This window comes from Gymnodraco acuticeps, unplaced genomic scaffold (assembly GCF_902827175.1).
Source record: "Gymnodraco acuticeps unplaced genomic scaffold, fGymAcu1.1, whole genome shotgun sequence".
In the NCBI taxonomy this organism is placed as follows: domain Eukaryota; kingdom Metazoa; phylum Chordata; class Actinopteri; order Perciformes; family Bathydraconidae; genus Gymnodraco; species Gymnodraco acuticeps.
The window spans coordinates 1,480,017-1,552,105 of NW_022990054.1; the positions used below are offsets into that span (position 1 = coordinate 1,480,017).

The 72,089-nt window shown below is 40.2% G+C and overlaps 4 protein-coding genes across 8 annotated transcripts in view; 3 read left to right on the plus strand and 1 right to left on the minus strand.

The window, feature by feature from the left end:
* The first annotated feature begins 674 nt into the window (after positions 1-674).
* Positions 675-15,308, plus strand: spty2d1 (SPT2 chromatin protein domain containing 1). Of its 2 annotated transcripts, none has more exons than XM_034215849.1 (6): positions 675-1,230; positions 1,585-1,699; positions 1,783-3,590; positions 14,094-14,250; positions 14,343-14,423; positions 14,525-15,308. In XM_034215849.1, exons 3-6 carry the CDS (start codon positions 1,832-1,834, stop codon positions 14,613-14,615), a joined length of 2,088 nt encoding a protein of 695 aa, XP_034071740.1. In that variant the 5' UTR covers positions 675-1,230; positions 1,585-1,699; positions 1,783-1,831; the 3' UTR covers positions 14,616-15,308. The 2 variants fall into 2 exon arrangements, with proteins under 2 accessions (XP_034071740.1, XP_034071741.1); XM_034215850.1 differs by having other exon boundaries at positions 676-1,230; positions 1,585-1,709; positions 1,792-3,590.
* A 349-nt stretch (positions 15,309-15,657) lies between these two features.
* Positions 15,658-23,332, plus strand: uevld (UEV and lactate/malate dehyrogenase domains). Of its 3 annotated transcripts, XM_034215851.1 has the most exons (12): positions 15,658-15,931; positions 19,027-19,111; positions 19,213-19,278; positions 19,379-19,542; positions 20,091-20,232; positions 20,309-20,400; positions 20,494-20,599; positions 21,340-21,510; positions 21,613-21,777; positions 22,005-22,092; positions 22,273-22,396; positions 22,559-23,332. In XM_034215851.1, the coding sequence occupies exons 1-12, from the start codon at positions 15,890-15,892 to the stop codon at positions 22,721-22,723; spliced, it is 1,410 nt and encodes a 469-aa protein (XP_034071742.1). In that variant the 5' UTR covers positions 15,658-15,889; the 3' UTR covers positions 22,724-23,332. The 3 variants fall into 3 exon arrangements, with proteins under 3 accessions (XP_034071742.1, XP_034071743.1, XP_034071744.1); XM_034215852.1 differs by lacking the exon at positions 19,213-19,278 and having other exon boundaries at positions 22,559-22,850; XM_034215853.1 differs by lacking the exons at positions 19,027-19,111; positions 19,213-19,278 and having other exon boundaries at positions 15,784-15,931; positions 22,559-22,850.
* A 36-nt stretch (positions 23,333-23,368) lies between these two features.
* si:dkeyp-19e1.3 (USP6 N-terminal-like protein) lies at positions 23,369-48,392 on the minus strand. The gene is made up of 14 exons (XM_034215848.1): positions 48,114-48,392; positions 34,277-34,350; positions 33,848-33,933; positions 33,610-33,649; positions 33,418-33,498; positions 32,993-33,100; positions 32,778-32,887; positions 31,135-31,183; positions 29,324-29,444; positions 28,380-28,474; positions 28,091-28,156; positions 27,834-27,933; positions 26,585-26,737; positions 23,369-26,478 (listed from the first exon to the last, which is right to left on the minus strand). The coding sequence occupies exons 2-14, from the start codon at positions 34,340-34,342 to the stop codon at positions 25,106-25,108; spliced, it is 2,448 nt and encodes an 815-aa protein (XP_034071739.1). The 5' UTR covers positions 34,343-34,350; positions 48,114-48,392; the 3' UTR covers positions 23,369-25,105.
* A 16,483-nt stretch (positions 48,393-64,875) lies between these two features.
* Positions 64,876-72,089, plus strand: part of cpt1ab (carnitine palmitoyltransferase 1Ab (liver)) — an 18,948-nt gene continuing 11,734 nt past the window's right edge. Inside the window, exons 1-5 of one of the 2 annotated variants that reach the window (XM_034215862.1) lie at positions 64,876-65,351; positions 68,256-68,420; positions 69,403-69,545; positions 71,137-71,308; positions 71,944-72,045. In XM_034215862.1, coding sequence (XP_034071753.1) covers positions 68,280-68,420; positions 69,403-69,545; positions 71,137-71,308; positions 71,944-72,045 — 558 coding nt within the window. In that variant the 5' untranslated portion in view covers positions 64,876-65,351; positions 68,256-68,279. The remainder of the gene's footprint in view (positions 65,352-68,255; positions 68,421-69,402; positions 69,546-71,136; positions 71,309-71,943; positions 72,046-72,089) is intronic. The other variant, XM_034215863.1, reaches the window with a different exon arrangement.

Sequence of the window (72,089 nt, forward strand, 5' to 3'; positions counted from 1 at the left end):
TAATTTGTCTGTAATTACATTTAGGCCTACTTTTGCGTGTGATCCTGTAAATATAATCATTTTAAATATGACCCTTTTGTCAAAATATTTTTCCGAACCATTTTTGTTAATCGTTCACGTGTCAAAACTATGTTTAATATATTGAGGTATTGTGCCTAGCCTACTTTGTCTAATCAAACAAATAAAATCAATTCCACTTATCGATGAAAGTGATTTTCCGATCTTAGTAACCTTTGTTTTCTCTCAAGACAGACATCCCCTCTACGCGTGCATTTACACCAAAGCCAAAGCCCTATACGGCGCTGATTTACACGACATAATTGGGCAACTAATGTTACAACTCTCGAGTACAATTTATTGTGGTACTCATTTCACACATGCCTACAAATAATACAAAATGTAAATAACTACATTCCACTTAGGCCAGTTAATGTAAACTTGCGTTGTATTGCATTTGTCCAAATGATTTTTACGCTATTAACAACCAGTCACTTTTTACACCTTTAACGACAACATTTGTCAAAAAACAAATATGTTTTGAATTTAAAAAAATGAAGCGTTTGTTTTATTCTGATTTGCAACTATCAAATCCCAGGACTGAAAACATAATGGACTTAATTGTAACTACTGACTCTTTGTATCTAACAAAGACGGAAACGCGCAGGAGGGACTCCTCTCACTTCCTTAGAGTAATCTTTGGACCTTTAATTCTTCTGTCTTTCACACCGTTAGTCTCTACCTACCAACACCCGTGGTAACATTATGGCTGAGTTTTTAGTGTTTTTCTATCTTTAGGCTTTATTTGTATGAACATTTTTGATGGATTTTGCTGTGTTGTATCAGTTTAAAAGTTCGTCTTTTCAGGCTTCTTGGTTTGCTAACGTTAGTTTACGTCAGTAAACGTATGGTTAGCTAACGCTAACTTCGCTAGCTTAATCGAATGTAGTAAAATATCTCTTAACGGTTTGATATACAGTATTTATTACCACGGAGTCTGTTTGAAATAGTGTTATCCTTATAGCTATTTAGGTGTCGTTTGGTAACGCTGAATCTCGAGCGAGTTTACCTGGGTTGGAAGCTAAACGCTAGCGTTAGCTTTAGCAATCAACACTCCTGGTTGATCCCTCGATTCGTTTCAAACAGCCTGCTTCATCACTCGCAGTCTAAAAGATGGACTTTGATAATATATTAGACCTCGCCTCTCAGAACCAGGGCCTCAGCAGTGTCCAGGTAGGTCAAATGTCTTTACTCATTCCTATCAGTAAACTTGTGTTATGTGGCAAATCTTGTGAGCACACAAATGCCAGCTCATCTGTCAGAGGATTTGATAATGTAGCTAGCTGCTAACTTCCACCCTCGTGAGCCTGCTTGCTAGGCAGACGTTTACTTAAACCTGTAAGCTTGTCAAGTTTTTATATTTCCAATCTAAAGTTATATTTAGACCAACATATGTGGGTAATTACATCGTCGTATTTCCCTATAACTAAGACCTCTAAACGATTCAAATAGCAAAGAGACATGTGTAACTACTTTATATTCAATATGCTGTACATTTTCATGTATTTTGTGTCCTTCTTTGAGCAGAAAAGATACAGTCTACAAACTGGACCACCGAAAAAAGTCCCACGGTCGAGAGGTGTAGATCCTAGTGCTGTGCAGGCACTTCTGAAGAAGCAAACCATTGATCACAAAAAGAAAGGTAACGCTAAGTTAACGTTATCACAGTGATTTTATAGCCATTACAGAATACATTCTTCATTGATGTTTTTTGTGTTCATCCAGAAATTCAAGTGAAGAAAAGAAGGATGAACTACTACAGAAGAGGGTTGAAATGAAGTCGGACCGTAAAGCCCGGGCCATGGCTTCCAGAACCAAAGACAATTTCAGAGGCTACAATGGCGTCCCAGTTGTAGAATTGCCTAAGAAGAGGAGAACAAAACAAGAAATGCAGGAAGAAAGAGCAATGAATGGCGAAGGATTTACGAACAACTCCATTGACCCAGAGGATGAGGATAATTATGAGTATGAGCCTTCAGATTCAGAGTCGGAGCAGGAGCCAGAACCACGGAGACCTGCAAAAACCCCTGGATTTAGTGCTAGTAGCAGGAGTAGTAGTAGTAGCAAGCAATCCTCTAAAAAGCCTGCTCCACCTCCCTTGAACTTTGCAGAGTTACTCAAATTGGCAGAGAAGAAGCAGTTTGAGCCAGTTGAGGTAAAAAAGGTAGTGAAAAAAGAAGATAGGCTCCGAACAGCTGAAGAGATAAGGGAGCGGGAGCTGGAGCGCAAGGTTAAGAGAATGGACAGAGACTCAAAGACTGAGAGAGACAGAGACAGCAGGTCTCAATCTAGCTCTAGTTCAATGAGGAAAAACACTTCTGAGAAGGAGCAGAAGAATGGTAAACCCCAAAATAACTCCTCAGTGAAGCCAAGTTTGCCCAGTGGCTCAGCGAAGAAATTGCATCCAACATCTTCTAGTGATAAAGGCCACTCTTCTTCTAGGCCCTCTGTTAATGACAGAGACAGAGATCGATCCAAGATGTCTAACAGTGACAGAGATCGTTCCAAGATGTCTAACAGTGACAGAGATCGTTCCAAGATGTCTAACAGTGACAGAGACCAATCCAAGATGTCTAACAGTGACAGAGATCGATCCAAGATGTCTAACAGTGATAGAGACCAATCCAAGGCAGCCTCATCAAGTGCTTCTGGTGCCACAAACAGTAAAGTTCCTTCAAAAGGCTCATCATCTCAGGTTTCAGCCAAACAAGGGGGGCTCAAGCCCTCATCCAGCCACAAATCAAGTGCCTCAAGTGACCTTATCCCCAAAAAAGAAAGCTCATCAAGACCCTCAGGCATTCCTGGGACCAGGGCTCCTGGTCCATCTACATCAGGCCAAAGATCTCAACAGGGGAGCTCCCAACAGAACAGGCCCAGTCAGGGTGTGAAGCAAGGACCTTCAGCCGGAGGAAACAAGTCTGGAAAGGGAGAACCTCTGAGGCCTGGAACTAATTCTGCTGGAAAGTCAAGTGGTAATTCAGGGATGAGACCTTCTTCGGGGGGCCCTCCTAAGGCAGGGGGCCAGCCCCAGTCAAGGCCTGGAGGCACATTCCATGCAAAAGCTCTTGGTGTCCCACAGGCCAGGCCTGGTGGGAGTGGCCCAAATGGTCCCCCTAGAGGAGGTGGACCCCGACCGCCAGGGACGGGGCCTGCTCGGCCTGGCAGTGGAGGACCAGTATCTGGACGGCCCTCGGGCAGCGTTGGATCTGGTCCTGGAAAATCCACGTGCACTGTGGTGTCCGAGACCATTTCATCCAAGAATTTTGGTGGGCCCAAACCAGGAGTCCCTCCTCAACCAGGCATGCAGCAGAGACCAGGCATGCAGCAGAGACCCGGCATGCAGCAGAGACCCGGCATGCAGCAGGGACCCGGGATGCAGCAGAGACCCGGGATGCAGCAGAGACCCGGGATGCAGCAGAGACCCGGGATGCAGCAGAGACCAGGCATCCAGCAGAGACCAGGGATGCAACAGGGACCCGGGATGCAACAGAGACCAGGCATGCAACAGAGACCCGGGGTGAACAGACCACCAGGTAATAATCTGAGGGAAGATAATGGTGTTCAAGATTCAAGAGATTTCTTTTGTCACGTGTCACACATGCGTAGTACAATGTGGATGCTTCAAACTTCCAAGCAGTGCAACATTTGTGTATAAGAAACTATCGATGCTAATTAAACAAAATGCAAGATTGAAAAAAATGGCAAAATAGTGAAAATATATTAAATTAGCCAAAAACTGGACTTGTCACTTAAGGAATACACTGACAACAGTATACAAATGTGCAGAGAAAAAGGTACTATGAAGGATAAAGATATTAACAGTAGTATTAGGCGCGTTCACACCGCAGTACTTTTCCCACTTTAGTTCCGATATAGTTCCGAAATGCCGCGTTCACACCAAAAAGAGCCGAAACAAAAATTAGTTCATGAGAAACTTTTTACCCCCTTTTCCGTTCCTGCTAGAGAGCAGGTACTTTCGTGGGAGAAAAAGGTTCAGGGCTCTCGACTAACTTTTTTCACCATCCTCCCGGAACCGTCCCGAAATACAATCTAAGCCGTCCCGAAATTAATGTGGACCGTCCCGAATTTAAAAATATTTAGTTTTTCTACATTATCATTAGTTAAAATCATTCAAAGTGACGTTTAACATAAATAAGACATCATACAAATCTAGATGATAATTCATCACCCTTTTTATTTGAGGAAATCAGTCAAACACAGAAACAAAGGCCAAATATATTTAAAAAAAACACACAAACGAGAAAGTTACTCTAATATTGAATCCAATCAAGTCCCATCCAACTAACAAAAAAATCCAACACTCTGTCCTGAAGACAGAAGACAGAACCCAGAGTAACCATTAACCAGGATGACAGTCTGTAACACAGTCAGGAGACCTTTACAAACTGTCCCGCCCCCTCGCACACAGACGGGAGAGAGAGATCTCTCGTCTGGATTGGTCTTATTGCATATTAGATATTGAGTTGGCAAAACTAAAACTGCGATATAATGTTTATGTAGCAATAATACACAAGACGTATATGTTTTAAATGTCTCCAGTACCATAACGTCGGAGCTTAACGGTACCACGTTCTTTAATAATTCCGGCCCGGGGCCCGTTTGATACCGGGGCTCGGTACCCATCCCTACGTGGAGAGAGGCGCAGCATATTGCTAAGGACTGAATGCGATGGAGTTCTCATTATTCGCGAGCCAGGAATTTGCGGGCCGCTGTCTGTGTGTGTGTGTGTATTTCGCGGGTTGCTAAATGTTTTGTGCGTGTGTGTTTAAATGTTGTCGTAGTAGAGTTAGCAGGGTATTTTTATTTTAACTCTCGTCCCAAATTCGTCCCACATTTTTTTTTTATCCTCCCGACCCTATTGTTTTCGGCGACGGGACGCGCTTAAGCTCGAGCCCTGAAAAGGTTCCTATGTCTGATTGGCTGGGCGGAATGCAAACCACGCCCCGTAAAACTCCCAAAAAGTTTTGTGAAACCGCCATTTTATTATCCTCGCATTAGCATTATTAGCATTAGCCCAGCGCAGAAGCGCAGAGAGACTAACTTATGGCAACACAAAAGAAAACATGGGAGCGGTGGAGATGAGGAGGTTCTGGCAATTTACTCGGAAGGCTTCAGTATCTCCCAGTAAACCCAAAGCAGAAGAAGAAGTGACGTCAGCGGCTTCATTTGCCTAATCCTCCCCCAGGCACTTATTCCGGTGTGAACGCAATCTGTACTTGGTTCATGAGAACTAAAGTTCTCATGAACTAAGTTCTGATGAACCTTTGTGGGAAAAGCACTGCGGTGTGAAAGCGTGCTGAAAACTAAAAAACTGAAACTAAAGTTCCTTTTAGGTTACTGCAATAATCATAATATGTAATTAAAGACAATGGTGGACTCTGGCAAAAGTGCTTGGTCAAATGTGTTAAAATCACAGCAGTGGTACAGGTTGGGTAAACACTGCACTTGACTTCTTGAGAACAGGCTTTTTTTTATCAAAGTAAACCCCTTCTACCTGCCAGTCTATTCAAGCTCTGGTTAAGAGCAACATATCCATCTCCAGCCTGTTGTTGGGCACAACTTTTAGTTTTAAGGAAATGGCTTGATACAATCAGAAAATAAAACCATCACTTCGCGCTCTGCGTACATACAAAATATTTCTATTGTCACTCATAATTTGAAATGATTGATTGTGCTCATGTTGATATCAACACAAATGTCCTTCACTACATACACAATACAAATAAACCTTAAGCACGTAATAGCTCATAACACACATACCCAGTTAACCATACACTACGATGAACATTGCAAAACAATGCATGTTTTCATTAACAATAACGATACCCTTATAGATGTCATTCTAACATGCAGCTCATAAGTATGTGTCTGTTTGTGTTTTTCCTAATGATATCAGCGACCATTGCACTATTGCTTGCGTTAGGAGCACTAAGTTGCCCAAAGCCAAGGGTCTTATTGTGCTCAGGCGCTGCTTCAAACACTTCTCTGAGCAGGTTTTCCTACACGATCTGGCGGAGGTTAAATGGCACTTCATAGCATTAATTCCATCTGTCGATGTTGCGGTCCAATTCTTTATTGATCACTTTTTATCGATTATTAATAGACATGTCCCCCTTAGAAAATTCAGAGTTAAGAATAGGAACACTCCATGGTTTACAAGAGAATTATCTGATTTAATTCATGATCGCAATAAGCAATGGTCTAGAAAGTCTAACACTAGTGATGAGTGGCTTCTTTTTCGTGTCCTCAGAAATAAATGTTCAGCCCTTATTAAAAAAAGCTAAAGCTGATTACTATCTGAGCTTAACCACTGATTGTTTTAATGACCATTCTAAGTTCTGGAAAACAATTAAATCACTTCAGAACAAGAAGGTTTCTAGTTTCCCTCAAAAACTGAAGGTCAGTGATTATTTTATTTCAGATACAAATGATATGTCTAATGTCTTTAATGCTCACTTCAAAAAGGCTGGTCACATTTTTGATGAGCAAAGTCATGACTCTGCATGGTCGTACTCACAGCCCTAGTCAAGAGATTAACTCCCCCCTGTTTTTGATTTAGCTTCTTTCTAGGTCTCTGAAGTCTTACACAGTTTGCACTCAATTGATCCTAAAAAGTCTGCCGGGCCTAACGGCCTAGATCAGGCATCCTCAAACTACGGACTCCGGTCCGGATCCGGACCGAACCACCACTGTCTCCGGACTCTGAGCAAATTATAGTTTTCATATGTATTATCTCTCTGTATTATATGTGAGACATCGCCACAACGCATTCGCAACGAGTCAAAATTCTCCGCTATGTCCACTGCAAACAGCGCTCTGCATGTCTGACTGTTCCACTGTGTTCCACCTGTGTGTGTCAACGCTTTGGTCCAATCACATTCAGCATCCAGTCAGCGTTTTTTCCCCCCAAACAATCTGCGAATCAGAGGCACAGTAGGGCGGGTCTTCGCGGACTGCGGGTGGGAAAAATGTGTGTGTCTCTTTCAACCTGTCTAAATCAGAGCGAGAATTAAAAAAAAAAAAATCAGAGCGAGAGTTAACAGCTCATCTAGTTCCATCTGTACTGTAGCTAGTAGCCTAGTTTCACCTACTGGGGTGGCAACTGACACCCTAAAAATAGGCATTACCACTCCAGTTGGCAGCTTTGTTTTGAAAGAAAAGTTGTGGCTCATCGGACATTTATGAGAGAAAGTCTCTAATGTCCGAGTGCAAGTGAATGCAGCACAAGATGCACGTCATGTAACCCCTCCCCCGGTCCTGGCGCAAGCGTGGACATACGATTGGCGGCCATTTCATTTTGAACTGGACGGCGCAAAACGAGAAGCATTCGGACCCAAGCGCTGAAGGAATGAGGTATTTGCGGTCTACACTGACAGAGAAGAGACTGTCAGTTTGGCTGTACTCAGCATTGAATCAAAACGCACTGAAGCTGTTGATCTTAATACGTTTGTGAGGCGTTTTGCTGAACAAAATGGTAATCGCCGCATTCAGCTGTAATAGACATGTCAACTTGATGCTCTGCTCACGGATGAGCATACACAACTATTAAGATGATGACCTTACGAGTGTAAATATATTTTTTTCTTTGAGGGGGTCTGCCCCCAAAAAACTGTTTTAAGTCCTGAGAAAGTCAAATCAGACGGTGTGTAAAACTACACTGCCCAGCCAAAAAAAAGTAACCACTTTGATTTAACTAGGCCAGTAGGTAAGGGCCTTCCACTGGATAATAACTGAAGTATAAAAGAATGCATGACTGAAGTGATGGAGACCATGTTTGAAGGCAAACAAAAAGAGGAAATAACAGGTCAAATCAAGCAAATCCCCTCTCAGATTCCACAGCAACCAGAAGAACAGAAATACTGGCTGGTGATTTGATTCATCAGCTTTGTGATGGAATAAAAAATGCACAGTGCATTTCCTTAGCTGTGGGTGAGTCCACTGACACCACTGACAATGCTCAGTTGCTGGTGTTTGTGAGTTGTTATGATGAGGCAAAGGGGGAGTTTGTTGAAGATGTGTTGGGCCTGACGAACCTCAGTGGACGCACAAGGGGGAATACATTTATAAAGCAATAATGGGAATGCTGAATGAAAGAGGGTGCAGCTGCCTTTATTCATAACTGTGCAGCTCTTACACTGCAACTCTGAGGGGTCAAGCACAGACACAATAACAATGAAAACTGCTGCATACAGATTATTTTTGTTTTTGCAACCTTGTGTTAAGAATCTTGTTGCAATTGTTTAAAAGTTTGAATGACCGTAATAAACGGACCTTTGTCTTATTGAAACATTTATTTTGGACCTTTAAGATTTGTATTTGAGTACCCCTGGCCTAGATCCTTTCTTTTTAAAAATTGCAGCTCAGATTATAGCTCAACCAGTTACTGATATTTGTAATCTCTCCCTGTCCACTCGCACACTGCCAGCTGTGTGGAAGCAAGCTCTTGTATCGCCGCTCTTGAAAGCTGGTGATCCCACTGATTTGAATAACTATTGACCCATCTCAAATCTTTCTGTGTTATCAAAGATTCTTGAGTCCCTAGTTTCTACTCAGCTTAAACTTTTTTTAAATTCACACAACATCCTTAACCCTATGCAATCTGGATTCAGATCAAAGCACAGTACTGTGACTGCCGGTCTGAAAGTCTTAGACCAGGGGTGCCCAACCTTTTTTGAACCGAGAGCTACTTTTAAAGTTGCCAGTCTGCTGAGATCTACCATTCCAAATAGAGAGGCGTAGCCATTACTACCAGGTAAATACACACTTCTACTTGTATAAAACTGACCTTTGTACGATTATTACTTCATAAAATACTGCAGATCCTTTATCTTACCTCTTTCTAATCTACACACATACAAGTATTTAACTGAAGTTACACAACAGTGTTGTTGATACGGAGTTGGAGTTTATTCACACGTCACTACAGTGGGTAATGTTTTCAAGAAACATTGAACAGTGCTGCCACATATGACACAGGAAAAAAAGAAAATACTCTGAATCCTTTCTTTGCCATGATTTAAAATTAGTGTTGCTACAAAAGTATATATTAGGCTTACTAATAAGACAACTCAGATCTGAAGCTACACAGGAATCTGCTGCCAAAGTGCAATAAAAAAGACAACATTAATAGAATCAAACCCTTTTTTTGTTGCATTTTAGTAGAGTATAAAAATAAATGCCTTTTTTAAAATAGGATGCAAGCAACACTAGTTTCTTAACCTGAATTGATAATAGACTATAATCAATTTAAGTTTGCATTCTTATACCATTGTGTACAATAATCATAATGAATGAGTTCAAACAAACTAAAACTTACAGCTGATTAATAACGTATCTAACTTGAGTTTTTATTATATCAAAAACCTGTTGAAATGCTACTGTTATTTTTACTGTCCCCAAAAAGCGCATCGGCAGCCTCCAGGAAAGCTTCTTTCACAACTTCGCCGTCTTTGAAAGACTTCATGTGTTTCGCAAGAACGTGACTGACACGATAAGATGCTATGGTAGCAGCCTTGCTCTTGTTGTTGAGCCTGGTGAAAATGGACTGCTGTGCATTTAGCTGTCCTTTCAGGCCCCTCCCCTTTTGGAGCGTAGGGCAGAATTAGAAGGGAATTCCGTCTCGTAGCGTTTGTGCACTGTTTTGAAATGCCGCTCCTAAATTACCCTTCTTCGATAAAGCCACGCTCGCATTGCAGATGAGACAGATGGACTTTGAATTGGAATAGATACAAAAATAATCATCCTCCCACAAAATTATATATTTTGGGCTTCTTTGCTTCTGCCATAATTGCGGTCTTGTGTGTGTGACACGGACAACATCAGCGAAATAGTGCCCACTGCCCAACAGCCACGCCCAGACACATGGGGTCACGCCGGCCAATCACAATGCTTTGATGCGTTCAAGTACATTATTCTGGCACAGGAAGATTATGTTATAGGACATTAACGATAAAACAGAATATTGTTGTTCTATTTTTAGACACATCTCGCGATCGACTGGGAATCTCCCCGTGATCGACCGGTCGATCGCGATCGACTGGTTGGGCACCCCTGTCTTAGACGATATTAAGGCTGCTTTGGATAAAACATATGTTTGTGTTGCATTGTTTATTGACCTAGCCAAAGCATTTGACACTGTAGATCACCACATTCTGTCTAATGTTATGTTGATGTCTCGTTTAGGTCATAACGCCATTTGCTGGTTTCAAAGTTATCTAACCCAGGGGTTCCCAAACGTTGCCATGACAAGGACCCCCATATAGCATTATTCTCTGGCGGGGACCCTCCTGTTGCAATTTTTTTTTAAATGATGAGTTTATGAGTTTATGATGAGTTATGATGGAAAATATGACAAATTAATCATACAACTTAATACATTTTCTTAATATATATTTGTATTGATAATTAATAATCAGTTATTCTTCTAAACATTTTTTGTATTTATCTTTTGTTTGTCATTCATTGTGTGTTCTGTTATAAACATTCTTAACACAATATTAAACAGTAATATCAACAGTAAACATATTTTTAAAGCATTTTAAAAGTGATTTATGTCTTTATAATATTATATAATTTTGAACAGAAGATGAGAGTAACACCTACGTCACTTCCGGGCAAAAATTACGGCCCCGCCCACTTTTGGGGGAAAACAACGCTGTCATTTGAATGGCGGTCAATACAAATTCTGAAGTTTTTGCCAATCCGATCAAATTTTTTTGAAAACCGTCGATTTTTGGATCTTCAAAGAGCCCGATTACGATGGCCAGACAGGCAAACAATTACATTTGATCATTGGTAATCGACAATCGGTCTTGATATATGGTTAAATTAAAATCAGTAGGCGAGGCTGTAATTTCTCCAGCTGTTACTCTCATGAGCTAGGCGGAACATAATAGTTGTATCATGCCAACAAGCTGCCGTGTCGTTTATTGCACCTCAAACATTACAAATAATCCAGAGTTCAGTGTTTCTGTACTTCCTCTAAGAAGAAAGGACAGTAAAAGAAGAGCTCTGTGGCTTCAGGCCGTTCTTATTATACATCCATGCTTCAGGCTCGATCGCCATTCAAATGACAGCGTTGTTTCCCCCAAAAGTGGGCGGGGCCGTAAAGTGACGTCGATGTTACTCTCATCTATGAAAATCGATAGCCTACTGCTATATTTAACCATATATCGAGCCCGATCGTCGATTTCTAATGGCTTAATGCAATTGTTTGCCTGTCTGGCCATTGGAATCGGGCTCTTTGATGATCCAAAAATCTCCGGTTTTCTTAAATTTCTGATCGGATTGGCAAAAACTTCAGAATTTGTATTGACCGCCGTTCAACTGACAGCGTTGTTTTCCCCCAAAAGTGGGCGGAGACGTTATTTTTGCCCGGAAGTGACGCATTTGTTACTCTCATCTATATGAACAATTAACATATATTTTTTGCATTTTTGAAAGCTACTTATGCCTTAATAATATTATATATAATATTCAACAGTAATATTAACAATAAACATATTTATATTCATATATATAAACAACAATATTTGCTACATCCGTGCTCTCATCCAGCTGCAGAGCGAAATATTCACTTGCTCTCACTTGCTCCAAAAGCTGAGCAGATACTCAGTTTCACTCTCAGTAGCGGCAGCTCGATTCTGATTGGCTTGATGGGCGGTCGTGTGATTTAAAAATGTTTTTAGAAATACAAAATATTAAAAGATTGGCATCAAAGGACACATAGATTGATAGATATGCAGTTATTAATAACATCTATGTAAACAATATTTGTAATCGGAATCATGTGCTCCTTCTCTGGATATGGCAATTTCCAATTTAAAAATTGATTTTATCACGCTACAGCATGCGCTTATTGATTCAAAACTGCTATTGAACAGTAAGAAAACCAAAGCAATGTTCTTTGCTCCCAAGTCAGCGTCCTCTTGCCTTTCCATTGACACCCTTGATGGCGTCTCCGTTGAGTTTGTCCGTTGAGCCATTCTTGGCTTCCTTTATAGACTTAAATGTTGTTTTTTAACTTCTTCCCATAAAAGGTTGGTCTCTGGCTTATTCCTGTCCCAGCTTGACTACGGTGATACAATCTATAGATTTGCCTGTCCCACTGTGTTGGCCAAACTTGACCCACTCTATCATGCTGCACTGCGATATATATATATATATATATCAAATGCACCCTATAGGACTCATCATTGCAAACTGAATAGCCTAAATGGATGGTCGGCACTTAGTATGCGTAGGATGCAGCATTGTTTTTTATTAATGTATAAAGCCATTTTAGGTAAGCTTCCCCTGTACATATGTGCCAGATTTGCTCCAGTTTGTGACTCTTACAACCTCAGATCCAGTGCCTGGATACGGTTCCAGGTACCTGCTGTGCGGACTGAGGCTGAAAAAAGGAGTCTTTTTCATTATGGTCCTTGGTCTTGGAATGACCTTCAATCACGCCTTAAACTGACAGCACTTGTCCCTATAGCCTGTTTTAAATTGAAGCTGTCTTAGGCCCTGGCCACACGAGGACGAAAACGGCTAAACGCATAGGATTAACGCAAACGCAATCGCAAAAAAGCTGCCGTCCACACGCAATATTCACCGGATAGTGTTTGTCCACACGAGACAGCTCTGTTTAGCTCCAACCGCTGGAGAAGCTGCAGTACATATGCAGGAGCCTGTACGTGGCGCTGTAACTTCCTCCACAAAAGCAGCGAAGAAGCATGGTTGTCATGGTTGCCCTTCTGTTTATTCTCCGCGGTGGGGGCCGAGGGAACCGGGCAGAGTTTTTCGCCAGTCAACGTGTATTAAAGTTTAAACCTTCCGACGACAAAATTATAAAAGTGCCGGTCAAAGGTCTTCTTTGTTATTTATTGAGCTTTAAAACAAATGAATAATGAATCTATATAATATAATAATAAAATACATGGAGCCTCTCTTTTCCCTCCCTCTCTTCTGACAGCGCCAGTGTCTGTCTCATGCAGCAACTGATCCAGTAATGACTGACCCGGCCGACAGTAAAAATAAACATATTTATAACTAGTTTAGGTAGTTTGAGAGGTGTCTCCGTCCTGTCAGATTAGACTTCACTCGCGTTTATGTCCATATCGAGAGAAAGATAAATAATCTGAATTCAGTGTGCAGTTTACTTTGAAGCGGGGGTGAGCAGCAGAGGTGGGGAGAGGCGGGGCTATTGCCTCATCATTATCAGAAAATGATCGTATAGGGCGTACACACGGAGCCGTTGGACCCCCCAGAGCGTTGCGTATGCCGTTCTATCCACCTTGGGACCCGTTATCGTTTCCGCAGTCGTTTAGTGCCGTATTCGGTCGTCCTCGTGTGGCCGAACGGTCTATATGACACTAAACAGTAACGCAAACGACCGTTTTCGTCCTCGTGTGGCCGGGGCCTAAGGTCCTTACCACCAGCTGCTCTTGCAGTAATAAGTAGTACCTTTCTTACTGTCCCAAATGTGCACAATGTAGTGACTGCTTTTTGTTTTGTTTACTTAGTTGTGTTCTCTGTATTTTATGGCCGTGTTATGTGTAAAAATGTGTAACGTTGCTGCCTTCTTGGCCAGGTCAGCATTGCAAATGAGATTGTATCTCAATGCTTTTTATCTGGTTGAATAAAGGTTAAATTAAAATAAATTACAAACAACCTCTGACATTTTGCAGCCTGAAGTACAGCGGTCAGTTTGACAGGGCAAGGGGTTTGTTTGCCAAACTGAATGAAGTGTGTCAGCAACAATCAGCAGCCTTTGTCGTTATTCCGGGGTCACAGAGCAGCTATCTTTCCAACACAGATAAACAAAATCTTATTTCAATGTCCTCAACCTTGTACCATAATATTGACTTTTGTAACCTTAGTTATAATCCAATCACAAGCTGGGTAGTTTAGGCATTTCCTACCTCCCGTCCCGAGCATGGCCAAATCTCCCCTTCATACAGTATGTGGATTTTCCCGTTCAGCAACTGCCCAAGTGCCAATATTGAAAGTTATTTTCTGTATGTTTTCTCCAGTCCCAAGGTTACCGCCAATCACCTCTGCATACAAGAGGAAATACGAGGATGACGAGGACGAGTATGACTCAGAAATGGAGGATTTTATTGACGAGGGAGAAGAACAACAAGACATCTCCAGGCATATTAGGGAAATCTTTGGATATGATAAAAACAAGTAAGTGTTGACTTAATATACACAGTTTACAAGTACTTTCCATGTATAGTAAGTTCTTTATGACATCACTTCTTTGCTTTTTACCTCATCAGATACAAGGCGGACGAGAGTGACTATGCACTTAAATTCATGGAAAGCAGCTGGAAAGATATGCAGAAAGAGGAGGCCAGGACGTAAGATGAAAATAAAACTCCCAGTCCTCAAATATACAGATGTAGTATTTACCATCTTTTATATAATGTGATTTTTCTTCTGTGTCCCTCTGCTACTTTAGCCTGCGAATGGCCGTGAGGGAAGATCAGGAGGAGGAGGACAGAGAACTACAAGAGCTGAAAAGGCAAACTGCCAAGAGGAAAAAAAACTGAAGCCCCTATTTTCGTTGAGATTAATGAAAAACTAAAAAGCTGTGTCCCGTGAGAGGTCTGCCATGAGGCCCAGTGACTGTGCCCACCTCGGCCTCTGTGGGACAAAAACTGTGGAACGACACGTGGCATTGGCCCAGAGAAAAAGAGAAGACTGTTAGTCAAAGACAAAATATGCACAAATCATTCGGGCATTACCCTGTGACAAAGATCTCTTATTTTCCCTGTTTTATTATTTATTGCCCCCACTGAGTGACGGGTTTACATGGTCAACAGTCTCACATTTCTTAAAAGGAACTGAGAACTATAAATATGGAAGAGTGTGATATTTTGTAGACAAACAATGACATACAGGTGTTGATAAAATGCTATTTTCAGCAGAAATTGTTGCATACTTTTCCAAAACAAATGATTGTAAAGTAATTACAATATGCAGAAACACACTTTACCACTTGATGTGTTGCGTGTTTCTCTTTTAAAGGGAGTTTAGAGAAATGATTGCTTTAAATGTCTCGCTTTATGTTAATGTTTTCTCGACAATCCTAGTAATATATACAGAACTTGGGTACCACTACAAGTGTCATTTGTAGAAAATGGTATGAATTTAGGTTAAAGCAATGAAATATTATTTTGCCATTGTGTGGAAATTTGTTTTTTTAATATATGACATTTGTTAAATTAAATGTCTTATTTTTCTTTTTAGTTTAAAGATTATTATATTCTTTCTGGAGTTTTCAATGGAAATGGTTCAATCCTTTTTCAAAGGCTAAGACATTAGAGTAGAGAATGCAGCTCTAGGAGAAAAGGTGTACATTAGGAACTGATTTAGAATAATATTTACAATTTCAGTTTGAATAAAGAAACAGCTTAAAGAATAGTGACATTAATCAGATATTCAAGAGTGCTATGATTTTCATTTAGATTCATGTATAATATATTTAAGGTATAACAACTAATAAGTAGTTTAAAAAAAGTGAGGGTTCAGATCTTTTCAAAATGTGTGCAATATTCCATAACCAAAGAATAGTTGCCTTGAAAAATAGCAAATAGGGTATATTTTATTCAAAATGTTTAAATATGCAAGTGCCTTTCCTTCCCTTTTAATCGTCGTTCGTGACGCACAGAGTGGGTGGGGCCTGTCGTCTCGCTTGGATACTGCAGATACTGCTCAAAGTTTGCGGAAGTTTAGTTTTTACAGCTAACGTGCATAGTGGAAGTTCCCCGTCAGGAGGCTAAAATCAGAGAAACACGTGATTGTTTTTGTTGTACTTCAATAGATGGACCTCCGTTCAGAGAAAATACAGCGGATCCTCTCCAAGGTTAGTTGTTTACCAGTGAACCAGCTTTGAAAAGTGTTTTGTAAGTAGAATGTTTACCAGTGCCGGTTAGCATAGCAGACCAGTCCATCAAAACTGCTGTCTGCCTTCTCCAACTGGCTGAACCAGCTCTGTAACTTACCAAAGCCTGAAGAGACGATACCGAAATATGGCACAATGTGAGACGAATACGAACTTCTAGTTAACATTTTTCACAACAAATCCAGTGTTGAGCAGTCATGATTAATATAAAAGCACAGCCCTGACACGCAGTGCTTCATAAAGTCAGAGGAAGTTACAGAATTGTCAAAAGGATGTCCATTGAAGGCTAATTCTTACCCAGTGTCTTCCAACTCTTTATAAACTGCTATTATAAATGAGGTAAAAAACTAAACACTTGAATGTGTTTATAACAAGCAACATACAAATGAATGATCCATTAGCCATTCAAGTGTGTTTTTAACATTATTGAGAGTACATTGACATTTCTTCATTCTGATGTTAAAATTAAAAAAAGGACTTTGAAGTTCCAAACAATTCAAAACATCGAGGTCAACATCATACATCTGTTTACCTCAAAGACAGATGCAACTACGGTGGCCCTGAAGTGCAAGACACCACAGCATTTCAGAAAACACTACAGCATTTCACAAAACGCCGCAGCATTTCAGAAAACACAACAGCATTTCAGAAAACACCACAGCATTTCAGAAAACACAACAGCATTTCAGAAAACACCACAGCATTTCAGAAAACACAACAGCATTTCAGAAAACACCACAGCATTTCAGAAAACACCACAGCATTTCAGAAAACACAACAGCATTTCAGAAAACACCACAGCATTTCAGAAAACACAACAGCATTGGACGGAAAGGGTATTCCTTAGGGAGAACACTTCTTGTTTCTGATTGGACAGAGCTGTGGCGTTTTGTGAAATGCTGTGGCGTTTTGTGAAATGCTGTGGCGTTTTCTGAAATGCTGTGGCGTTTTGTGAAATGCTGTGGCGTTTTCTGAAATACTGCAGCGTTTTCTGAAATGCTGTAGTGTTTTGTGAAATGCTGTGGTGTTTTCTGAAATGCTGTGGTGTCTTGCACTTCAGGGCCACCGTATAACAGCACAAATGAAAAACAAAACGCCATGAGTGCACACTTACTCCTGTCTCATTCTCACACACAATCACTCACACACATACAAGGTATAAGGAGGTTTAATATGTAAGAGTGTGTATGAGTTTGGGAGTGAGAGAAAAAGAGAGAGAAAGAAAGATAAGAGGCGAAAACTGCGACTTGCTGTAAACCAAATCTATAGTATATTGTTGTCTCTGTACACACACACTGTACATCCAGACACACACATTTCTCAGCTGATACCACTCTTCCACATCCATATCAACACACCTACATCAGTTGCATACATGTATTCCAATGGCTGTCAGGGCCCCATTATACAACAGGCAAAGAAACCAAGAAATGACAAGCATGTAATTCAATGGTAAAATGTCACATCTGGTCATATACAGTAAAAAGGACAAATTGAACTATTTTCCTCCAATATAAAACCATGACATTACAAAATGCATGATTTTATACCGGTATGGCGGAGAGATCAAAAGATGTGGTTATAATGGGAGTGGATGGGACATTTTTGTCCGCGAGTGACTTTATTTAATCTGAGTCCGTGCAAAAACTAATAATCCACCAAAAATAAATGTTGTTGCTAATCTTTGACATATCCAAGACTGTGATAAAATTAAAAAAAAGCCGACCCCCCCCCAACATTCATTATATGGAAAATAACTGCCTTTTTGTGCATGTTTTTCATAGAAAACGCAAATTCATGTTTTCAAACTGGCAGTTCAAGGGTTAAAATCCTGAACATAATTTAACATTTGGTATTTTTGATCAGGACTGAAGTTGATTGAAAGATTTAACCCCAAACAGTTTTAAAAAATATTAATCTGTTGTCATTTTAGAGCAGTTTTTGGAAGTGGACATTTTTGTCCCGAATGACTAATGTGTGACTTTTTTGTTCAATCTGATTTTGTGCAAAAAAATCAATTTTGTTACTAATCTTTGACATATTCAAGACTGTTTATAAAAATTTAAAAAAGCCGACCCCCCCCCCCAACATTCATTATATGGAAAATAACTGCCTTTTTGTGCATGTTTTTCATAGAAAACGCAAATTCATGTTTTCAAACTGGCAGTTCAAGGGTTAAAATCCTGAACATAATTTAACATTTGGTATTTTTGATCAGGACTGAAGTTGATTGAAAGATTTAACCCCAAACAGTTTTAAAAAATATTAATCTGTTGTCATTTTAGAGCAGTTTTTGGAAGTGGACATTTTTGTCCCGAATGACTAATGTGTGACTTTTTTGTTCAATCTGATTTTGTGCAAAAACTAATAATGCAAAAAAATAAATGTTGATGCTAATCTTTGACACATCCAAGACTGTTATAAAAAAAGAGCCAGTCCCCAGATATGTATTTTTTGGAAAATAACTAATTTTCTCTGTTTTCATCATGAAAAAAACCAGCGGTTTCATGTATTCAAAATGGAATTTAAAGGGTTAAAATCCTGAAAATGATTACATTTGTTGTATTTTCTATTAGGGCGGAAGTTGCTTTAAAGATTGAACCCAAAAAACTTTTGAAAAAAAACTTTTAATATAATGTTTTTATCAGTCTTTTGCAGTGGACATTTTTGTCTCGAATGACTAATTTGCGTAGTCGATTTGTTACACAGTGAATTAAAGACCGATTTGAAAAATAGAAATTGGAATTCCAAAATAGATTGAGAAAATAGCCTTGTTACAAAAAACCAGGCCATTTGCACCAACACAACCAAAGTTATTGCAAAATGAAAAGTGAAAAATAACCCATATGGACAAAAACGTCCACAGTGATACCGGAGGGTTAATGTAGGTTATTCCTCCTCCCCTGTTCATAATTACAAACATGTTACCATCTCATCAGTTATAACTAAGGTTATTTAATTAATATACACTCTTAGTCATTCATTCACTCACTCTATACTTGCAAGCCTTCATCAAAACACAACAAATAAGTATTTTTTTGACTCCCGTATTTTAGTACAAATTCCACGATGTTGCTGTTGAGGAGCTGCAGAAGATTTATCGAATCTACCCTGAGATGATGCCATCCACAGGGACATACAGTATGTGTTTTACCACTATATTCATCTATTTGTAGCCCTCTACAACACACATCAAATATGTTGGTTGCTGATACTGTGTGTGCCCCTTTTGTCAATTCCAGCATTCAGTGACAACACCCAAAAAGATCTCCTGAAATTATTTAGCAACGTCCCTGTGAATTATGGCGGTAAGGCTGACCTATAAGAGCCAAAAGACTCAGTTAGGGAAAACTGTGACGTATCATGAAGTCATTATTTTTGTACTGATGTCAGCGTCTCTATTTTAAGGCCGCTCCTACAACATTCCCATTCAGCTGTGGTTGATGGACTCCTTCCCCTTCACCCCTCCCATATGCCTCCTGAGACCCACCTCCAACATGGTCATCAGAGAGGGCAAACATGTCGACAAGGAGGGGCGGCTCCACCTGCCCGGCCTGCACAACTGGGATTATGTAAGATTTTATACTTTCTTGGTGAAGTTTGAAATTGCATTCAAGATTCAAAGGTTTTATTGTGAGTTCAAATACCGCCTGGAACACCACCACTAGTGTGCCCTTGAGTAAGACTTAGTTACTCCAGGGAGAATGTCCCTGTAATTGGTAATTGTAAGTCGCTTTGGATAAAAGCGTCAGCTAAATGAAATGTAATTGTCATATGCACATAAGCTACAATGTAGAAATGGCAATGAAATTCTTCTGACCCGAGCTCCTCCAACGATGCAACATATATAATAAAATACAAAAATACAAATAAAAAATAGTGCAAGAAGTACATGTAAATAGATTATGATATGTACAATAATGGAATATGAAATTAAATAATGTACATTATTTTATTGTGGTGATAACTATTTATATAAATAAGTAGATTGCAAGATGACAAACAGATGAATGTTTATCGATGCACTTAACAGAGCTCAGGTGTTTAGCAGTCTTATGGCCTGTGGGATAAAACTGACTTTTTCATCACTCTTGCTGTTTGTTTTATTTCTCTGTAACAGCCCAAGTCCACCGTGGTAGGTCTTCTGACTGAGATGATTTCCAAGTTTGAGGAGGACCCTCCCCTATCCTCAAAGATGACAGTAGACAATAAAGACCCCCATGAGCTCCTGGCATTTGTTTCTAATCTCCAGATCAATGATGGTACTTCATTTGACATGCAGCATATAAAACAAACCAGATGATTGTGAATTTGTAGCCTAACTTGTGTCTATTTCAGGTGGGAGAACACATGATCAACAGAATATCAAAGTGTCTGTTATCGGGGGAGGAGATTTAGGAATGTCATCGGTGATGAGCATTTTATCAAAGGTATACGTCAGAATTGTTACCATGTTGGATTGCAAAGTCACAATCTCTCATTTAAATGCTGACACATTTTTTCTTATTCAAATTTTCACCCAGTGTAAAGTGGACAAACTTGTTTTCATTGACATCGCTGAGAGCTCCACAAAGGGCGGCAGCACAGATTTAGAGATGTTCAGTTTGCCGAAGGTGGAGGTATCCAAAGGTACGTCACTTTCTGCACTGTCATACTAATGTTCAAAGTGCTTTTTGGCTGAGTCATCACTGATGTCAGGTCGTTTCAAAGGTGACGTTTGCTTAGGAAAGCTATCCCTGATGACTTGCCTCTGACACAGTCACTGAACCCCAACCTCCATTACCTTAGACCTTTCAGAGCGATAACAGAAACAATGTATCCATTTGTGATTACTTGAGAGACTTTGCCTTTCAGTTTTGGCTATTTATCTCAAGGTTTGCTGATAGATGTGTGCATGGGTTGACTAATGATAACATTTAAAAATGTTCTTTGGCAGTAATGCTACACACAGCTGCAATTAACTAAAACCATACGCAGCAAACAAGGCAGTACAGAGGTCCACCAAAGACAGTAACACATATATGTTTAATATTGCACATGCCTTGCAAGATTCAACATATAAATGCATAGTAATTATGCAAATGAAGAGAGCAATCATAGAAAAAACATATTGCAATATTTACTCCTTGGTTACATCAGTAGTGATGAAGACATTGGGGGAAAGGATGCTTGAAGCTGTCATTTTAGCATTTGTTAGCTTTGTAAGTTATACTAAAATGTAATAATTAGTATTCAGAATAATACAGGTGTGATGATTGTAACTGGACTGTGGGAACCATACACCATCATCTCAGATCCCACAGTTTAAAAGAAAGGAAAGTTGAGTCTCTTAGCCGACCTATCACACACTGATGACTCTCCTTTTTCAGATTTGTCAGCCTCTGCGGGCTCCAGGGTCGTCGTGGTGACCGCGAACTCATGGAGCAGCGAGCAGTCGTACGTGAGCGTGGTCCAGAATAATGTGGACATGTACAGAGGGATCATTCCAACTGTAGCACAGCTCAGCCCCAACGCAGTAATGCTTATCGCCTCACAGCCAGGTGAGTGTCAGAGAAAAAGTCCCTCTTAAAGGAGTAAACCACTCTTTTCATCAACCCGTTTTTAATATTTTCACCTCCGTTTTCTTTTTCGTCCAATTCCAGTGGACATCATGTCCCATGTTGCCTGGAGACAGAGTTGCCTACCTCCGACACATGTGATCGGAGCAGGGTGTAACCTGGACTCAGAGCGTCTCAGTCACATCCTGGACATTAACCTGAACGCCCACAAACCAGCCTGGGTCATAGGAGAACTTTCAGACAACAAAGGTGAGCCAGAAAGGAGACATGTCTCCCATTCTTGATATTTGTTTTATGTTCTATATATATTCATGTTGCACTGTTGCAGGAGCCTCTGACTTAATTTTTCCTTGCCATGTCTACACTGTAGCTAATTTGCACATGATAATAAAGCCTTGAACTTTAAACTTGAATGTGTGTAAGGGCCCTTTAATAATCGGAGCACATGAACAATCTTGTCAATGTTTGTCTTGCAGTTGCCGTGATGAGTAAAACTGGGCATAGCTCCAATGTGCAGCCGGAGATCGCAGCAGGATCCAGCTCAACCAAACCACTGTTAGACAGGTACTGGCATGAATGAACATGACCTTGAGTAAAGTAGTTATCTATAGATGACTCAATGTAGTAGAATTTGTTGACGCAGTTAAAGGAGGTTCTATGGATGTAGATAATAAGAAGGGATTCAAAGTGGTTGCGATTCTCCTGGATTTTTTTTTTAAAGTACAATTTCTACCTGGCTTTTAGAGCGTTTGAGATGATGAAGAATCGCGGTCAGCGCTCATGGTCTGTCGGTCTGTCCATCGCTGACATCACTAACAGTATCCTGACAAATAAAATGAAGACACACTCTGTCTCCACGCTGGCTCAGGTAAAACACTGTGCATTCCCGATCAAACAAAAGCATCATTCTTATTTCATGTGTTGTTCTCTGTTTTACTACATTTAATTGGTAGTCAAACTTGGCACAGTATCAGCATTAAATTAAATGTGCCCTTTGATGTGTTGAGTGAAATCTGATTGTTTGCTTTAGGGCTGGGGTGGAATAGGTGCAGAGGTGTTTCTCAGCTTGCCGTGCATCATGGGAACAAACGGTTCCATGCGCCTGGCCGGGGTGTCTCTGGGACAGGAGGAAGACTCCAAACTGAGGGAAAGTGTCACCTCGCTTTCTAACCTCATCAGCCAGCTGAGGATATGAAGGATGTGATCCTAGTCCCAGTTTGGGAGACGGCTAACCAGTTAGCTAACTATTACTAGGATTTTGAAGTTAATGACAAAACTGCTAAAATATGTATATGTCATAATGTCTGTGTATTTAAGGTGGGTTAATATCAATGTACAGATTTTGTATTTAAATTCACTCCAGAGGTTACTCAGTGTCTCAAAGTTTGCAATAACACTCCAAATGAATGCACTGTTATATTTTTGGAAAGCCATGACACTCTATGTTAAAGCATTAAGGGTGATGCTTTTAGTTTTTAACAACTATGTTTTTGTTGAATTTGGCGGCTTGTTTACCAAAGATTTGGAGATTATGCTTATTCTTGTTCTCACCCATTAATTAAATAATTACTTTGAAAATCAGGGTGTCGGCAGATAAAACGCATGTTTATTACACTGCAGCTCATATTTTAATATACTTATTAGCGGTCTTTTTGCTCTTTCTGTATTTAATGCAATAAGCTCACGTGATGTTATATTTAAATCTTTGTTCTGTTGTTTCCTTTGTGTGAAACACTTTGAATCTAAAACATGTACAGGAAGACTACACAATTTTGTGGGTGTGCAATAAATGTCTTAAACCAGATGTGTATTTTCTGTAGAGGAAGAGAAGACAGACAACTAAGGTTTATCTCTTTATAAAACTCAAATAAGAAGTTGCCTTAATATACATAAGCTTTGGTCTGAGCCCTTACCATCACTGATGTTAACCAGGTCTATAAAAGGAGCAGTGATGATGCAAATGGTGGTCAGGTCACATGACTAAAGAAGCCTGAGAAACGTAGAAGCGAGATCAAAGCTAATGAACAAACCATAAAACATCTGGGAACATCACAAGATGGAAATAATTTTTTAGCAGTAACCTGGAACTCCATTATAAATCAACGTAATACTTAGAGGATTACGAAACCTCTTGGTAAAGACAAAGGTCAGTGCAAAAAACACAACAGATGTTTAGACAGAATATAATGTAATAACTGCATGAAACTATATAAACATTTTGAATATTAAGTCCTTGTAAAGTATGATATGGCTCAACTTCCATTCCTCAATCACTTTTTTTTCTCAGAAAACAAATTGACACCACAGTTTCTACAAATATGGCTATGCATATGAAATAAATCAGCTTTGATTCGTTTGTTACTTTCCCTGGTCCTTGACAGAATAGAACAGTAACATGGGCTCTGTCCTTTTATTCTTAAGTCTAGTTTACTATGTGCACATTCATAAATAAGCATTATAGGTAGCATTTTATGTCAGAATTATTTTTCGTAAAAGCCTCCTGTCACTAGTAAGGACTTCATTTTAAAGCTTGAAGTCAGTTACTGTAACACTTCCAACCACTAGATGGAGCTACTCTTAATACATTTTGATATGGATTTTTACTGTGGCTGTTTGTGCTGATATGTCGCATTCATAATGTCCTCCCTTTAAGTCTGATATTTCCCTTTTCTTTAGCTTTGATGCATATGTGTAAATTCACATGAAACAGTACATTATTGCTGTGAAATCAGACAAACAGAAATAGCACTGAAACCACTTCTTTAAATTGGTCATCCTACTGGGTCGATTTTAGAATTTAAAAAAGCAGCGAAGAACCCACTGCATCCTGTATGGGGAAAAAAATGTTTCATGAGAATTGAACTACCTTCTGTATTTACACCAGTGACATATTGCACCTCGTATTTCCTGTTGCTGGTGGTTACAACTTTATCTGAAGCTTAACTTAGATGCAAGAAGTCCTTTATTATCAAGTATTGATCTTAAGCTATACAGAAACTGGTATAATTGTTAATTTCAGTTGTGAGCCTGCTCACAGTTGACCAACAAACACAGTATAAATGTATAGGCTTTGGGTGCTTCAGCAAAGATGAGCTTACTCTGCAGCCTCAAAAGCCCTTGTGTTGATCTGCAGTCAGGTTAAGACACTTCTGTTGGAACAAAATGAAACTAACTGCAGATGAAGCACCGGTTGTATTTCAAAGCTGGTATTACAGTAGATCCCCTTATATCTGTGTACATTTCTTATAATCACCCATCATATTAAAGACTGAATCTGGTCTCACACACTAACAAGCAGGCGAGATAATACACTCACTTTTTGTGCAGCAAACAGTAACATGGACAGCAGTTTTAAATAGAAGTTTGACACTTAGAAAAAGTTACCTGCCCTTACAAAAAAAGGTGACGGTATTACATAAATCTGTACAAATCGATGAAAAAAGTCCTTTCAAACAAACACACACAAATCTTTGATACACTGAATAGCTACTGGCCTTTTAACCGCTTTGAAAACAAATGGACATTGACAGGAAGTCTGAATCATATCGGCATATATCAGAAACACTTGAACGAGACTTCAAAAGGTCACTGATTTGGGCAGTGGCTGTCCACCTGGAGGCATCCTGCAAAAGTCTGGGCTGGATCGGACCAGGGCCCCCCCCACGGAGGACTGTCCTGAGGGCTTGGGGTGGCCTGGTGGGGACCCCGTGTACAACAGTGGTGCTGGGAAAGCAGAATGGTCCCTGGGGCCCCGAGAGAAAGGCTTAGAGTAACTGGGTGGTGAGGCTCTGGGTGAGGCTCTGGGTGAGGCGACTCTCTGTGTGTCCGAGCAGCTGGCAGCGCCACACTGGAAGGGAGTGAGCCGGTCAGCAAAACTGGCGGGAGGAGGGGGGATGATGGAGTCCTCCACCCAGCTGTCCTCCCCCTCATACTCTGGCTCCTGAGGCAGACTGGGGAGGGCGCACAGCGGGGGAGGACCGAGAGAAGGTGAGGGAGGGATGAACGCAGGAGGTGGAGTGTAGAGAGTGGGGTCATAGTCTCTGTCTGTGGTGTGGGGGGGGATGCCGTGAGTTTCCTCAGGCGTGGAGCCCAGCAGCCTCTCCAGGCAGCGCTCGTCCTCCTCGGCCTCCGATAGGTTGTCGTACTGCGAGGTGTTGGAGGGCCGTCTGTCGCCCGCTGGCACCGGGACGTAGAGAGAGACGGGGAACTTGGTCGGCTTTGGGGGAGGTCTGGGGGAGGAAGTGGAGGATGTGGTGAGGGCACGGGGAGGGGTAGGCTTCGAGGGAGGAGGTTTTCTCTGTGTGAGGTCAAGAGACGTGGGTGGCTTCAGGGATGGTTTTGGCTTTGTTTGGGTGACCAGTGGTGGGGCTGAGCGGGGGGAAGGAGGGTGCCGCGGGGTCTCTGAGACAGCCGGGCAGGGAGATGCGCCGTCAACCGACTCGGTGTCGAAGAAAGGTGGAGGCGGCAGATCTGGGAGGTCCATGATCTCTGCATCAGTCTGCACAGCTTCAAAGGCAAGGGGCTCATAGGGCGGGGGCCAATCAACGGGCTCCTCCTGGGTCTGGGGGTCTCCAGGCTGGCTCTGAAGAACATTTCCGGTGTGTCTTACCTCAGGAAGCGTCCCCTTCCCCTCTCGGTCCGGCCCGGCCTCAGCACAGGGTTTCTCTGCTTTTGGAGGTAGCGGAGGTTTCCTGCAAGGCCTTATGGGAGAAGGTGTTCGTTGTGTGTGGATTACAACAGGGTCAGGGGAAGCCAGAGGAGGGGTTCTCATGTCTGCAGGAGACGGGGTCTGCTGGCGGGTGATGCTGTCCATCTGAGGGCCCTCTGTGGTGGGGGGAATGTGAGGCTGCAGGTTTACTTTGACCTCCAGAGGAGAGTCAGGCTGCTTAGGCAGGAGGGCGACCGGTCTCTCCTGACCCAGAGGTTTCTTTGGCACCTCCTCTGATTTGGCTAAAATAAGAAAAGAATGAAATACATCAACAAAGGTGAAAATACATATACCGTAGGATATTTTAGACAGCTTTACATGGAGAGGGAATAAGAATACAAATTGCACCTGGAGGAGGTTGGTCCAGCTTTTTATTGCGAAGTTCCGACATAGAAGCCTGAAGCTGTTCAACCACAACATCATCATGCAGGAAGAATGAAACCTCCAGCTGCTCCTGGATGAACTCCCTCAGGTCCTCCATCGGAAGCTTCTGCAGGCGCTCTGATTGGGTCGGGTCCACACACACACACACACACACACACACACTACACACACACACACACACACACACACACACACACACACACACACACAGCACACCACACACACACACACACACACACACACACACACACACACACACACACACACACACACACACACACACACACACACACACACACACACACACACACACACACACACACACACACACACACACACACACACACACACACACACACACACACACACACACACACACACACACACACACACACACACACACACACACACACACACACACACATCACGACACACACACACACACACACACACACACACACACACACACACACACACACACACACACACACACACACACACACACACACACACACACCACACACACACACACACACACACACACACACAACACAACACACACACACACACACAACACACACACACAGTCAGAAAAAAGGTGACCCTATTCTATTTTGTCGCTGCCTTTTATAAAACCAAAGAACTATTCATATCTTACACTGTCGCTTGTTATTCTTGTATTCTAGTTCAGCTTGTATTATTTTGTCTTCTCATGGCTTGTTAATGACTTCTTAAACCTATTTTTCTATACATGTTGTTATGTTTTTCTTTTGCACTATTGGCTATGTCTAAATGGGTTACTGAAATTCGCTTTATAAATCGACTTGCCTTTCTAATCAATGAAGTCACTAGTGAGCCTATGTGATACAAACCATGAGCATAAATGATGTTAAATACACCGCTTCAACCCAGTCTTAACTTTAAGACACCAAGTCAAGAAGTGCCCCATCAAAAGAGCTGCTTTGTAGGAATATAACTGTGCTGAGGCTAAGCTTGTGCAGGCGTCCAATGAAAAGTCAGCTTTCTGTTCTTCTCCACAGCAACCGGCCACTTGCATTATGTAAGCCATCCAGTTAGGAGGCAGCCAAGCGCGAGGCAGCGTGCGGCGCTACGCTCACTGGTATAGCAACAGCAGCTGGGGCTGTATCTGGGCATAAAACTGGTTTGATGCGTTCAACGCTGCACGGGAGATAGTTATTTTCTTCTTACTCACTCTTGTGTAACTTGAGGGTTGTGTAAGCCATAGCGCTCAGTGTCTTCTCTCCCTCCAGTATGTAGATGTCCCATAAACGCAGGGTGAGGGTGAACGGGGTCTGTTATGTAAGACACGCAGCAGCAGATTAAAAAAATAATGCATTAAAAAAACACAGATGGGATGCACAATGAAATTCTGATGAATGATTCAAATGCAGAATATGTCTGGTACAAACAGGGAAGAGCATTTAAGGAGGATTTGAGTCAAATACTCACTCTGTCAATGAAGCACTGCAGAAACCATTTGGTGGTGTAAATCCCTGATGTCATCTGCTCCTTGTCCTGTTTGGGAGAATTAATGAGGAATATGGGAGCTCACGCCTCATAAACTGTTCTGAGTCATAAATCTAACTCTTGCACTTGCACTAACATTCTGAACATGTGGCCTTTTGCAACGTAAATTAATCAAATAATGAGAAACTATGCATAATAATCTACCGCAGACCTTCTGAGCAATACATCAGCTCCTTGTTTCTCCTGCATGGTCAGACGTATTTTAGCTTACCAGGTGTTTCTTCAGCTTCGGGAGCATTTTGGAGAGGATCAGCTCATGGTGGGCCTGGAAACGGTGCAGCTTAGGAAATCCCGGGATAAAAAACCCTAGCAAGGCGAGAAAAACACAAATCAGCAGGCCATACTGGTGCATGGTAATAGTAGACTCATGATATTTACTATTTTCCCCTCTTTCAAAGATTGTTTCAAGGGCACTAAGAAAGCGTGACAAAATTATTTAGGTCCTTTGATTATTTGGAACATTTGGTTAATTTTCTTTGACTCACATTAAGCTTTGGTTTATGGAAATTTGGTAAACTATTCCTAGAAGCCAAATATTTAGCAATATTATATGAAAATGTGTGGAGAGTTTACAATATCATATCTAGAATTAATTAATTAATTGAGAAGCTTATATAAAAAAGGGGAACTTTCATTTTTTTCAGCTCCAAAAACGTTACAATACACTGTTGAGTGCACACTTCGAATGTTATGTGCACATAGAGATGAGTGTACTGTACATGTTAACAAATCTGAGTATGGATTGAGTTACAGTTTCAAAACTGACACACACTTTTGTCCTTATCAATAGGTGTTGTGTTGTCGCTGCTATGGACAGTCTTGCACTGATGTACATTCTCAAAGACATTGAAGTGACTGTTATTTTGTATATATTGATTGTCGTGCTTTTATTTAGGTCTTAATGTGTTCATATGTATGAATGTGTCTTTTGATTGTGGATATATAGGTATATACATATTTGCATACATATTTTTATATATATATATATGTGTTTTTGTATTAGGGATTGTGGGAAACGGTATTTCGATCTCTCTGTCTGTACACACAAACTGAAAGATTGACAATCAAGTTGACTTTGACTTATGTTAGTTGATATGTCTCAACATTAATCAGCCCTGTTGTTTTCCTCCCTGTCCTCATTCCTCCCTCTCTCACCATGCATGGCATGTTTGCTGTTGGTGAGGAGCTGCGACAGAGCCCAGAAGGCCTCTTCCTCATTCAGGTACATGAGCAAGATGGCAGCGATCTGACTCATCCCCTGGCAGTAGCTCACCTCCTGGGGGGGGGGGGGGGGGGACAGCAGAGACAGGTTCAATGAAACAGTATGGGCCAATTTATAATTCACACACACACCCACCACCCACACCCACACCCCCCCACACACACACACACACACACACACACACACACACACACACACACCACACACACACACACACACACACACACACACACACACACACACACACACACACACACACACCACACACACACACACACACACACACACACACACACACACACACACACACACACACACACACCACACACACACACACACTACACACACACACACACACACACACACACACACACACACACCACACACACACACACACACACACACACACACACACACACACACACACACACACACACACACACACACACACCACACACACACACACACACACACACACACACACACCACACACACACACACACACACACACACACACACACACACACTGCATCGACATTATCAACACTTTTACCGAAGATTGTTCAAATATTTACTGTAGCTACACATACATAGTAATTTGGTGTCCTTAACTTGGCTTACTGCCAATTTGACTCCACAATGATCCAATTATTTAAGCTAAACATCACCCTTGGCAAGCACAGATACACAAAAGCAGACACACACTTGGTATTTGTCCATATTAAGGCAGATTGATGGTGCAGACAGAAAAGGACACTCCGAAGTATCCTTTCAAGGAAATACAGTAAATATAATCAGGGTAACATTGAGGTTAAACGACCACATTCTCCACATTCTTCACTATCATCACATAGGCAAAAGGGCAAACACACTCCCCCCTCCCTCCCTCTCGCTCTCTCCCACTGACCCAGATTCTTCTGAGCAGTGTGTGAAGAGGCAAAAAGAGAGCAGCACATGCCCATTTCCTCTGGCTCACCTCTATCGCACAGTGACAGACTCCAGAGCTGAATCAGAAAAAACACGACTGTTCGTGTGATGCGAGTAATGTGCTGTCTTTGAATGGTAATACCAAACGGAAGCAATCTGTGCTTACACGCAAATTAATATATACAGATTAATCCACAAGCATATGCTGAGATACAGATACATGCATGTACTGTATTTCAGTAAATACTTGTTGACACGGAACATTCCTACTTAGTTATAAAAGCCAGATTTCTGCCTACAGAGTCAAACTCTGGCTTTGGGTGGAGAAAGTAAAGGGGCCATAATTATCATTATGTCTAACCTCAGTACGTGCATATGCATTTTAAACGCAATATTATAAAGCAAAAGACTGGTAAGATTAGATATAAATGGTGTCAATTCAAACTTAAGACAATGAATGAAACTGTCTGGTTCATTTTTGTGTTGACGAAGTATCTTAAATCAAGAAAACCGTTTTATTTGTTTTCCTCAAGTGTTGAACGACACATAATAAAAGAGGAACTGGGTCTCACGATGTGACTGCTGACTATTGGTTTGCTGGTGGTCTGACTGTCACACTGTGTTGCTGAACATTCAAGCAGCACCACACTCATAAAGACAAAATCTCACCCAGGGCTCTAAACAAGAGAACAGATGGGTTTAGAGTGCTTGGCCTGTTCTTCGCTGTATGGAAACACACTGTTGCTCCACTGACGTGCTGCGCATATTATGTAACACACACCTTTCAATGCACACATCTACACACAAACACACTTACCGTGTTGTAGACAGAGTAAGCTGCTAGTACGTGAAACAGGGCCTGCTGCCTAGAGAGGGAACAGAGAAACCACCGGTTAAAATTAGGATGTGGTTCCTTAGCAACAATCGAGCAAGCTGAAACAATGTTTGCAGTAAATTAGATTTAATTGCATGAAAACTCCCAGAGGCCGCATAACTGATGATTTCTCAACCACCTTATCCTCAAATTAACTCCATCCATCAGCACGGACAGACTTTAAACAGCTGCAAATATTTCTGGGGAGGCTAACCATTTTATCATTCTACCGTTTGTATAATCTGTGTGTGTGTGTGTGTGTGTGTGTGTGTGTGTGTGTGTGTGTGTGGTGTGTGTGTGTGTGTGTGTGTGTGTGTGTGTGTGTGTGTGTGTGTGTGTGTGTGTGTGCAAGGTCTTTGCCAAATATATTGTAGGTTTTAAGGGATCAACATAAAGCTACAATAACTTTCATTAAATCAGTTCTTTCAAAGCACCAAGGCAGCAACTATTGATTATTTCCAATATCAATTAATCTGAAGAATAATTTCTATATTCATTGATAAATCATTTGGTCAATAAAATGTCAGAAAATTGTCAAACTCCACCCCAGTTCCTAATTTTTTTTTAAACGTCTTGTTTGTCTTTAGAAAACAAAGGTATTCTGCTTAATTTATTAAATATTTGAGATGCTTAAAAGCAGCATTTGTTGCCATTTATGCATGATACATCTAACAAAAATCGGAATATTTGGTGATTACTTTTTCTCGATAAGTTGACTAATTGTTGCAGCTCTACAAAACAGCAGTGTCTATGTCCACAGGGTAGCGTGCTGCATGGCTGACTACATCTGGAGTCTCTACTGTTTCACACAGTGAACACAAGGCTGCTTCTGTGTGTGTGAATGTGTATCCGAGCGGAGAAGTGGCATTAACAAATACAAATGCAGAAGAGAGAGGATGTCTCCCCTCCAGGCCTCTATAGTAAATACATTTCTTATAGACAGAGACAGGAAAAGCAGCTTTAAATAGCTGTCAGTGTCTCGGTGTAAGTGAGACAGCTGTTGAACTGCAGGGAAGGAGTGGGCAGTGAGACAGGATGGAGCGGTGTTTTGGTCTGTTTGGACTCCATGGCTTTGAATTTGACGAGGAAATACGTTACAAAAAGGAGAGCACTGAGTCAGAGTTTACACTGACAAACCTTACAGATGTTCACACACAGCTGTCCCACAACTGTGTTCGGAACATAATTTATTCAAACTTTCTATTTCAAATGTTTGAGCTTTGTGGGCTTTGTCATTCTGTTCACTTGATGTTGGTGCACATTTCTGTATAAATGCCATTTCCTGTGGGGCTTTGCACACTGACAGGAAGGCTAATAAAACACAGTGAGGAGGAAACCACCGCTTTGGTTTTGTGTGTGTGCCTGAGTGTGTGTGCCTGAGTGTGTGTGGGGCTGCCTCAAGTCAGAGGTCACACTCCGCTTACTTAGCAAGGGTGAACCTGAACATGCAGAGTGACAAAGAAAATAAGAAGAAAAAAGGTTTGAAGACATTTGTTATGACAGTAACAAATTCAACAGGGTTTCTGAAATAAAATGGAATACAGGCCCTAGACGCATATTTCTGCTGAGCCAAGCTAGGAACTTACTTGACTCCAAAGCGGTCCATGAACATGATGTGGTTCCTGAACGTTCGGTTGACGTCCAAGTCGATCTGTTTGATCTCAGTGGAGAAGTTACGAGCCTGCAGCTTCATTCTCTGGAGAATAGATAGAGGAAAATGTTATAGAGGCTAGATGTCAGAATGTACCCTAACATGGTACCCTATTTTGAGAGAAACTGTCATCCGTTTTAAGATTCCTACCTCGTATTTTCCAACGTTATCTTGTTTGACTTTCTCTACGTCCAAAAGCAAGGCCCAGGCCTGGCCTCTCAGCTGCAGAGGGATGCCTTTATATACACGCTTCACCAACTGAAACACATGTGACATATGAGCAGACATGAATGGGGTCTCTCTAAACATAAAGAGACAGTCTTCACCACAACAACTACAAGAGAGAGGCAGAGGGTCACTTATAAATGCTGCTTTATGGGATGTTAGCTCTATTAAATGACAAGAAGTCATCACGGGCACTTATGCTTTAACTGTCTACGCTGTGGAGAAGAAAGAAGTTAAGGCTAAAAGGGGAATGGAAAACAGATTATTAAAAGATACATCAAATCCTCGAAGCAGGAAAAAAAGGGCTAAATTGAGATGTTGGTTTTGTCCACCACTGCTGAGTAACTCACTTTTTCACTGTTCTTGTACTTGTCCCACTTCTTCGACATTTTGAGCCATTTCTCCACTCGCTCTATCTCTAGTTGCTTTTGCTGGGGAGAGGAAAGATAAACATACATGTTATCCACTGTGTCAACAGATGTAAATACATATATTGAAAGTCAAAATCTGGATTTTCTACGCATGTTTAAAATGGATAATACCTTCTCTTCAAGCGCACTGGGTGTTGGCAGCTCCTCCTCACTGGAGTAGAAAAAGCAGAACATGTATAAGTAATATGCACACAGAGGATCATCTAAGTTTAGCACCAATATAAGACGTCATAATATGGGGAAGAGAAAAGGGGAAGAGGGAAAAAGACAATCTAGATAAAAATGAAGGTATTCTGCTAATTCAAACTGCCACAAGGAGCCTGTCAGAGCTTTAAGTCAGGTAACTTACTGCAGGAAGCCGAAGCGGTCAGTGACCTTGTAGATGCTGTAGTCAGCATCCTCCCAGGGGTCAATGTTGACCCCCTCCTGCCTGCCCTGAAACAATCACAAACCATAACACCTATTAGAAAATATGTGCAAAACAAACAGTTTCGAAAGTGACTTATGGTGGTGCGTTTGTGGGCTGCATTGTGATATAGATGAACAAGTACAATAAATGTAATATGCTAGCTAAGGACAATGAACACTAGACAAATTCTAATGGTTCACTACTATATAACATATTTCCAAAATGTGTCCCAGAGAAACGGCAGGGAAATGCTCTGCCGTTTAGTTTCCTCCAACTGAACCATTAACTTCAACTCTGTTATTTGTGTTCATCATACATGTTCTGAGTATTGTCAGAGTGAGGTGATGGTTTTCCTGTTCACACGCTTACCTTGTCATATTTAGCGATGATTTCAGCTCGTTCCTCTGCTATCAATGTGTCTATGTCTTTCTTCATGTCAAAAACTGGAAGAAAGCAGACAAAAATGGCTTTTTAAAAATCAACAAAATGAGCATAAACCATATTAATGCAGTGTTGTAGTCAAGTCACCAATTCACGAGTCCAAGTCACTCTCGAGTCACCACTCTTCGAGTCCGAGTCCAAGTCCGAGTCACCAAGGGAGAGTCGTAGTCGAGTCCGAGTCCAAGTCCGAGTCACCCAAGGAGTGTCCGAGTCGAGTCATCATTACCTGTGTTCGAGTCCGAGTCCGAGTCCAAGTCTCCCAAGGAGTGTCCGAGTCGAGTCATCATTACCTGTGTTCGAGTCCGAGTCCAAGTCCGAGTCACCCAAGGAGTGTCCGAGTCGAGTCAGAGTCATCATTACCTGTGTTCGAGTCCGAGTCCAAGTCCGAGTCACCTAAGAAGAGTCCAAGTCAAGTCAGAGTCACAAATCTTCACGTATTAATCTTCGTGGATATATGTGTTGAAATGTAGCTGCTCCTCTACATTGCTTTTATCCTGTCATGTTATACTAATCTGTCTATTGAACTGCTGTGAAGCGAGTTTGGCTGCAATTCTTGTAGGCTATACAAATATAAAGCTTATTACTAATATTAATATTATTATTGTAAATTACCTATAATATGTCTAACTATAAATGAGTTACCTTTTAGAGAAGTGATTATATTTGTATGCCAATATTTTCCTATGGTAAAGTTTTCGTTTAGCACTCTTATTTTTGATAGTAATAAGATCGGGACTCTTATTTTGAAGGAACTTTTACCGGTTAAATCGGTTTACCAATAAAGATTAAACCCCAGAAAGCACATGGCTACTTAGCATGCAAAATGACGTCATTATGCATGTTAAGTAGCCATGTGCTTTGTGTTATGGCTGAATCTTTATTTATTTATTAGATCACGTTACTCTGATGATAGTGTTCAAGACAGCCTATATTTCTGAACTCGATCCTTAGAGTAATGTGTTATGGAGCCTTCACTTTAATATTTTTTCCACATAACGAGCATTTTGCGCTGCTCTTTTCCAATGTGCAAAGCATACAGCACGATGCGGGTGTGTCTCGAGACATCTTTAGACTGTAATAGCGGGGCCCAGTACGTGAACTCGCCTCACATGTGCACACGCCAGGATAGAGGACATCAGACTCCAGAGAAAACTTGCTCGAGTCCGAGTCGGAGCGTCAATGTACAAGTCGAGTCCAAGTCATCGTAAGCGATAATTCACGAGTCCGAGTCCAGGTCATCGTGCGCGAGAATTCACGAGTTCAAGTGCGAGTGGCGTACAATCAGTGCGCGAGTCTGAGTCCAGGACTCGAGTACTCGATCTCTAATGTGGCCTAATATTTTCATTATTTGGATAATATAGCGAGGTGATAAATACTGCTGGTTGTTGGTGTAGAATATGCAGAGGGCATGGGGAGATTGTAGCCTACCATACATTCATCTATTCCTAAGCATAAAAAGGATACATTTGTATTAGGGCTGTCAAGTTAACGCATTAATAACATTACATTGCATTTAGCTGACGCTTTTATCCAAAGCGACTTACAATAAGTGCGTTCGACCAACAAAATACAAACTTGAAGCGCGTTAACGCGATTTTTTTTTAACGCCACTAATTATTTTAACGCGATTAACGCATGTGTATTTTTTGTCCTCGGCCGCCCCGTAGTTTCAGAGCTCATCGAGTTTAAAATACCAACTACAAGCTGATGCTGACAGCCCCGCTCCTGCTAACCACATGCAGCAGACCACACTTCCACGCTCACCGGCAGGCACCGACTGGCTATTGGGAGGACCGGGAGGGTGTGTGTGTGTATGTGTGGCCCGAGCGAGCGAGAGAGAGACCTTACGTGTATTGTTGTTGTTAGCATCTGGTGCTAGCTAGCTGCGCTAACGGATATAAGGAGCTGTTTCAATGAAAACAGAGGAGCGACATTTCGCCGACAACTGCGCCGAGCACTTGACTTTATGCAGGAAGCCAGACAGTGGGACATTGTACGAAAAGTCAGCACACTCCGCACGGATAGTGCGCGTAACATGATTGCAGCGTCCAGGCAGCACCCGTTCGAGCATATGCCTTGAGTTTCACAAATCCGACGACTTCTCAGTTGCAGTGGGTGACATTATTGTCACAAGTAAGAAGGAAATTACATACCTAGGATCTATTCTTGAGGCAAACCTCTCCTGTGACAAAATGGCATCCAATGTAATAAAAAAAGTCAATCAAAGAACTAGATTCCTATACTGGGTCTCCTCTCTGGTAAACAAAAACACCCTGAAAACTCTGGCAGGAACACTCATTCAAGGGTACTATGACTATGCTTGCACGTCATGGTACCATAGCACCTCCAAGGCGCTAAAAATAAAACATCGCAAAAATAAACTGGTCAGTCTTTCTCTGGTCTGCATCCCCTTAACAATTGTATGTTTTAAGCTGTATACTGTACCCAATATACAAGCTGTTAATAAACTTTATATACACACACACCACACACACACACACACACACACACACACACACACACACACACACACACACACACACACACACACACACACACACACACACACACACACACACACACACACACACACACACACACACACACACACACACACACACACACACACACACACACACACACACACACACACACACACACACACACACACACACACCACACACACACACACACACACACACACACACACACACACACACACAATTTGTATTGTATGAGAGAGGTTCCAGGTTGAATTGAGGCGAATATTTGTAATGTTCAGAGGTTGTTGCGTTTAATATTCATGAGAATATGTGCCATTGTTCAAATGATAATAAACATTAGCATAAAGCATATTTGTCCACTCATGTTGATAAGAGTATGACAAACTTGAAAAATATTCCTCTAAGGTACATTTAGAACAGATCAAAAATGTGCGATTAATTTGCGATTAATCGCGATTAACTATGGACAATCATGCGATTAATCACGATTAAATATTTTAATCGACTGACAGCCCTAATTTGTATTGATGGTAATACTTGACTGTTAGAAGTAGTCACACTTTTTTTGCTTGCCTATAGCAGAGAGGAAAGCTTCTGATTGGACATGTTCTGACATAAAATAAAGGTTTAAGTTAACTTGATAAGTCCTTGAACATGTAAACAACACATGACCCATTCAAGTTGAGATCAGAGTGCAGGTCAACAAAAGGGCAGGGCTAAGCTGGAAGGAACACAGAACAGAATTGTCATCCACTTGGGATAATATAAAGACTACTTGTAGAACAGAAGAATACGTCTCACCATTATATCAGCTTAATATTATAAACTGTCTTACTTACTTATCCATCACCAAAACCCAAGAGGAACAGTAACCAAACTGACAAATTCTACAAATAGTTTTTCTTCAAAAGTAGACATATATGCTGAAGTCTATAAGGAGCATGTGTGTGAAGATAGAAGCCACAAGGCCATCAGCAACTTCCTGTTAGTGTGCCCATAGCTTCAGATGACAAAACGGTTTGCCATGATTAGACAATTTGTTGAGGCCAAATATTCTCAGTGTGACGTTAAATTAATGGTACACTGACATTTATACTGTATCTTAAAGAAAACATTGTCCCAACTCTCCATGGTACATTTAAATCCAAAGAATGTGTCTGATAAGGCCAGCTCAGGTCAGACAGAGTGGATCTGAACGGTTTGGACTGAACCGCTTAACCTCGGCAAAAAATCTGTGCAATGAAATGGTTCCAAGGAATCCTTCCAAACGTTTGCTCTCCTCAACGTTGGACCAACAAACAATCCAGTGGTGTATTTTCAGACAGGTTCATTTTTAACCTTGAACCACTGGAAAATGTATATAAAGAGGGAAAGAACATATATATGACACAGAGGGACAGTCATGGGACTTCACGTTCTATAATATGTGTGTACATGTATGCAGGAAATCATTCGCGTCTAACTGGCCGTTTCTCAATGTTGAGTAAACCTGCTGCAGAGCCACTATTTCAAGTATACTACGTCATCGAGTGGCGCCAAATGCTCGGCATTTAACATGCATTTAAACAGTCCTTCAGCGCCACTCGATGACGTAGTATACTTGAAATAGTGGCTCTGCAGCAGGTTTACTCGACATTGAGAAACGGCCACTGTGTGCCGAAAGCTGCATTGGTGCCAACACTCATGAAGCAATAAAGCACCAGGGAAAGAGAAGGAGACGAGCAAGACCAGAGCCGCTGGAAAGACCAGAAATCTGATTCTGCTGGAGCCTCAGCCCCTCCCTTTTTTCTCACAGTACAACAACTTTACTGACCCTGGTCTGCTCCTCTTCCCAGGGCTCATGAGCACAGGCAGCCGGTTCAGCTGTTCAGCAGTTGTCAGGGCTGAATTATTTGCTCGAGAGACAGAGAGAGAGAAAGAGAACAGCCTCACCTCACGTTTGCCAGACCAGCATCAGAGTGGTGTTTGGATTTGAATAATATGCCAGTTATGCCTAGCAGGCGCAGTGAATGATAGGAGATAAAAGAAACGGACACAAGAGACAGGCCGGTCTGAGCATTTGTATGTACTGTAGGCATTAATGCATGAGGGTTAGGGACCACCTGCTACTATCTGGTGTTTATTATAAGCAACAAGGTAGACAAAAAGGTCTTTGTTTTGCTGCAACCTTAAATGTTGTCATAGAACATTTTAAACGTTGGTGGTTGAACAGACATAGATTCGTAAGATAAACTACAGCATTTAAACAGAGCAAAATTGTGAATTGTAACCAAAATGACTTACTTTAGGAGCATTCATTCAAAGTATTTTGCCTGATAAGATCGCAAACAATAACAAAAACTCTCTGAGGCCATGGGAATACTTTCACTGACGTTTGACAACATGTGGAGCCAGCTGAGGCCTCAGGCGGTATGTGTGTCTGTCAGCAACAGGTGTGAAGGCACCTGCCCCCCCCTGACAAACACCCTTTAACATTTCACTACAGACCCTTAGGCCAAGTGCTGACCACGACACATTTCATCCAAAACCATGTGACATTGAACCCGTCATAATTTACATCTCCATGCCAGAACATTGGGCACAGACAACTTTTAAAGGGGAAGTTCACTGGGCTTCAAATTAAAAGATGCAGTTTGTTAAAAAAAAAAAAATCATGAATGTTTTGATTTCCCTCTTTAAATATCTTCCACATGAAAACTGTCTTATCGTCAGGTACCAAGTCCTCATAACTATATAAACCTAATCCCCAAAGCCCCAGCAGCATTTAGTCTTCTCCATCCAAACAACAACTGAGTCTCATTTGACAGGTGGGCAGTGAAACTGACCACTGAACAGATGGCCTCTGCTCTTCAGTGCTTTCCTTTTTTGAATTTCCCTTTTCTCGTCCATCTCAGGTCAAACCATTCCAGTTTTTTCCAGGCATCAGCAGATTTTTCTGAACTCACTGAGTAAGCAGTCTGTGAGATGGTGCCACTAACATTACTGTAACCTTGCCTAAATTATCAGAAAACCCGACAAGGCTTAAGGAAGTTGTTGGCCTCCCGAGGGGTGTGAGGTTTTAAATGTCTGAACTACAGAAACATTTTAAATCAGAATGACCAGAGATGTGAAAAGTTGTGATGAAAGCCTATTTAAAAACACATTTAAAATGTTAAAAAGTGGTGATAAAAATGTTGAAGCCTAACCTTTTAAACATCTTAGTTTGCAATTGGATACTAGGCTATGTTAATGATAATGGCTGCGTTAACAAACAAAACACATTTTTTATATCGTCTCAATTTCTCCTTTTACAGATGAGGACATGACGACACATGATTAGTTTAGGTTGTGAGACATATTCTAAGTAACACATGACTCATTAGATGTAACGTCAAGGCTCTGGAAGGGCATTAAATGAGTCTTAAGGAATAATACAGAGCTGTGTTTTATTCAAGCTGCAAGTGGGTAATTGTGAGCTATTTTCAATCTCTGTGTACTTGGTAAATTAGTGTAAGCAGCCGGTTATGCTTCATCTTTAGGTTCCAGCAGCTTACTTCCTGTGTTGAGTCTCCAGACTGCTGATAGTATTGTGTTAGGATCAGGAAGAAAAGGAAACCAGTGACCGCCACTCCTACAACAACAGGTTCAATGAGAACTGAAAAAACAGTAAAACAACAAAATGGGTTTTACTCCATCTAAGGAAAACCCTTATAGTGACAGAGCTTCAAATGATCCAGGCTTGGTGTTTGAAGTCAGCAAAAAAGACATGAGTTATACCTTAAGTGGTCAGTTCACGTTAACCCTGCTGGTATTTTGCTAGTGAGTCACCAACCCAGCTGAGGCCCTCCTCAGTGGGCGATACGTCGAAGGCATAACATCTTACAGTGGGTTCAAATACATGTGCTTTAAACGGCTCTTTTCAAGTGGTGGCTAGAAAGGTGGCTAGTTACGGATGGGATTAGGGTCTCAAACAGATCCAAGTTGGAGAAAAGTGGTGAGTAAGCAGCAGAAGGTCACTGGGTGGGAGAGAGATCACATATACAGTTAAACATCACACCTGTGGGAGTGTGTATTGCTCCAGTAAGCAGGGGTGTGCGTCCTACGAGTGAGAACAGATATAGAACAAGGAGATTTATTAATGTGTCGATTATTTTCAGCTTTTAAGTAAATTACAAGTTGAATATTTAAAGTAAAGAGACTCAACAATAAGAATTCACATATTCTACATTACAGAAACAAAAGCAATTTGTTCACATGTCTCTACAAATGTAAGCAGAGTGAATAAGAGGTGTTGAGAATCTGGTATGTGGGCTTGTTTAGACAGTGGGCAGACTGTAGGCTAGCATTGCACTAAAGTGACTCAATATGCTTTGGAAAAATGTATTGTATTTCTATATTTCGTTAATCTGCATGCATACAGGATACAAGATTTTGAGTCTGCATGACATCATTTCCTGTTATGACATAGATCTCTAAATCTAGCATGCCTATATAAATTCCCTCTGCGCTGTTGTCACCACAAGCAGCTCACACATCTCTCTGATTCACATCCAGCTAATAACATAGTTTCAAGCAGAGAAACGGCAGACAAAACCTCCTTTGCTGATTTATCACCAAAATGTCCCATCTCTTTTACATAACACATTTATATTTCCTTGATCCATAATCGTCTCTATTTTGGCGTACAATCAATCTTAATCTCAGCAGCAGAGTTTAGGCAGAGGATTATACAAGAGCAAAATAAGAATGACAGCCTGAGATTAGAAGGAGTCTGGCAGTGGTCGAAGTGTAGGAGGCTGGAAACTCTGAGTGCAGCGAGCCTCACTGGACTGATAGTAAGGGGGGTGTATTTACTGTATATGTAAAGTATGTGGGTATTAGTGGGCAGATATCTTGAAAACTGCATCAGGGTGTGGAAAGTTTATATTGACAGAATGAAGGACAGAAATAAATCCTGTTTCGTCCTACTTACATGTATGGTCCGATGTATCTAATTCTAACATCTGATCACATTTTGACAGAGCTTCTTCTTTGCGGCTGGCACTCAAACCAGACTCCCAAAACCCCTGATGGCCTAACGTAGCAGAAGACGACAGATGTTTGGATCGTTTCACCAATGAATGTTTCGTAAATGCTGCGTGGTCAGCCAAGGGCCGCTCTGGCTCTGAGATCAGACGGGGCCTCGGCCATGGACTCATTCAACCCGGTTAACCTCACAGAGCCTACTCCCATACCCTGCCTCTCCTATCATACTCATGATGATGTGTCATTTATTACCGGTATGCATTATTGTCCTCATGTCCTGTATATGTTTAGATTAACTGAAATTACCACCCACAAAATACCAAAGGAAACTACAAATTAGCCTCCCTTTTTGTGATCGAAGATCCTTAAAACTGTTGTTTTCGTATTCATTTATTTTAAACGTCTTAAATTGAAGAATCTGAACAATACCGGACACCTATAGAGCTCTAGAGCTATTTATTTCTGACCGAAAACCTTATTACATGCCTCATTTGTGTGATTAAGTCTTCTTCTTCCTCTCTGCAGTATTTCAAAATGTCATGACATCCATGTTTCTGAATATGTTTGCACAATGTTATGATGTATACAAGACCTTTCTGAAGATATCATAACACCCAATTAATGTATTACTTTTGCAACTGTGCTGGTGGCTAATCATTTCAGTAATTACTAGGCTAATATAATTCACGGAAAACAACTTCAAAGAATGAATTGTAATGCACTCCATGTCATCATCCCAGTCATTACATTAGCTTAATGCTGTAGGCCCGTGGTGATTGCGGAGAACAAGCATATCATTCCAGTTCAGAAAAAGGAAGGAGGCTAACAAGCGACCACATGGCTCTAATTTCCACATGAAGAAGTCTGAAGTCCCAGATGGCTTCAGAGCTCCAGTTTGTAATGGTGTGAGATACACTGTGTGTGTGTGTACTGTAAACATACACATTCAAAAAGAAGCAGAAAGTAGGCGAGCAAGTGGGAAACAGGGATTGAGGTGGCATCAACAGGGGCTGAGAAAAATAATTGTACTGATTTCTTCGTGCTGATTATGTAGCTCATATCCCCCTGTACCTAATCCTGCTGCAGACTGCATTCACTTTAAACAGATCTTTTGTTAATTTCCTCTCAAAACAACGCCGATTTGGCAGAGGAAAACAGAGTCCTGTTATAAAAAGTGAGCCCCTGAGAGACGAAGAATATCACAAAGTCACCCTACAGGAAATCCAAACAGGCTGGTTACGAGATGCTCAACAGACTTCTCTTTCTTTAAAGAAAAGTATAGAGTCCAGATGAAACTACAGATACAGTAAAGCTGCTCAAAATGGAGAACCATAGGTTGAAAGCTCTAGTGTTAGCCAGAGAGAGATTCAGTATCTGTGAATCATACACAATGAGTAACTGGTATAAAAACATGTGTAGGCTACCACCAGGTTTTATCTTGCTTGGCATCTTCCAGCATGTTGCCCTCAACACCCAATCATAACATGTTAGTTTTAATGAGGATGTGTATGAAAAAGAAAACACCAGACACTTTATTAACCTAACATAATGTAAGAAGGATGCAAAAGTCAAAGCCCAGTGCTACCAAACATGTGTTTTGCAGGTGCGATGATGCAAGGACAATGGCCAATTGTTTACACTAGGTTCCTCTCAGGTGGTATTGACTCACAGCAAAAGCATGAGAAATAGTGTGCTAACTTCATCTATTCTGGACATGGTTAAGGCAACCACTGAAACCTTTAAAACTAGAACATATTCACGTAGGTACAGAGAGAAGAATGATACCAAATTAGGCCAATGAGAGGAAACTCATGGGAGGCCTTGATGGCCGTGCACTTCGTCTCCTCAACAACAGATTCCTTGTCTTATTTTCTGTCTGATTCTCTCTTTCCTCCGTCTCCCTCCGATTCCTTTGTACGCTTTAGGGTTTGTGTTTATGCATAGAAAATAGCAGCGACAGAGACTGTGTGACCCAAGGGCGAAACATCTTGAGAAAAAAAGCACACGGCTCAGAATAGTTAGTTTTCCCCAAGGGGCTTCTCTGTCCTGCTCCACTCTGTAATACCACCGTCGCTCTGACATATCGTATTTTTCCAAAGCTGAGCACAGATTCACTAACAACACTCACCATCCCAAACTACCCAACCTTTCCCCTTTCCCCTTTCTTAAAGGAAATAACAAGTCTGTGTCTGAGGGGGGGGGGAGCTCTCTCTATTGCCTCACCCTCCATTTTACCCGGCCTGAGAACCATCTCTGGTCCTTGCTGCGGCCTCCCCCATTACCTGGGGGGGAGGAGGGTGTCTAAATATAACAATGACCACACAAAGTTGTAGATGTTGGAGTCGCAGGCCAGCCAGAGAGGCCTGGTTTCCCAGTGGCAGCACTTTTTCAGGGGTTGGTATGAGAAGGACAGGAATGTCAAGGGAGCCGTTTTCATAAACATAAACCCACAGGACCCTGCTGAGAAAGCCACATTCTCATAAAGGGATGTCATAAGTGAAGTCAGAGGAAAACTCTCTAGATCTATTACATTCAAAGCTAGAAATACAGCTTTTAAAATGATTTGATAAGTCATATTTGAATATGAAGTTGAACAGTACATAATACATGGTTGAAAAATCGTAACTCATTGTTTACGTAAGCTTTGGAGACTTTCACTGACAGGCATTTTCTTTTTATATTACATCTTTTCCCTATCGTTTTTCAAATCAGAAACGGAACAAATCTTTCTGCAACACAAACAACATTTTTACTGTACATGATGCAAATTCCCAGGCCATCAATAGTCTCACGACAACATACAATACACTTGTTTGTATATATTAATACTACAAAACTGCACCACAGCACAGTTTCTTACAATGCCAACCTGATTAAATTATTCAAAAGGTGAACATGTGTCACCCAAAGAGAACATTTCAACCAAGGGCCAAAGGCGACTGATCTCGAGTCAAAAGCGAAGCAGAAATGACGTTAGGTTCACTGATGCGCACTCCTCTGGTGATTTGGTTATCATAGTTTTCATGTTGTAATTGTGTTTTACAAGCTCTGAAACGGAGGATTATGGTACACATAAGAGGAGCAGCCTTACAGCCTGGAACTGTAATTCTGCCGCAAGGAGGTTAAGCATTTGGAGCAAAACTAGTGACAATAATAGAGGGGGAAATTCCAAGTCAGCCCAATTTAGCCTTTATACAAATGCCAAAAGAAAAACAACTATCTCTACCATTATCCCAGAGAGCCATCACTCATCTCCTCAGTGGTGTCGTCTGTTTTCCAGTGACAATCTGCAATCTCAACAGCAGTGTGACCTCAATTTTTACTAACGATAGAGTGTGGGGAATAGATTTGGCTAATTTATAGACAAACTCGGCTCGTGCTAAATGTTATCTTGCTCCTGGCAGAGGCTGAATCTGCAGAGCGAATCAAATGAACCAACAGATGGTGGTGCAGTGTGAGGATTTTGGAGCAAAGTAGGATTCCAACTTTTGATTTGACAGTATAGTATTTTTTCTTGCTATATTACTTAAAATAAAAAGAAATTATCTAACTTTTTTTCATAATAAATATATTTTCTGTTAATTGACTAATCAATCATTCATCTAATCATTACACACAGCTTTATGGAAATAATCTTTATTTATATCAAACACAAACAAACTCATATCAATTCATACATTGTACTAATGTGTCATGATATGAAACAAGACTATGTACGATTAAGGATTTGGGCTTTTTTTCTTTTTGTGATATAACAAAAACATTGTCTTTACGCCTTAAGGATTGCATTTCTTTAATGTGATGCAGTTTTCAAAAAGTATGACTCTAACTTGGTAAAGCGTATGAGTGATATTTGGTCAGAAATACCATGAGCAATGTCATGGTTCAAATCCAGCACACCTTTTTGTCAGAGGTTTTCCTGCCACAGTGCTCAAACATGCAGGTTTTTTAACTGGAAATAGCTTGTAGGTGTGAATGTGAGTGTGACAACGTGTCAAGGGTGTAACCCTGACTATCGCCCAGTGTATGTCGAGATAGGCTCCAGGAACTTGTGACCCTGACCGAAATAAGCAGGGAAATGGCTGTATTTCCAAGAAATTTGAAAAATAACACTGACACTCTGGAGAGACATTTCATGAGTCCCACGGCAGGCCTGAAGCCTCTCTGTCTTCTTTATGGTTGGCTGAAGGCTTCCCTCTCTGGTGCGTTTTGTAACACTCAGCATTGGGTCTTTGACGTCTATAAAGCCGCCATTCGGGCAGACAAAAAGGCCATTGATGCCTCTCCACTGAACTAATATTTTCACAATAGAATACAATGAAGGCAGCTGATTGAAGAGGGTTACAAGAGAACCATAGATTACCGTTACATTTGCTCTGATAGATTTTCTTAACCAAATTCGGTTAACACATCATTCATTCAAAGAAATATACGTGCAATGAGATATGTGGTGATTTACAGTAGAAAAATGACTAAGAGTCTTAATCACCATCTCAAAGAGTACTAAAAAAAGGCAGCTGACTGAGGCCCATTCACGGGCATAACATATAAATAACGGCTCACATGCCCTGCCTCACACGTGGTTCACATCCGGTTAGAGAGGGCAGTCAGATCATTGTTCAAGTGTACATTCAAGTTCCTGAACTCTTCTCTACAGAAAAGTTCATCTGGCACCCAAGTCAAACTTTACCGTTGGAATAGGTTGTTGAAAGACTAAACTTCCACTCCCAAGCAAAAAGTGATGACTCGTCTTTGATTTGGCGATGACGGATACATCTAGAAGAGTGTTTTCATAAACACATGACTCCAATGAGAATTTAGGGGAGCAAATATTGTAAATCTGTTAACTATTGACCAAAGATGATCAGAAATCAAACAATTTCATGCAGAACACAAGAGCCAAAGAAGGGACACAATGAACAAGAAAATAAATGCTGAGGGTAGGGCAGAGGGGGGGGCTCTCATCACACAAAAGTACACTGACTGTGCTGTCACCTTTCCGGTGTGGGCTTCCTCCTCAAACCACAAGCATAGTGTCACACAATGTGAAACACTAAAGGCTCAACAACTATAATAACAAAACACTCCATGCTATATCTGTGCTTACATATATGTTTGCATGTAAATCAAAAGGGGAAATAATTCGTCATTAAATAGAGACAATTAGATCATGTGCACCATTAAGCATACAACTGCAAACACAAAACATATGAATCTGTTTCCTTCCCAAACAATGATGCACACCAATTAATGACAGTGCATATTTACATGGGGAAAATGGATACAACAAATTAACAAGCTTTGTCATTAGCAACATGCACATCTGCTACATTGTAAACAGAAACACAATGAGGGGGGCAGTGACAGTAGCCTACAACAATGACCAGCAGCAGACATCTGGTAGAGGATGAGAGCTAAATCCTGCTGGAGATGTTTCACTCAGACTGTCTGTAACCTCCCCCACTGCATGAACCAGCGAGACGTCCAGTCAGCCTTCAGGAGGGGACCACGCATGGCATGACACAGACCAGTAACCTACTTCTGTAGCTGGGGCATCCGTGTTCTGCTTAGGGTAAATCCTACTTCTTCAATGACAAGAGCTATGTCTCGACGACCACTCGTATATTTCCTGATTCTTACACTTGCCTCATATCTGTGTTTGTGCATAAATGCGGAACTTAAGGATGTCAAGGCTAAAGCAGAGAATTGCCATCATACCAAGATATATCTCAACAGAAAACAGATATTGTTTGTAGGAATGGGTACCATAACATTAAGAGACGGATACCACGTCTTGCCATCCTAGCAAGGGGTTTACATGGCATTAGAAAGCTGGAAACCCCGTGAAGGGTGACACAAATCAGAAATTCCCCTAGAGAAGCGCTCGGTCATTGTTTTTACCACAGTGAGGATATGTTAAGCAAGCCATATACTCTTACAGTAAAGGGTATCAGTTCCCAGAACAAAAACTACCATCAATCTTCATTTTTATCAATCAAGTGCACATGGGAGCACATTCTAACGTTGCACAGCTGTATGAATACGCATGAGTACTCGATACAATTAGTGCTTCCTTACTGGTGTGTAGTGGATTTGGCAAGTTGTAAAAACACTAAATGACCAGATAAAGAGACCCAGGCGACATGTATTTTATGGCCACCCACGTACGAGCATTTCCAGCGCCAATAATTGTAAAGTGAGTGAGAAGTAACTAGTTTAGTGGAGAAGCTATCGTATCAGCCGTCGTCGCTGCTTACCTTTTGGGTGACTTCCCCTTCTTCTGCTTCGCGGTGCCTACAAACAATATCCACTATTCTCATTCTCCCCCTCGCTGTCCATGGGGAGCCGCGTCACCTAAATACTGCCAGTGCCACTGTGCTGAAGGCTTGTCTCCGACTGTCGACTCGCTTCGCTGAAATCGATGCTGGTCAAACGGACGCACCCCCTCACCCTGGTCCACATGCCGCGGCGGTCTGCAGCTGTCTGGCTCTCCGCGGCGGACACAGTGACAGCACCGCGTACGAGCAGCGGCGGGAGGACTCTCACTGAAGGAAAGTTTGACACAGAGGAACTGACATAACACACGGTCGGTAAGCCATAATTTAATAACTGTGTTTTTTGTACATATACGGTACTTACATTTTAAAGAGGTAGTTCCACCTTTCTCTCCCCATGTTGCATTTCCTACAGTTGTGCTGCTAGCTGATACATTCCTCCAACACGAGGAGTCATCTTTAGTTGAATTAAGTTAGCTTACGTTACAATGTTAATTGTCACGTTAACGCTAACATAACGTAATATGTCATTTGTGGACTTGCTTAATACCTTACTAGTTTCAACTTTAAAATATGTATTTATGAGGAAAAATTATCGTTTAAACTCAAACCTTCACGATAATGGTGATACTGCGCCCTCTGTTGGACAAATACAAGACACACATGTGAGACTGGGATGTTGCCTCATGAGTTATCTAGATCCAGGTGTGTTTGGCTTTTCAAATTCTTAAAATAAGAAAAATATTTAGTTAGTACGTTCCTCACAAGGTATGTCTTTAATGTGGGCATAAACTGAAGATATTTAGCTGACTCTATAGCCCCCTTTGGGACTCGAAGAGATCATAGATCTGTTCATAATCAGAATCCCTTTATTAGTCCCACAGAGGGGACATTTACGTAGTTACAGCAGAAAAAAGAGCCACAGACAGCTTAATGTTACATATGTTACATATGTTACATGCATTAAAAAGTACTAAGTTATGATATAAGAAAAAATAAAGAAAATAAAAAGCTACATCATTTTCAAAATTTTCAAAATACACATCCTTTAACAGTTCTTAGGATTTAGCAGCCAGGTATATAGCACATTTGTAACGGCATATATATATATATATATATATATATATATTGCACATAGTTGGTTGGTATTTAGCAGCAAGGGTATAATACCAAGTGTTTCACAAGCAAATGGGAATTGTTCTTTTGTTCTTTGTTCTTTATTAGGATCCCCATTAGCACTAACACGAGCATTGGCTATTCTTCCTGGGGTTTGGCTTATAACCATCATTAAGTCAAACATAAAATAATACAATCCATGATTGCACATACCCACAGACAGTTATATATATTGTAATTTATGATACAGAGATGTTGTTTAAGCAAACTTTTGAAAAGCACTCTGGAATTCCAGCTGACCATGGCTCTGTATATTACTGTTTACTGTTTTATATTGGATTAAGTTTTGGGTAACATGAACCTTCCTTCTATTGCATGTCGTGTTTGATAGTTATGTTGAGCCAACTGCAATATACATGATGTGCTTAGTGCGTCACTGTTATTGAAAGCAAACGATTCAGAAAGTAGTAATTATCCTTGTGTGTAACAAATACATGTTCTTTTTGTTTATCCCCATCTTGCTACTCACCATATGTATCTAACTAACATATTTGACTAACCTAACCTAACTCCATTATGACACATCCCTTATACCACAACAGATAATGTATTTAACAGTGTCCATGTGATTAAGTGATAATCATGGAAAGGTCATGTCATGTTGAAAACACTGCTCTTGTGTGTCCACTTATAAATGCAAGAGTGGAATCCATTGACTCAGACAGATCAGTGCCTTTGCTTAGTATTGGCCCACCATATGAAACTGAGTGCAACAGTGCCCCCTGTGTCTGGATGCACTTCAAGCCCTGTGCTGCCTTTCTCTCTGATTCTGAATAGATTTACCTTCTATTACCATGAGGTATTTTTGTTTTGTGGAAGACTTTTGACAGGTCTACGTAGAAAAAGCACGTCAAGCTCAAATGTTTGCTTTTAATAAGCCCTGTTGCCAGACCTTCTTGCTTGACCAGCTCCTTTTTCACAGCAAACAGTTTGAATTTTCATAGAATAATGCCCAGATGTAACTAAAAACAAGTACACAGTCAGCAGGAGTAATACCAAACCCCTGAAGCTGTGACAGCTTAGTGGAATACATCCTTCATCAATGTGAATAAATAGGTCTCTGCTTTCCCTACTATGGCATGTCAAGAAGTCTACTGTGAAAAGACTGAGTACAGCAGTGCTGGGAGTTGGCTGTGGTCACAAAACGTATTCAACGTCAAAAGGGTGTAGGCTTCCCATCCTCAAAGGGGCAGTAAAACAGAAACCTCAAAAAGACATCTTTCAAGCAACTCAGTCGCTCGGGTGGCAATGGGCCACAATTCTTCCAGGTTACTTAAGGAATTACGGTTCTAGTCATTTCTTGTCACTACTGGAACGAATGACTCGCTCTGTGTTACTCACTAGTGGTTTGCAAAGAGGGGAAGGTAGCAATAAGTCTGTTCTGAGGGCAGCATCAGAGAAAACACATGAATGTTTATTAGATAGCGGACATCTTCTTACAATTACAGTAAGTTATTACAATTGCCAAAATGTGTCCCCCCTGCATTGTTGTATAGTTTGATGAAATGAAATTATTATATATATATAAAGGATAGTACTACACAACATTTAATATGAACACTGCTTTAATATAATGCCATATAATAAAAGTACCTTGCTGTTTTATAGACGTGTTACTGAGCTTGGTATCACCTTTTTTACGTGTTTGTATTTGAGGAATACAAATCAAAGCATGTGACAAGTGTAGTTTTGGCTGGCAATGTATTTTAAAACTGTGTACAATTGTCAACCATCAGAGATTTTGTTAACACTGTGGTAGCACTTATATTATCTCTAAATACATTAAACCATTGTAGAAAAGATTGCAAAACAGGGTAAGACTGTTTTATGCCACTGTTGGATGTTTATAGGATTTTTCTGATATTACATCAACCAAAAACCCATTCCTATTTGCTTATTTTATAGATACACTAAATCTAAATTCCACAAAAAATGTTACTATAAAACTGAGATTTAAAGACCTAACATAGATAATCGTACCCATACTGCCCCTCCTATTGGACTCTATTTGATTGTCTGGATATTCTTAACATCTTGCCTATCATCTACACCAGTGGTTCTCAACCTGTGGTACGCGTACCACTGGTGGTACGCCAGCTCCCGCTAGTGGTAAATAGGAGGAATGTGACATATACAAAATATTTTTTACATTTATTTTATTTTATTTAACCAGATGAAAACATTGAGACAAAATCTCATTTACAATGCTGACCTGGCCAAGCAACGTTACACGTTCTTACACATAACACAGACATATAAAATACAGAAAACACAACTAAGTAAACAAAAAGACGAAAAGCAGTCACTACATTGTGCACATTTGGGACAGTAAGGTACACTACTTATTACTGCAAGAGCAGTTGGTGGTAAGGACCTCAGACAACTTCAATTTAAAACAGGCTATAGGGACAAGTGCCATCAGTTTGAGGCGTGATTGAATAACATTAACTAACAAATAAATCATACTATCAAAATACTACAACGAATGAAAATAAGATTGAGATAATTGAAACTGGTTTAAATAAGTTGTAATAGGCTATTGTTGTTTTTAGATTTAGAAACAACATTTGTTTTTAATGTATTTCTGGCGTTGCTAATGACGACCACTAGCCGCGAACGATTAGCGAACGTTGCAAGCAAGCTAAAGAAAGAAGAAAGCTGAATTATGCTGTGAGAGAGTTACAGAGGAGAATATTACTAGCGAAAATGAACTGCGGTCAAGCCAGCCTCCACTCAGGAAAACCTAGTCAAGCCAGCCCGCACGTGATATTGCGGTGCGTGAATATCCTATGCATTACAGTAGAGTCCTGGAAACACTGCCTTCAAAATAAAAGCGCTTACTCGGTCAATAACAAATACACCTAAATAACATACCAAACATATTAAATTAAGAAATATGTACTATATAATGTGATCAATAATTATTTAAAACAAACTATGTATAACTACCACATTATAAATGAGTGAATATAAAAGTTAAGGAGTTTCAAAATAAAATACCTTTGAAGTCTCATATGAGCTATCATCCCTGTTTTTAGATGATAATAAAACAAAAACTCTCCAGTATAAAATACTTATTTCACTCCAGGGTGATACAGGACACCCCATCTAGTCACTCAGAAAAGATCAGGACATTCTGATGTAGAGTTTCAAAATAAATACCTTTGAAATCTCTATTGTATGAGTTATCATACCTCTGTTTTTAGATAAGAATAAAACAAAAACTCTCCAGTATAAAATACGTATTTCACTCCAGGGTGATAGCAGGACACACCATCTAGTCACTCAGAAAAGATCAGGACATTCTGAAGTCGAGTTTCAAAATAAAAGTCCTTTGAAGTCTCATATATGAGTTATCATCCCTCTGTTTTTAGATGAGAATAAAACAAAGACTCTCCAGTATCAAAGACTCATTTTACTCCAGGGTGATAGCAGGACACCCCATCTAGTCACTCAGAGAAAATCAGGACAATCTGATTTAGAGTTTCAAAATACAATACCTTTGAAGTCTCATATATGAGCTATCATCCCTCTGTTTTAGATGAGAATAAAACAAAAACTGTCCAGTATCAAATACTAATATCACTTCAGGGTGATAGCAGGACACCCCATCTAGTCACTCAGAGAAAATCAGGACAATCTGATGTAGAGTTTCAAAATAAAAGACCGTTGAAGTCTCATACCACTATAATTTAATTATGCAAATAGTATAATACTTATAATATTAGTGTATCTTGATTTTATCTGACACTCTGCAGAAATACCTGCTTTAAACACAAAGTTAAAAAAGCATTAAAAGGTGGACTTTTAATTATAATGCTAACGTCATGAATAAGGCTTCAAACTATTCTGAACAGCCCTACAGTAGTTGAAAACTGCACTGTAACAAATTACTGTAAAAATATGGATAATTTCTGACAGTAATCTACCATTTTTGGTAAATTCGGTTGAATACTGTAAATGTGTGTGACTTTGAGGTAAATTGTAATACACGTTTCTAAATGATGCTGACGTAACAACATACTGATACCGGTTAGTAAAAACCATGAATTAATGCTTGACAAGTCTGCAGACAAGACGGCAGGCGAAAAACCTTTTAAAATGCTTGTTTTCTGAATGGAGATTGGGTCGACCAGGCTAAGCTAACGTTGTATATGCTCACTCCACACTCATAACAACGGCCTACAGACATAAATAAACCAGTGACTGTATTCGCCATGACACAGACAGTCTGTGGTTTGTAATTGTTTAACTTTTGTACAGTTTCTGAACAGATATGAGGAGCTGTGATCTCTGTGTGCTAACAGCTAACTGCTGATGTTTTCTGGTTGAACCCATGGATGTATAATAAGAACGGTTGAACCTCAGTAACGGCAGGCTGAGATTCTCACCGCTGATTGGCTTCCGAGAGAACACGTCATGTGAATTTGACGCTCGAGTTGAAAAAATTGAACTCTCGCGTTTGACACGGCACCGTTCAAACGCCTCAATCGTGTGATTCGCGCCGCGTCCACCGCTTCATGCTCGCCGTCGGAGCGAATTTGCGTCTGTCCGCGTCTCTGCATTTTAATTTGTTTTCAAAGAATAACTTTACATTTGTTACATGTTTTTATAAAGAATTTTATGAAATTTGAATGTTGTAAGGGGATCTCTTGTCCAAGCCATGTTTTATTTTTAAAATGTGATTTTTTTCTTTAATAATTTGTCTTAAAACACATGTAATATGTTTTACTGTAATGAACTGTTGTTTTAGATTACAGTAGGTGCACTGTAGAAAAACAGTTGAATGCTGCCAGTATTTTACTGTAATGTAACCAAGTTTAGTGACCACAAATGGATGCATGATAATGGTGTTATAAGTGCTTACTCTGCTTCACAAATTCTTCCCATGATTGCTGATGCTGTTCCAATTGTTACCATCTGCTAGTTTGTAATAGGCTGTTGATTGAGTTTCAAATGTAAACCATTATCGGCACTCTATCCTTGGTGCTTACTAAGCACCAAGGATAGAGTGCCGATGCTGTAAACAACATACACTTGAATCCTTTCCAAATTAATGTATGATAGATGAGAAAATGCTTACCTAAAAAATGATATGTTATCATCTTGTCTGTTTCACCAATTTGTGTGTGTTTGTGTGTATTTATTTGTTCAAGATGATATGATTATTAAAGTTCAGAAGTATAGTATGGGTCCTTGTGACTGTCTGTGCCCACTCCAATTTAAAAGCCTTTCTGTATTTCATAAAAGGAAAAATACAAAAACACAAATATAAAAAAATAAAATACAAGACGAATACGCTGACACCCACTGTGATCAGTAAAAGACAGAACATGTTTTTCTTGATGTAGAGTATAATAATAATAATAATATTAACAATAACCTTTATTTGTATAGCACCTTTCATAAAGGAGTTGCAGTCCAAAGCGCTTCAGTCTCATAAGATAGAGTTTAAGAAAATAGATGTCAAATAAAATACAGTTAACAAGAACATTGATATCACATACTGTATGAAAGGGTTAAAAGACATACAAATATAAATAAAATTAGCATAGAATGGACATTGAGTAAAAAATAGATTCAAAATTCAGGATAATAAAAGAAAACCAAGTAGCTATCTAAAGCTTTAGCTTTTTCTTGAATATTTAGACCGAGCAGGCTTCCCTGATGTCTAATGGTATCGTGTTCCACAGCTTTGGGCATAATTAACGAAGGCTGCATCACCAATTTTCTTATTTCTGCCTCTGTTTAATTGTTAAGTAGGAAACATTTAAACAGCTGACACAACAACTTGCCATGGGCCCAAGGCGCTTGAGGCAAAATAGGCAATGATGAAGGCTTAACAATTAATTTGATGTAGACAGGTTCATATTATTATCGGTGACACTACAAATATTGTAAATGTTCTTGTACTGTAAGTGTAGTGTAGTGTATCAAAATCACATATATTTGTTGCAAGTGTATTTAAGAATAGGAAGTTAACATATCATATCAGTGCCCCTAAAAATATATATAATGGTATAGGACATAAGGAGGAGTATGTAGTTATGTACACATGACAAAACACTATTGAATCTTTTAATTTTTGAATTTGTTTTGGGTGTGGAGTCCCTCCAGTTCCTAGAATGCACTATCTTCCATGAGCTGAAACTGACATAAAATGCATATTAATGGGTGCCAAGCATAGACTGTTTTTCAAAACATTTCTAAAGCAATAACCCTCTACAACTCGTCATCCCTGGCCAGCAGATAACTCCCAGCACCATACATTGTTTGATCCGTCTGCTACATTGTACTTACATCGTACATGCAGTGCATACTTTTGAGAATTTCAAATGTATTATTGTCTGTTCTATAGTGTGCATTTGGATGTAGATACTCTTATTTTACAGTGAATATGGATATTTTTGCTTTAACCTTTATTTCTCTTCTATTGTACACTATATTTTTTCCAAATATTCCGGGTGATAGCTCATATATGAGACTTCAAAGGTCTTTTATTTTGAAACTCTACATCAGAATGTCCTGATTTTCTCTGAGTGACTAGATGGGGTGTCCTGCTATCACCCTGAAGTTATATTAGTCTTTGATACTAGACAGTTTTTGTTTTATTCTTATCTAAAAACAGAGGGATGATAGCTCATATATGAGACTTCAAAGGACTTTTATTTTGAAACTCTACATCAGATTGTCCTGATTCTCTCTGAGTGACTACAGTAGATGGGGTGTCCTGCTATCACCCTGGAGTGAAATAAGTCTTTGATACTGGAGGGTTTTTGTTTTATTCTTATCTAAAAACAGAGGGATGATAGCTCATACAAAAAAATATGTGAACCCTTTGGAATTACCTGGATTTCTGCATAAGTTGGTCATAAAATGTGTTCTGATCTTCATCTAAGTCACAACAATAGACAAACATAGTCTGCTTAAACTAATACCACACAAACAATTATATGTTTTCATGTTTTTATTGAACACACCATGTAAACATTCACAGTGCAGGGTGGAACAAGTATGTGAACCCCTAGGCTAAAGACTTCTTCAAGAGCTAATTGGAGTCAGGAGTCAGCCAACCTGGAGTCCAATCAATGAGACGATAAAAATACACACCAGTTTTGAATTTGCTATTCTTAAGAAGCATTGCCAGATGTGAACCATGCCTCGCACAAAAGAGCTCTCATGTATGGAAGCAAAGAAGTATTTGAATTTGATCAGACACCGAATTTATAGCATTGAAAATAATTACTTTGAAAATCATGTATCTGAATTTTTTTTTGCTCCGAATTTACCTATGTGAAATAAAAATGTAAAAATTCAAGTTAAAAAAATTCGAATGTTCAAATTCAGATCCCAAAAATTCAAGTGAAAAAAAATTCGACGTCAAATATTTCGGTGTTTAAAATTCGATGTAAAAAAATTCGGTGTATAAAATTCGACGTCAAAAATTGCGATGCAGCATCATCCGGGCTACTCAGACAGGATAAGCAATCGAGTCCTGGTCCGAATGCAATCAAACCGACTTCTGGCCTATCAGAGCCAAGCGGCGAACCCCGGGACAGTGCGGTGAAGCACAATGCTGCAAACTGTAGGCGATGGATGCAGATTTTACATTACGTTACATTACATTGCATTTAGCTGACGCTTTTATCCAAAGCGACTTACAATAAGTGCGTTCGTCCAACAAAATACAACTTGAACAACAGATGGGAGCAATTCCCGTAGACCCTATGTTAAAATGTCCAACTTTACATCAGAAAATGAACATGTTTCTAGCCTGGATCCACAAAAACATATTCTGTATATAGTTAGATTCCTCCTTCATGACAACGGGACTGCTGCTCCTAGCTCCGTTAGCTCCATTGGCTCCTTGATGCTACAGCGGCTCAGCTCTTGAGGAGAACACTACTTGAACTCGGCAGTGTTTGTTGTGTTGGCTCCTGGTGGACTATTCGTCATGCAAATATAGGATTTATCTGCGGTTGAAACAGACCGTCCATGAATGCAGTTTCTTCGGTAAGTCAACCCTGCGTACTTTATGTTATGTTACTGAAAATTGTAAATAAGCAATCTGTATGTAAAAAACCACCTGTAGCCTATGTCAATTGTAAATAAGCCATCTGTATGTCAAATATGTCTTATATATCTTAAATGATATGATGAATTGGAAATGGGGGACCCTGATGTAAACAAGACGAAAGTCTTTCTCTGGTCTGCATCCCCTTAACAATTGTATGTTTTGAGCTGTACTGTACTGTACCCAATATACAAGCTGTTAATAAACTTTTCAATCAATCAATCAAAAACTGGTGTTTTTATTAAGCTAACGTTAATGAATGTTTAGAGTTGGGTTAGCATTTGAGCAATCGTAGCTCCATCTGTGCTAACGATGCTATGCGTCGCATCCAAGTTAAACGTAATAGAGAAGTATAAAACATTAAGTGGGATATGCTACTCTATACCAAAAGGCTTCTGTGTGAGGTTGCTAAAATAAGGTCATCCTTGTACGTTTGATTGATTGAAAAGTTTATTAACAGCTTGTATATTGCATATATTGTATTGTATATTGTATTTAGCAGTTGGTATTCGGATCAGGAGGTCACAGGTTCAAACCCCACTGCAGTCAGCATGTCGTTGTGTCCCTGGGCAAGACACTTCACCCCAAATTGCTCCTGTGGGGATTGCCCACAGTATTGAGTATGTAAGTCGCTTTGGATAAAAGCGTCTAACAAGTGACATGTAATGTATATTGGGTACAGTACAGTACAGCTCAAAACATACAATTGTTAAGGTGATGCAGACCAGAGAAAGACTTTCGTCTTGTTTCCATCAGGGTCCCCCATTTCCAATTCATCATATCATTTAAGACATATAAGACATATTTGACATACAGATGGCTTATTTACAATTTACATACAGGTGGTTTTTTACATACAGATTGCTTATTTACAATTTTCATTTTAGATTTCGTTCTAATACATCCTAACCGGACATTTAAGACATACCAAGTCTACAGATATGGAGTTAGTAACAGAGTCTAAAATGCGAGTATATATAGTGGATCTTGTAGACCAGGCCCATTGCAAGTAGCTGTACTCTGTCGTCTACTCTAAGCCATCCTAGCTTGTCAAAGTGGGCAGAGGTGAGGTGGGTTCTAGATGAAAGGTCAAGCAGTAATCTGACCAGTTTATTTTGCGATGTTTGAAGTTTTATTTTTAGCGCCTTGGAGGTGCTATGGTACCATGACGTGCAAGCATAGTCATAGTACCCTTGAATGAGTGCTCCTGCCAGAGTTTTCAGGGTGTTTTTGTTTACCAGAGAGGAGATCCGGTATAGGAATCTAGTTATTTGATTGACTTTTTTTATTACATTGGATGCCATTTTGTCACAGGAGAGGTTTTTCTCAAGAATAGATCCTAGGTATGTAATTTCCTTCTTACTTGTGACAATAATGTCACCCACTGCAACTGAGAAGTCGTCGGATTTGCTGAGATTATGTTTCGAACCAAAGAGAATGGACTCTGTTTTACCCAGGTGTAATGATAATTTATTATCGGCGAGCCAGGTGCAGATTCTGCCGAGCTCGGAGCTGAGGGTTTTTTCAACCTACAATCTGCTCCTGTCAGAGACCAGCAGGGCTGAGTCGTCCGCGAACAGGAACAAGTTGCAGTCACATGCTGATGACATGTCGTTTGCATAAATTAGGAACAGTAACGGACCTAATATGCTTCCTTGTGGAACACCACAGCTCACTGGGAGGGGGGAAAACAGAGTACCGTTTACCTCCACCATCTGTTCTCTCCCCTCCAGGTAGGATTGCATCCAGCTCACCGATAGTTTATCAAAACCAATTGCTTTTAGCTTGTCAATCAGAATGGGGTGATTGACAGTGTCGAAAGCCTTTTGTAGGTCCAGCATCACCATGCCGCAGTACTTGCCCTCGTCCACCTCTTGTTTGATGTGGTCGCTCAAATAAAGAAGGCATGTGTCAGTGGAGTGGGATGTTCTAAAGCCAGATTGAAATTCATAGATTAGTTTATTTTCCGCAAGGTACTTTTCGACCTGTTCATATACTATTTTTTCCATGACTTTCGAGATGGAGGTAAGTATAGATACAGGGCGGTAGTTGCCTGGGTCCAATTTGCTGCCCTTTTTGTGCAGGGGGGTTACTCTTGCAATTTTGAAGTCTTTGGGTACTTTTCCCTGTTTTATGGAGAGGTTAATTATGTGAGCTATGACTGGTGAGATGGTGGTTGCTGTGTCTCTGAGGAATTTGGAGGGGATATTGTCGTGGCCAGTGGCCTTGTTAGGTTGGAGGGCGCTCAGTTTAATGAGTACCTCTGCTGTTGTTACCCTTGCTAGACTGAAATCATCTTTGCGTACCCCTAGGTTTTTGTAGTAGGTCATGATGTGATCTACTCCAAAAAGCCCTGAGTGGGAGGGTAATTTATTTACAAGAGTTGTGGCTATGTTTGTGAAAAAAATGTCAAGTACTTGGCCACATCCAGTTTGTCTGTGATGAGCCTGTTATCTGTCTTTATGTTTAAGTTCGAAAATCTCGTTTTAAGTTTTTTACTGCAGCCAAGCTGGTTATTGAGTAATTTCCAAAGTTCACGGGGTTTATTTTTGTTTTCCTCAGTTTTGACATTGATGAAACTCTTTTTGGCAGTTTTGATCATGGAGCTTACGTCATTTCTTAGTCTGTTTCTTTCAATTTTTAGTTCAGTCACGTGGGCCTGGAGTTCACTGCTCGTGCTTTTGGAAAGCATTGACTGACTTTTATGAAACTCAGAGCATTTTTTGTCTCTGGTTTTCATGGCGGTCAGTATGCCGGAGTGCATCCACGGCTCAGCGCGATTTTTTTTATCCTGGTTGTTCTTAGGGGGGCCAAATCATTGAGTATTGCAGAGAATTTTTTTTTGAAACCAAGCCATGTTTTTTCAACTTGTGTACCACTGAGCTCATCTGACCAGTCCAGGCTCTCCAGTTCTAGGTTAAAGGCCTCGCTACAGTAGTTTTTGAGGTCTCTAGATATGACTGTTTTGTGACAGCCGGCCCTTTGTTTTAGCTTTTTGCAGAATACAGGGTACAGAATATCATATAATGATCACTTAAACCACATGCTATAACCCCTTTACTGGAGATCCTGGACCTGTCAGAGGTCAGAATGAGATCAATGGTAGTTTGTGTTGTTTCACATACCCGGGCGGGTTGGGTGATTAGCTGGCTGAAGCCGTGCAGATCACAAATCCTACTGAAGGACTTGAAGACGGACGTGTCTTTACGTTGCATATCCGTGTTCCAGTCTCCAATAATAATTGTCTCTACATCCCCCACATCAGCCAAACATCCATAGTGGATAGTTAGTTTGCTAGTTAGGTTACTGTATGCATTGTTAAGGTTCATTTAAATTCGCTATACTCTACTATAGCATACAATAGACTAGCCAACGTCAACGTATTGTTGAAGAGAGGCTTAGTGTATATTAAATCAACCTCACAATGAAATGTGTGTATCTTTAAAATATGAACGTCACATTTCAAGATGGTCCAGAAATAACGCTCCCTTAGATATTGTAATATGGTTTGTTGAACTGGAGTTATGTATTGCAGCTAACCGCCTATCCGACGAACGACCCAAACATTGTTGTTTTTAATATTATTACCAATGCCTCTTTTAATTGTATTATCCTCACACTTGAGAAACAGCCTTATCGTGGCTGTAGAACAGAACATGTAACTTAATGCCTGCATTTAAGGACGATGAATAGCGTAGTCAATGCTTTAGTGACAAGGAAATAATTTGTTTAAATATTAGATACCGTATGACGTTATCTGTGACTTCAGTCAGAATGAAGCTTATCCATTGCATTGCATTTGTTAAATAGGTTTGTGTCTTACCCTTACGTGTGTGATACATATGAATATGGCACATGAAAACAAATTAATTTGACTGACTCATGAAAACCTCATCCAAAGTAACAGTAAAATAAAAAGGACCTACATAATAATACTCAATCAAACTGATACAGTATAAGGACTGTGATATCCAGACATTTCTTAAGTATAACAATAAGATTATGACCTGTTTTTAAAAGAAGATAACAAGTAGTTTGCATGTAAAGAAGTCTGTAAGCCACGCATGTAACTTCACATCTGTTTGTTCAAAGTGTCCTCAAGGTGATCCACACAGGCTGGACCAGAGGAGGAGAGACAGATCTGGACTCCTAACAGCGGAGAACTTCAGCACGGATTCCAAGGTACACCTTTTTCATGCTTTACAAATAATGCATAAAGTAATGACTCTAATACACTAATATACATGCCATTAAACATGACTAAATACTAGATCACCTACACATCAGTGATGTTGAGTGTACTTTCTTAGAAAAAGGTTACATTTACATTTTACCAAGCAACATCACTTTTTTGTTCAACTTTCACATTTCAATGTATTTAAGGCAAATATTATTGAACATAGTGAGAACTGCGACCCTTTGTCTTTCAGTGAGACAACCGAACAGAGCAAGCTTCTACAGTTGCACTAAGTTTTGATAACAGTTAAATATTATTTTAATAATACATTTATTTCAATGTTGATGAATTTAGAAAGGTTTATTCATAATCTGATTATCTTTGTAGTACACTGTTGGATTTAAAAAACACATTCAAATAAAAAAATCATTTTATTTATAGCCCCTGAACAAACAAACACACCTCTTTCTTAAATAACACACTTGCTCTGCAATAATATGTTTTTTGATATTTCTGTTAGGAAAGGACATGCCTGAGAGACAGGACTGCTTCACCATGTTCTCTTTCTCTGAGGGTCCAGAAGAACATCCAAGAGGGAAAGGAGAAGCTGATGTGATGAGATTTAAGAGTAGTACAGGACATTCACTAAGAGACACTTATATTGTAACACAAAGACCTGCACACTGACTAGTTTTGTAGTCTAACAGGAACTTCATTTGTGTTGTTTTGTGTTTTACGTTGCACCTCAGATACAGTGTGATTATTGTCAGGCCTATAAAGTTTGGCAGAAAAAAAGCTGATCAAATGCATTTGCCTCACTTTATGAGCTTCATAATACTTGTGCCTTGTACCGCCGAGTTTGCAACGTCATAAATACATGGTGCCAATCTTCAGTCAGATGTGAATGTGTAATCTAACATTTTCAGTAAGAATAACGGACAAAAGGAATGCAAATACAATTTATTGAAATGTGAACTAAAAGTTATCAAGCATGAACCATCACCATTTTTTAAAAATAAAAACGAAATAATATGTATATAAGTTACACTAAATGTTAATCTGTTAATTGACAGGCTAGGCCTGTGCAGGTGGTAACAGCTATGCCCAGCATGGGCTAAGTTCTGTAGGTGCAGCTGGTGCAGGTCCTCCTCCCTCAGGTCTGGTCCTCCTCCCTCAGGTCTGGTCCTCCTCCATCAGGTCTGGTCCTCCTCCATCAGGCCTGCAGGGTCTTTCCCTGCGAGGAGGATTCCTCGCAGGGAAAGACCCTCAGCCCTCTCCGGCCAAACCAACAGACAGGACGTTCATAAAGCTGAGGTTTCCCCCAAAGTCTCTAATCATCCATCCTGTGAATATGAGAGGGGAAAAATTGTGTAATAGATGCTTTGGACAATAAGAAATATAAAGTTAACTGTTGAGTTGCTCAGTGTTTTAGATTGAAAGGGTTTAATAATACAAACAAAAGGAGAGAAATAAAGATTGGTCTTTCAATAAATTGTGTTGATTTTGTCTTTTGAATTCTTTGTCTAAAGTCAAGTAGCTAGAACTGTTACTTATAGTTTGAATGATACAGTCTGGTTATAATGTTTGGAGGAGGCATCACAGGTAAGAGCACCATTTGTTGTGTTCCATCCACAACACATGCACACAGATTGATGTGTGTATTTATGTATCTACTATTTCTTGAATCATTACTGTCAGTCCAAAACAAGAGATGTTGTTTTGGTAACGTTTAAAAAAAACTAAAAAAACATTATCTCTTTTCCAGACTTGAATACTTTAGTTTTTACGTCACTACATTTATCTAACAGCTTTAACATTGTAAAGGTGTCACTTCGGACTCTGGGTAATTATGTCAGCATGTCCTACTCAGAGCCCTAGAGTCTCTAGGGCTCTGGTCCTACTATTTTGAGAGTTTGAACAAACCAGACCTTCATCTATTAATGTAGAAAATAGTCAGCACATTACACCATTATGAAAGTAATAATTAGTTAGCTCATTGTTAAAAATGAGCTAACTACTTCACTCATTTAGCTAGGATATGTAAGATACAATTGCTGTCGAGCCCTCACTGCTTGTAAAATAAAGAGCACAAACTGACTACTTACCCGAGCGGCGAGCCCCGCTGTTCTCCGTCATTTTTCTCCCGGGTTGTTGTGATCACATGACTGACAAAGCCGAGCTCTGATAGGCCAGAAATCGGTTTGATTGCATTAGGGCTCGATTGCTTATCCTGTCTGAGTAGCCCGGATGATGCTGCATCGCAATTTTGGACATCGAATTTTATACACCGAATTTTTTGACGTCGAATTTTTTTCACTTGAATTTTTGGGATCTGAATTTGAACATTCCAATTTTTTTCACTTCAATTTTTACATTTTTATTTCACATAGGTAAATTCGGAGCAAAAACATTCAGATACATGATTTTCAAAGTAATTATTTTCAATGCTATAAATTCGGTGTCTAATAAAATTCAAATACTTCTGTCTCTTGTTTGCTTCCATACTCAGAAGTATTAACGATTAAGAATTGTTGACTTGCATAAAGCTGGAAAGGGTTACAAAAGTATCTCTAAAAGCCTTGATGTTCATCAGTCCACGGTAAGACAAATTGTCTATAAATGGGGAAAGTTCAGCACTGTTGCTACTCTCCCTAGGAGTGGCCGTCCTGTAAAGATGACTGCAAGAGCACAGCGCAGAATGCTCAATTAGATGAAGAAGAATCCTAGAGTGTTAGCTAGAGACTTAAAGAAATCTCTGGCACATGCTAACATCTCTGTTGACGAATCTACGATACGTAAAACACTGAACAAGAATGGAGTTCATGGGAGGACACCACGGAGGAAGCCACTGATGTCCAGAAAAAACATTGCTGCACGTTTGAAGTTTGCAAAAGAGCACCTGGATGTTCCACAGCACTACTGGCAAAATATTATGTGGACAGATGAAACCAAAGTTGAGTTGTTTGGAAGGAACACACAACGCTATGTGTGGAGAATCCAAAGGGTTCACATACTTTTTCTTGCAACTGTATATGAGACTTCAAAGGTCTTTAATTTGGAAACTCTTTAAGTTTTAAATTCACTCAGTTATAATGTGGTAGTTATACGTAGTTTGTCTTACATTATTATTGATCACATTAGGCCTATATAGTACATATTTTAATATGTTTGGTATAATTGTTATTGACCGAGTAAGCACTTTTATTTTGAAGGCAGTTTTTCCAGGCCGCTACCGTAATGCATAGGATATTCGCGCACCGCAAAAACAACGCGGGTGCTGGCTTGACTGTGTTTTCCGAAGTGGAGGCTGGCTTGACCGCAGTGAAAATGAATAAGTGAATGAGGAGGAGGACAGTCATCAACCGAGCACAAGCGCAGGCTCCGCCAGCAAAGCAATAAGTGATATGCACAGCCACAACGCTGTGATGGAGGAGAGAAGTGACTCAGGAAGAAGGCATAAGAACAATTTAACAATATGGGTATGAAGTAGGCCTACTGGGTACTCATGGTGTAGCTATGTGACTTAATTCTCAGCTAGATGTATTTTCAATTCACACCTACTGGCTGTCCTCATACAAACCATACCTTTTATCACAAAATACCTCAAGGGGGCGCTGTTTCTAACGCGACGTGATGGTTCACTCGGCCACTTGAGTAAGAAAGGGGGCAGGCTGTATTCAAGTCTGTCCTCTCATTCATGCAGAGTGTAACGCAGTCCCCGCCGACAGCCAGGCCCTGTCACATCCTCGTCAAAACCGAAAGCTCAGCTCTCTCTGACTGACCGAAAGCGTTGGTGAGTAGGCCTAATAATTATCCCTTTCTGAAAGCCTCTTGAGTGGCTATGTCCCTCTCGGCAGTTTTGGAAGTAGCTGTGAAAATATGGCTGCAGGGTATTTAGGGAAAAAAGAAACATGGCAAGCTAGGCAAACACCTTTTTAAAAGCTGTGGTTATCTCTGCGCAGTTAATGTCAGTTTGTTGCATTCTCGTGTCGGCGCAGTGCTTTAGAGCTGAGCGCCGCGGTGTTTACATGGCGTACAGTAGGTTTCTACATTAGCATTGACATTACCGGGCAGCCTATGGCAATCAGACATTAAGTTGACAGCATCAACGCTAATTGTGAAAGTGGAAACTATGGCTCGAGCGTCACTGTCTATTGTCCTCACAGCCATGCTATTGGGTTTTAACAGCAGGTTGTGGAAAATGCTGAAAAGGCCTCGTGAATATCTGCATTAAAAATCTACCCTGACTTTTTTGTATTGCGAACGTTAAACGGTCCCTTAGCACCCCTGTGTTGTTCATAACATAAATGTAGGCAAAAGTCCAAGTAAAGGTCATTCATTGACAGTTACCTGGAAGCTCTATAACACTAGATACAGTTGTGTTACTCTAATAATAATAATAACAATAGTATAGTATAGCTTGTCTGCAGTTATAATGTGTGGCAGTAGCAACATATAAATTTAAATAGGTGTGTAAATGTCACCTGCTAGTGAAGGTCAGTAGATTCGTCATGGTGTCCTTCTTGTGAGAGCATCATAAAAGTACAGATATTACCCGTAGTTTATTTGCATGTGACTGAAAACGCTGGTTATTTTTTATTCATAAATAGAATATTGTATTGGCAAGGGGGGGTGCACACTGGTGACCCCCTTTCTCCTAGACCATGTGGGAAAGATCATTAAAATAGGCTAATGCAACAAATGTACGCGTTTGTGTGTAGTTTCATGTTAAATGATATAGTAATGACAACAGGCTTAAGGCTTTATGGAGTGGTTTATGTGGTTTTTTTGGTCAGAATCAATTGCAGATAAGGTTGACATAACGTCAAGTGCTTGAAGACTTGGGAGGGGAGTTGACATAATGTATTAACGCTAGCAACGGCTGTGTAACTACTGTAAAGTATAGCAAATGAACACACGCCTATTATACAATACCCAAAATGAACAATCTTTTTTTGGTTGGCTTTATTGTGACCACAATGGGACATACCCACTACTATGTTGCCAGTTTTACCCGGTTTCTAAGCGGCGCAGTGCTGCGACCTTTCCCCTAGTTTCTGCAACACAGGGTGGATCATGTGATGCTGGAAAGTAGCTGGGGGAGGGGACTCACGCCTCAAACTGTGGATGTTGCTCCTTCCGAGGACTAAAAACGTAGATACGTGTCTTGCTTTCAGAGTGTTCTCATTAAATAACATAACAAATGACTGTAAAGAAAAAACATTGCTTTCAGAAGCTAAGAAGAGGCTGCAGGGAAACGTTGCTGTAGTCTTATTGAAAAGCGAAGAGAAAACCTAATACAGCAAATCCATGCCATAGGATGCAAAACATTAACCTCAGTTTAACGATCTATATAATCAATGTCCAGTTTTAACTTGCCCACTCGTGAGGTACTTGTTTTTGCTTATGTGGTTATTGTATTTCCTACTGCAATTGAAGGCAGCTGGAAACAGCAGGTCCCTCACAACGCCACAGTCAACCAGGCATTATATAATTCAGGTGGTATTTACTTCACACATTCTGCTGGTCTCCCATACCAACGGTGGTCAAATAAAGGCTTAAGCATTGTAATTTGAAGCCGAGACATGGGTTCTGAGTCTGTGAAACTATAGAAAATGGTGGTCATATAGTACGTCTAAAATCTCTGTCATTTATTTAACTAATCTAAAGTAAAGCATCACTTATATCAGTTAACCTTGTATTTCACATAAAAACTAAAAATGCTTTCTAACATTATTTAAACAGGTTTCAGAGAGGTTTGCCCATTTGAAATAAAATGATCTTCAGGTTTATAATAGAGATGCTACACCTGCCTAACCGGTCCAGTGATGAGTACCAGTAATGCAACACAGTCACCTCCCAGTGCATCTCCTCTGGTGTCTGTTTGCAGGATCCAGTTCAGATGATACAGTGGCCAAATACAAAAACATGCATGTCAAGCTGATTTATGAAGGACCTACTTGTATTCAAAATACATCACTTCCTTATAAAGGATGCTGCTTTGTCATTCAATGTTAATAAACAATAATCGTTGTTACAAGGCATTTGTATTGCAGTTAAAGAACACAGTGTTGCTTTGTACCAAGTATCTGATGTTATGTTTGTATACATGCCCTTTAGTTCCACTGCTTTCTCACATGACAGCCTTTAGAAAGTATACAAAATGGGACTCTAAATGAATCTTCTCCAAAAAGATTACCCCAGAATCAAAACTAGATAAAGTTGCGGTCAAGACCAATATCATACAGAGAATATAACAAATGTGGTTTCAAGACTACAATATTGTCTCTGTAACTCAAGACTTCATGGACACTCAACAGTTTTGCCTCTGAAAGTAAGCTTGCATTTATCCAGTCACTCCGTGGTCTACTGGCCAGTTTCCTACAAAGAGCTTAAACTGAATAAATCTTGGGAATGAGGCAACCTGCAGTGCCTTCGAGGAATAACAACCACTGATTTCAAAGAACTGTGACAGCCAGGAGCATGTGAATAGAACAGGATGTTCCAATTTGGTCCTGAATACAGTAATGCACAGCCTTATCCCGATGTCAGCCTGTGGTGATTTTACATTGTTGAGATCTGCTCATTCTTGTAGTTAGTATCCATATTTACTTTGTGATTGACCTTTTATGATTGCTATTCTTCTTGTAACTGCCTCTTAACTTACTCTATTATCTTGCACTTCTTCTGCCCTCAGTGACCCTGTGCAGTAGAAGCCACCATGGCAGAAGCTCACCAGGCGGTGGCCTTCCAGTTCAGTGTTTCCCCCGATGGTATCGACGTACAGCTGTGCCACGAGGCTCTGCGCCAGATCTACCTCTCTGGCATCCACTCCTGGAAGAAAAGGTTCATTCGCTTCAAGGTGAGAGGTGTTAGACGTATGGAGAATAAGGTCTAGAGGGTTTCTGTACAATATGTGGGGACATTGTTGATGATCTTTGACTGAGTTACTACCAAGTATAAGTCCATATTAAGTTTATTAGCAAACATTCCATTTATTTGGGTTAATCACCTGATCGAGAAGGGAACTTTGTTTACTCTTTGGAGGGCCTTAAGATACAGACATATGTTGAAAATGTTGTTGAGTGCTTATTATATATATACACACACACACACCATCACTTTAAATGTTTTCAGCATATATATGTATTCCATCTGGAGTGATTGACTAATATTGGCTACTCACAAAGCATATGTTTATATAGAACTTATTTATGTCCTTGGAAAATAAAACCTTAAAAAAAAGGCATGTATGGATAGTAGATATTATACCTATTCATTATTCAATACAGATTACATTTTTTATTTAATTTACTTGATTTAATGTTTATTATAACTTATGCTTTCACATTTGTAATGTGTGTTTGACTTGTGAAATGTCAGAGTGAAAGATTGGGTTTCGAAGGGCACCTGTTTGGGGTATCTGTGTTTGTATATGGATTTCTTGCTTTAAATAAGAATGTCTTTACAAAAATAAATAAATATTTAGGCAATAAACATCATCTGAGGGCTGCAGTAATGCTTACAGTCATTTATCCATTTGATCTTTATCTGACTGTTTTATTACTCACACGATTAACAAGCAGTGACCATAACCTTCCTGGGAATTCTCAGTGTCATAGCCTTTGGCCTAGTTGTGTGTTTACACCATACACCATACAGGGCCACTCAAACCCAAACACCTCCAGGCATTTTCAAACATTCCTTTTCGTTTACTTAAAAATATATCTCACACAGGTCAGCAGGATCCAAAACAAAGTGATATGAAAGCACTTGTTGTATTAATAATATCCTTATAGATGATTTGCCCTCTGTAACCTTCCCTTTGGTTTACCTCTCCACAGAATGGGGTAATGACTGGTGTGTACCCAGGCAGCCCTGGTGGGTTCATGGTGGTGGTTGTGTCCTACATGTCCTATAATAAATATAACATACTGGATCCCTCTCTGGGGTTGATTGCCAGGCTGGGTCAACACGTACCCATCAGGTAAGATCTGCCTCGCATGACATGATGTTTTGTTCAATATAAGTAGACAAAGAAAGCCAAAAACCTTGCATTATACACACCAAATCAAAGTCATAGAACTAGTTGCGATTGAGCAAACTATTGTCGCCTCATGTTGCGTACGTCCTGCCGTAAAATTCACACTTAACCACACCACAAAGACTACAGCCAATATCCAACTCTCCAGTACCTTCTGCATCTTTGTGAGAGAAAATAACTCTGCATAACAGCATGGGGCTTGAAACCGGAAAATATAGGGCTGTAAATAAATAAGATATCCGTGACTTAATCAGAATAGGTTAAGATAAAAAATGAAAAGTGAGAATGTGTGTGACCTCTTGACTTTAGTTTTAATTTGTTTTCCTCACATCCGTTTATCTCCCCGTGCCCTAATTCCCATAAGCTTAACAGCCAATCAGAGTGATTATTAGCTGACACCCTCTGCGGACGGTGCAAGACCCACCGAAACTAGGCCGACAGACGCTCACCCACGGCCCAAACTTGACGGTCTGCCGATTAATAGGCTTGGTGTCAGGGCCTTAAAACAATACAAATCACCAAGGAGATGTATTCAAGTCTAGACATAACCACCATGCTAATTTGTTCACAAGTTGGCTCAGTGTTCAAGAGGAAGTCCCTAAACAAATAAAGTGGTCATTCCGTAGTAGGGATTTGGCAACAAAAAGAAAATGGGCGTGAAGGAAGTTATGAATTATGATTACAAATCCAACATGTGAAAAGGCATCATGTGGCCAATTGCATAGCAATGGAATGCGTTTTTAAGCTTTTATTACATTTATACAGATAGGCACATGCCTCTGGTATTTACGAGGTGCAGTTGGACATTGTAAAAAAGATGTCATTTCATTTTTAGACTTTTTGTTCCAATTGTCTGCCATGCCTCATCTTTATTGTTTGCCAACAACGCTGCTCATGTTTGGTGATATTATGCCAACACTCCCTGTCCATATAAAGCCTCACTTTATCTACAATGCTGGGGATTTTCCCTCAAGTGAAGGACATTGTTCATGACCGCGTTGTTAAGGTTATTGTTCCCGTGTCTAATGTCTAACTTGTTTCAAACACTGTTAATTACATAAAAGCCTTGCCTCTCCATGTATGTTTATAACATATATTATTAATGTCACCGGCTACACCAAGTGGTAAGGATAGGGATTTTACCATTGACAGTTCAATGTGTAAGAGTTTTTATCCTTTCAAAGATAAATGTAATACTTTTTTGACCATGACTTCATGTGACTTTGAACTCAGCCAAGTCTGTATGCTGCTATGTGTCATCATTGTACAATGTGTCCATTGTGTTGTTGTAGTGGCCACTCTCATATATTCACAAGTTAATCAAACTTGAAAATGTAATGGCCTGTGTTATTACTTTGAATGCCATATCTTTACATTGTTCTAGTTTTTCTTTTAGTCAGGAAAGTCATATTTCCTATTAAAAACAATTTCTCATACTTTGAACCAAAAAGTGTTGCTTTGCTACTCTTATATTGACCTTCTCTGTGTCTTGTCCTGGTCACGCCTCCCTCTGTCCTCCCTTCTCTGTCCACAGTCAATACATGTGTGAAGACAGCCAGAAGATAGTTGGAGGGGTTCTGGTGGGCACGGGCCTGTGGGTCACCATAATCATGGTTATGAGGAATGTCCTGAAGTGCCTGTTGTCGTGGCACGGCTGGATGCACGCTCGCCGAGGCTCTGTGCCCTTGTCTACTCGTTTGTGGATGGTGAGACAATCAATGTCCTCCTCTGTTCAATTCCCTGTAGAGCAAACACGGAATGTCTGGTGCCATTATTCATAACAAAGAAGTATGTTTTTACTTCCTCGTATGAAGGACAAGCCAAACATATGAGAGTCAAGAGTTAAAACATTGATTGCGTTTTTATTACACAATTCCTGCTAACAAGGGCTTAACAGTTCTTGATTTAATAGGATATTATGAGACAGGTTAAACGGTTTGAACTGTACGGTGTTTAACTAAGTTGCTCAACAAATCATTTTGCCCTTATGCTCTTTTTTCACTTGTTAATCTAATTTGATGTAAATGAATCAAGGCCTACTATGCATTGCTGTAGGTCATTCATTTCCTGTTGAAGTATGTCTTTTAAAGATACCACAAGACTTAAGAATATAAGGTCCTATTAAAGTGATTATACTGAGAGACACCATTTATTTTTGACTGATAGGACAAAGTTCTTGTGTAAAGTCTTTGTCAGACCATGTGCTGTTTTGGTCTTTGTTATATTAACCCACCTGTTACGTTTTTGAACTTTGCTCCAGACCCCGACACATTCCAGGTCAAACACAAAGTGTAACCTTCAATCCTCCTTGTCCTCTCCTTTATCTCTTGTTCTTGTCCAGTTATTAGTGAAGGTGTTCTCTGGCAGGAAGCCAATGCTCTACAGTTTCCAGAACTCCCTGCCCCGGCTTCCTGTGCCCGGTGTCAAGGACACCTGCAGTCGGGTAATGTCCACCTGCCGTGTTACTTCCTGTCTCGTGTGCACAAT

Bases quoted from the DNA above. Each gene is read 5' to 3' on its own strand.
- uevld (XM_034215851.1), top strand. From the start codon at position 15,890: ATGGACCTCCGTTCAGAGAAAATACAGCGGATCCTCTCCAAG. The intron at 15,932-19,026 runs GTTAGTTGTTTA...CCCGTATTTTAG, and splicing joins TACAGCGGATCCTCTCCAAG to TACAAATTCCACGATGTTGC. The intron at 20,233-20,308 runs GTACTTCATTTG...TGTCTATTTCAG, and splicing joins TAATCTCCAGATCAATGATG to GTGGGAGAACACATGATCAA.
- si:dkeyp-19e1.3 (XM_034215848.1), bottom strand. From the start codon at position 34,342: ATGAAGAAAGACATAGACACATTGATAGCAGAGGAACGAGCTGAAATC. The intron at 33,934-34,276 runs GTAAGCGTGTGA...TGATTGTTTCAG, and splicing joins TCATCGCTAAATATGACAAG to GGCAGGCAGGAGGGGGTCAA. The intron at 27,934-28,090 runs GTGAGTATTTGA...CTTACATAACAG, and splicing joins TGCAGTGCTTCATTGACAGA to ACCCCGTTCACCCTCACCCT.
- spty2d1 (XM_034215850.1), top strand. From the start codon at position 1,171: ATGGACTTTGATAATATATTAGACCTCGCCTCTCAGAACCAGGGCCTC. The intron at 3,591-14,093 runs GTAATAATCTGA...TGTTTTCTCCAG, and splicing joins CGGGGTGAACAGACCACCAG to TCCCAAGGTTACCGCCAATC. The intron at 14,424-14,524 runs GTAAGATGAAAA...CTGCTACTTTAG, and splicing joins CAGAAAGAGGAGGCCAGGAC to CCTGCGAATGGCCGTGAGGG.